At 44.6% G+C, this 72,089-nt stretch overlaps 1 long non-coding RNA gene across 1 annotated transcript; it reads right to left on the bottom strand.

Moving 5' to 3' along the window:
- Positions 1-18,562: 18,562 nt before the first annotated feature.
- LOC122554741 (uncharacterized) lies at positions 18,563-62,114 on the bottom strand. Its single transcript, XR_015758013.1, has 4 exons — positions 62,037-62,114; positions 61,764-61,946; positions 32,886-32,944; positions 18,563-18,726 (listed from the first exon to the last, which is right to left on the bottom strand). It is a non-coding gene; the product is annotated as an uncharacterized LOC122554741 (long non-coding RNA).
- Positions 62,115-72,089: the final 9,975 nt, after the last annotated feature.

The raw sequence follows: 72,089 nt of genomic DNA, 5'->3' as shown, positions 1-72,089 counted from the left end.
GTGACGTCTCGGATCATATCCTTGGGGTCCTGAAGGGAGAAGGTGACCAGCCCCATGTCTCATTCTACAAAGGTACCAAAGACACAGGTAGAAAGAGGGATAAGGATGTAAGCTGAAATGTGTTGCTGGAAAAGCACAGCAGGTCAGCCCTTCTTCAGGAAGGGCTCATGCCCGAAACGTCGATTCTCCTGCTCCTTGGATGCTGCCTGACCTGCTGCGCTTTTCCAGCAACACATTTTCAGCTCTGATCTCCAGCATCTGCAGTTCTCACTTTCTCCTGGATAGGGATGTAAGGCAGGATTTCAGGGAGCGAGGGTGGAAGCTGCGCGCTAGAACAAACAGAGTTGTTACCTCTGGATTGTTACCAGTGCCACGTGATAACGAGGCGAAGAACAGGGAGAGATATCAGCTGCACATGTGGCTGCAGGGATGGTGCAAGAGGGAGGGTTTCAAGTAGATAGATAATTGGGGCTCATTCTGGGGAAATTGGGATCGCTACAAGCAGGATGGTCTTCACTTGAAGCAGAGGGGTACTGATATCATGGTTGGGAAATTTGCTTGTGTTTAAACTAGCTCAGCAGGCATATGGGAACCTGTAGTGAGGTTCCAGTGCACAGGAGGATGTGAGTAGGGAGAGCATGGACAGGAGTTCACAGTCACAGGAGTGTGCTGGCAGACAGCAAGCTGGTTTGGAGCGTGTCTACTTCAACACCAGGAGAATCCGGAATAAGGTAGGTGAGTATGGATAGGTACGTGGGACTTTGATGTTGTGGCCATTTCTGAGACATGGATAGAGCAGGGTCAGGAATGGATGTTGCAGGTTCCAGAGTTTAGATCTTTCATTAAGATCAGAGAAGGTGGTAAAAGAGGGAGAGATGTGGCTTGGTTAGTCAAGGACAGTATAACGGTGGCTGAAAGGACTTTTGACGAGGATTCGTCTACTGAGGTGGACTGGGCTGAGGTTGGAAACAGGAGAGGAGAGGTCACACTGCTGGGAGTCTTTTACAGGCCTCTGCAGAGTTCCAAGGATGTGGATGAGAGGATTGGCAAAATGATTCTGGGCAGGAGTGAAAGGTACAGGGTAGTCATTGTGGGGAACTTTAACTTCCCCAACATTGATTAGAAATGTTATTACTCTAGTCCGTCAGTTGTTGTCCAATGTGTACAGGAGGGTTTCCTGATACAGTATGTCGAAGGGCCAACAAGTGGGGAGGTCATACTGGACCTGGTGCTTGGTAATGAATCAAGAATTTGATTTCTTGGTAGGTGAGCACTTTGGGGAGACTGACCATAATTCAGTTACATTAGTTTAGCGATGGAAAGGGATAGGTACATGCCACTGGGCAAGAGTTATCGATGGGGGAAGGGCAATTATAATGCGATTAGGCAAAACTTAGGAGGCATAGAATGGGGTAGCAAAATGCAGGGGATGGGGACAATCGAAATGTGGAGCTGGTTTAAGGAACAGATATTGCATTTATTTGATAAGTATGTCCCTGTCAGACAGGGAGGAAGTGATAATGCAAGGGAACCGTGATTTACTAAAAATATTGTATCTCTTGCTAAGTGGAAGAAGGAGGTTTATGTGATGATGAGACGAGATGGTTCGGATGAGGTGATGGAGAGTAACAGATTGGCTAGAAAGGATTTAAAGAGAGAGTTCAAAAGAGCAAAGAGCGGATCTGAGCAGTCTTTAGCCGGTAGAATAAAGGAGAACCCTAAAGCTTTCTATAGGTATGTGAAGAATAAAAGGATGACTAGGGTAGGAATAGGGCCAGTCAAAGTGGGAAGTGGGAAGTGGGAAGTTGTGTGTGGATCCTGTGGAGATGCAAGTGGGAAGTTGTGTGTGGATCCTGTGGAGATCAGAGAAGTGCTAAATGAATGTTTCACATCTGTTTTCACTCTGGAGAGGGAGAACATTGCAGAGATGAAAGGAGGAGATGGTGGAGCTTTTGGCCTTGATATTTGCATTATCACTGTCAATGAGTTTAGTACCAGAGACTGGAGTATTGCAAATGTCCTGCCCTTGTTCAAGAAGGGCAGCAGAGATGACCCAGGTAATTATAGACCAGTGAGCCTTACGTCTGTTGTCGGAAAAGTGTTGGCAAAGCCTATAAGAGATAAGCAACAATTTGATTGGAGATAGTCAACATGATTTCATCAAGGGCAGGTCATGTCTCACAAAATCCCCTCTTTTTAGAGAAGGTGATCAAGCATGTGGATGAGGGTGGGGCAGTTGACATGGTGTACATGGACTTCAGTAAAGCCTTTGATAAGGTTCCACATGGAAAGCTTTTAGAGAAAATGCAGAGTTATGGGATTGAGGGTGATTTAGCAATTTGGATTAGAAACTGGCTTTCTGTAAGAAGGCAGCGAGTGGTGGTGGATGGAAAATATTCAGTCTGGAGTCCTATTACTAGTGGTGTGCCACCAGGATCTGTTTTGGGACCACTGCTGTTTGTCATTTTTACAAAAGACTGAGACACAGGCATAGGTGGATGGGTTAATAGGTTTGCAGATGACACTAAAGTCGGTGGAGTAGTGGACAGTGTGGAAGAATGTTACAGGTTGCAGGGGGACTTGAATAAACTGCAGAATTGGGCTGAGAGGGCAAAGAACAAGAACAAAGAAAATTTACAGCCCAGGAACAGGCCCTTCGGCCCTCCAAGCCTGAGCCGATCCAAATGTACTGTCTAAACCTGTCACCCAATTCCTAAACATCTGTATCCGTCTGCTCCCCACCTACTCATGCATCAGTCCAGGCACATCTTAAATGAATCTACTGTGCCTGCCTTGACCACCTCTGCTGGCAACGCGTTCCAAACGGCCACCACCCTCTGTGTGACGTAATTGCTGTGTGTATCCCCTTTAAACGTGCCACTTCTCACCTTGAAAGCATGACCTCTGGTTATTGAATCCTTCACCCTGGGAAAAAGCTTGTCTCTATCCACCCTGTCTATACCCTTCATGATTTTGTAAACCTCAATCAGGTCCCCCCTCAATCTCCTTTTTTCTAATGAAAACAAACCTAACCTACTCAATCTCTCTTCATAGCTAGCACCTTCCATACCAGGCAACACCCTCATAAACCTTCTCTGCACGCTCTCCAAAGCGTCCATATCCTTTTGGTAATGTTGCGACCAGAACTGTACACAGTATTCTAAATGTGGCTGAACCAATGTCTTGTACAATTTTAACATGACTTGCCAGCTGTTAGACTCAATACCTCATCCAATGAAGGCAAGCATACTATATGCCTTCTTGACCACTCTATCCAGCAACCTTCAGGGTACAATGGACCTGAACTCCCAGATATCTCTGCTCATCAACTTCTCCCAAGGCTCTTCCATTTACAGTATAGTTCACTCTAGAATTAGACTTCCCAAAATGCATCACCTCACATTTCCCTGGATTGAACTCCATCTGCCACTTCTCCACCCAACTCTCCAGTCTATCTATATTCTCCTGTATTCTGTTTTCTGCTACTCGACCAATCTTCATGTCATCTGCAAACTTACTGATCAGACCAACAATGCCCTCTTCCAGATCATTTACGTATATTACAAACAACAGTGGCCCCAATACTGACCCCTGTGGAGCACCACTGGTCACCGTTCTCCATTTTTGAGAAACTCCCTTCAACTACTACTCTTTGTCTCCTGTTGCTCAACCAGTTCTTTATCCACCTAGCTAGAACACCCTGCACACCATGTGACTTCACTTTCTCTGTTAGTTTACCATGGGGAACCTTATCAAACACCTTACTAAAGAGGTGGGTAAATGGGTTCAATGCAGATCAATGTGAGGTAATTCACTTTGGGAAGAATAACAGGAAGGCAGAATACTGGGGCATGGAAAGGTTCTTGGTAGTATGGATATGCAGAGGGAAAAAGTGAGGGCTGCAGATGCTGGAGATCAGAGCTAAAAATGTGTTGCTGGAAAAGCGCAGCAGGTCAGGCAGCATCCAGGGAACAGGAGAATCGACGTTTCGGGCATAAGCCCTTCTTCAGGGATCTTGGTTTCTGTGTACATAGATCCCTGAACGTTGCTACCCAGGTTGATAGTGCTGTTAAAAAGGAACACGGTGTGTTAGGTTTTATTGGTAGAGGGATTGAGTTCTGGAGCCATGGTGTCATGCTGTAACTGTACAAAGTGCTAGTGCGGCTGCACTGTAATATTGTGTACAGTTCTGGTTGCTCCATTACAGGAAGGATGTGGAAGCATTGGAAAAAGAGCAGAGGAGGTTTACCAGGTAAACCTGGTCTGGAGGGAACGACTTATGGGGAAAGGCTGAGGGACTTGGATCTAAGAGTTGATTTAGTAGAGACATACAAGATGATCAGAGGATTAGATAGGGTGGACAGTGAGAGTCTTTTTCCTAGGATGATGGACTTTGGCTTGTGCGAGGGGGCATAGCTGCAAATTGAGGGGTGATAGATTTAAGACAGATGTCAGAGGCAGGTTCTTTACACCGAGAGTAGTAAGGGCGTGGAATGCCCTGACTGCCAATGCAGTTAACTCAGTCATATTATGGGCATTTAAACTGTTATTGGGTAAGCATATGGATGATGATGGGATATTGTGGGGGAATGGGCTTAGATTAATTCATAGGTCGCTGCAACATCGAGGGTCAAAGGGCCTGTTCTGCACTGTATTGTTCTATGTTCTATGTTCTATGTTGCCAACTATTTCAACTCCCCCTCCCACACCCAGTCCCTTGGCAACATGTCCTTCCTGGGCCCCCTCCACTGTCAAAGTGAAGCCACATGCAAACTGGAGGAACAACACCTCATCTTCCTCCTCCAGAGCTTACAACCCAATGGCCTCAACATAGAGTTCACCAGCTTCAAAATCTCCCCACCCCCAATCTCATCCCTCATCTAGCCCTGTATCTCCTCCCTGCCTCCTTGACTGACCTAACCTGTCCATCTTTCTTCTCGCCTAACGGCTCCACCCTTCTTGCTGACCAATTACAATAACACCCTACCTGCATCCACCTGTCACCATCCCACCTACTTTTCCTCCAGCACGATCCCCTTCACTCTATCTATTTCTGAGCCCCTTTCCTCCCCCCCAGCCCCATCGTTGATGAAGGGTCCCAACCTGAAATGTCAACTCTCCTGCTCCTCCGAAGCTGCTTGACCTGCTGTGCCTTTCCAGCACCACTATTTTTCAACGCAAACCCTCACTCATCCCACTTTCTAATTTTGGCCAGATCCTTGAACATTATGACATTTTAACTGTTAATCCAAATATGTTTCAAAGATTCTGCGGGCTCCTGGCTCAACTACATAAAGTGATGGCTTACTGGTGTTACTACTTGACTGTTAATCCAGAGTCCCAGGTAATGCTCTGGGCACCTGGGACCAAATCCCACCACAGCTGATAGTGGTGTTTCAATTCAATTTTTAAACAAATTTGGAATTAAGGATCTAATGACGACCATGAATTCATTACAATTTTTGGGGGTAAAAAACTATCTGGTTCACTAATATCCTTTAGGGAAGGAAACTGCCATCCTTACCTGGTCTGGCCTACATGTGACTCCAGACCCCAGGCAATGTGTTTGACCTTTAACTGCCCACCGGGCAATTAGGAATGGACAATAAACGCTGCCCGACCAGTGACATCCTCAACCTATCAATGAATTTTTTTTAAAAACTACCCTCGCAGGCTGTACATTCCAGATTCCCACTACCCTCTGGATGAAAACGATTTGCTTATATCCCCTCCAAACTTGCACTTTAAATGTATGGCCTTTGTTAATGATTAGATTACTTACAGTGTGGAAACAGGCCCTTCAGCCTAACAAGTCCACACCGACCTTCTGAAGAGCAACCCACCCAATCCTCCGGGTGCTCCGGTTTCCTCCCACAGTCCAAAGATGTGCAGGTCAGTTGAATTGGCCATGCTAAATTGCCCGTAGTGTTAGGTAAGGGGTAAATGTAGGGGTATGGGTGGGTTGCGCTTCGGCGGGTCAGTGTGGACTTGTTGGGCCGAAGGCCCTGTTTCCACACTGTAAGTAATCTAATCTAATTTTAAAAAACTCATTCCCCTAACACTACAGGTAATTTAACATGGCCAATTCACCTGACCTGCACATTTTTGGACTGTGGGAGGAAACCGGAGCCCCCAAAGGAAACTCACGCAGACACGGGGAGAATGTGCAAACTCCACACAGACAGTTGCCTGAGGCAGGAATTGAACCCATGTCTCTGGCACTATGAGGCAGTAGTGCTAACCACTGTGCCACCTATGACCCTTCAAATAAGGGGGAAAAATACTTTCTATTCAATCTGCCTATGCCCCTTGCAATCTTACGTACCTAATCTCTCAGCCTTCTCTGCTCCAAAGAAATCAACCTGAGCTTATCCAGCGTCTCGTAGCTAACACTGTCGGAGTGACCCTCATTCAGGTGAGAAACCAAGGTGCTAGCTGACCTCCCACATGACTCCAAATTGCTATTCAAAGAAGGGTAAGGGGAGATCTCCTGGTCAATATTTACCCCTCGCCCAATGTTCATGGAAACAGCGTACCTGGTCATGAGCGCATTTCTGAGATGTTGGCTGCTGTGTTTCCTATCTTTCAACAATGACTACACTTAAAATCCACTCAACAGGCTGTTAAAAACTTACAAATGGCCTGAAGGTGTGAAAGACACTATTTAAAAACAATTAAACAAAAATGTGGAGAAGTCAGTCAGTCTGGCAGAGTCTGGAGAGGGAGCAACTGAATTAGCATTTTGAGTCCAAATGACTAATTTTTCAAAACCAAAACCTGAAAGAGTTCAGAAGTGATATATGGTGGCACAGTGGCTCAGTGGTTAGCACTGTTGCCTCACAGCGCCAGGGACCCAGGTTTGATTCCAGCCCTCGGTGACTGTCTGTGTGGAGTTAGCACGTTCTGCTTGGGTCTGCATGGGTTTCCTCTGGGTGCTCCAGTTTCTTCCCACAATCCGAAGATGTGCATGTTAGGAGGATTGGCCATGCTAAATTGCCCATAGTGTTCAGAGATGTGTTGGTCAGGTGCATTAGTCAGGGGTACATAGAGAGCAATGGGGTACGGTAGTGGGTCTGGGTGGGTTGTCCTTCAGAGGGTTGCTGTAGACTTGTTGGGCCAAAGGGCCTGTTTCCACACTGTAGGAATTCCATGATTTACACAGATGTTGCCAGGGTTTGAGCTATAGGGAAGGCTGGGGCTGTTTTCCCTGGAGCATCGGAGGCTGAGGGGTGTCCTTATAGAGTTTATGAAATCATGAGAGGCATGGATAGGATAAATAGACAAGGTATTTTCCCTGGGATTGGGCAGTCCAGAACTAGAGGGTAGAGGTTTAAGGTGAGAGGGAAAAGATATGGTAAGATTCTTGGGAGTGCAGATGAGCTAATGATAAGATTCTTGGGAGTGCAGATGAGCAGAGAGATATCGGTGTCCATGTATACAGATCCCTGAAAGTTGCCACCCAGATTGACAGGGTTGTTAAGAAGGCATACAGTGTTTTGGCCTTTATTAATAGAGGGACTGAGTTCCGGAACCAGGAGGTTATGCTGCAGCTGTACAAAGCTCTGGTACGGCCACACTTGCAGTATTGTGTACAGTTCTGGTCACCGCATTATAAGAAGGATGTGGAAGCTTTGGAGAGGGTGCAGAGGAGATTTACTAAGATGTTGCCTGGTATGGAAGGAATGTCTTACGTGAAAAGGCTGAGGGCCTTGAAGCTGTTAGAGAGAAGAAGGTTGAGAGGTGACTTAATAGAGACATACAAGATAATCAGAGGGTGGACAGGGAGAGCATTTTTCCAAGTATGGGGACGGCAAACACAAGGGGACACAACTTTAAAGTGAGGGGAGATAGGTATAAGACAGATGTCAAAGGTAGTTTCTTTACTTAGAGAGTAGTAGGGATATAGAATGCTTTGCCTGCAACAGTAGTAGATTCGCCAAGTTTAAGTGCATTTAAGCTGTCATTGGACAGGCATATGGACATACATGGAATAGTGTAGGTGGGATGGGCTTCAGATTAGTATGACAGGATGGCACAACATCAAGGGTCGAAGGGCCTGTACTGCGCTGTAATGTTCTATGTTCTATGTTCTATATAAAAAGGACCTAAGGGGCAACCTTTTCATGCAGAAGATGGTGCATGTATGGATTGAGCTGCAAGAGGAAGTGGTGGAGGTTGGTCCAATGACAACATTTAAAAGGCATCTGGATGGGTATATGAATAGGAAAGGTTTCGAAGAATATGGGCCAAGTGTTGGCAAATGGGACTAGATTGATTTAGGATATCTGATCCGTATGGATGAGTTGGACCGAAGGGGCTGTTTCCATGTTTTACATCTCTATGACTGTAACTGCGAATGCTGAGGAAGGGTCACTCAACCCAAAACGTTAACTCTGATTTCTCTCCACAGATGATGCCACACCTACTGAAATCTTCCAGCAATTTCTGATTTTGTCTCTAATTTTAACTCTTGCTGGTTAGTTGATTTTTTTACTTGGTTAATCCTGAACTAAAGGGACAGAGTTTAAAAATTCCAAAGCAGAATCATATTCGACTCAAAAATATTTACTCTGTTTCTCTCTCCACAGGTGCTGACAGACCTACTGAGTTTCTCCAGCAACTTTATCTGATTCTATTTTAGATTTTGCCGCTCTTCCTTTGACCTCAGAGAGACTCCTGCGCAGTGGCATGTTTTGAGTGAATTAATGTTTGAGCGAGATGACGATTTGATGGGTAAATCTGGAATTCATTTCAAATGGGCAAATTTTCTCATCAAGCTTTGAAATCAATAGAAATTAATTTGTTATGTTGTGCTTTTAGTTGCGTTGGTCAAATAATGTTTTACAAATGTCTGAATTAGGAGCAGGAGTAGGCTATTTGGCCTGTGTCTATCATTGCAATCACGGGTCTGCTTGATGATGCAACTGAACAAAATATTGGGGCCCTTTTCTTCTTAAAAAAGACATTAAAGTGCTAGAAAGACTGGCATCATCTGTGGAGAGAAGTCAGAGTTAATGTTTTGCATGCGGTGTCCCTTCCTCAGAGCTGATGGTAACTAGGGAAAATGTTTTTTATTATGCAGGAGAAAGGGTCGGGGGAGGGGGTAAGGCGTAAATGATAGGTGGGGATAGAGCCCAAAGAGAGAGATGAACAATTGGACAGACAAAGGGGTGGATAATGATCTGGCTGGGAGGGTTGTAGGGACTGTTATTGGCTAACAATAGGTAGTGTGTAATGGCAGGCTCTGTGCTAACAAGGCCTGGTGTGTAAGGGTTGGGGGAGGGACATGAGCGAGCTCAATTCTTTCTTGGGTTGTGGATTTCCATTCCCTCACTACCCTTAGACTGAGTGGCTTGCACAGCCATTGCAGAAGGCTTCGTGGAGTTGAACACATTGCAGTTGAGTCACATGGAGGCCAAACCAGATAAGGACAGCAGCATGAAGGGCCAAATGGCATACTCCTGCTCTTATAGTCTATGTTTGTATAATTGTTCCTGCTCTACTGAACCACCCACCCATTTCACTCCTTGTAAATGACAAAGAAGAATTTGGGAACTGATCTGCCTCACATTGTAGAGTCATCGTCATAGAGTCATAGAGATGTACAGCATGGAAACAGACCCTTCAGTCCAACTCATCCATGCCAACCAGATATCCCAACCCAATCTAGTCCCACCTGCCAGCACCTGGCCCATATTCCTCCAAACCCTTCCTATTCATATACCCATCCAAATGCCTCTTAAATGTTGCAATTGTACCAGCCTCCACCACATCCTCTGGCCGCTCACTCCACACACGTACCATCCTCTGCGTGAAAAAGTTGCCCCTTAGGTCTCTTTCCCCTCTTACCCTAAACCTACGTCCTCTAGTTCTGGACTCCCCGACCCCAGGAAAAGACTTTGCCTATTTATCCTATCCATGCTCCTCATAATTTTGTAAACCTCTATAAGGTCACCCCTCAGCCTCCAACACTCCAGGGAAAACAGCTCCAGCCTGTTCAGCCTCTCTCTGAAACTCAGATCCTCCAACCCTGGCAACATCCTTGCAAATCTTTTCTGAACCCTTTAAGTTTCACAACATCTTTCTGATAGGAAGGAGACCAGAATTGCATGCAATATTCCAACAGTGGCCTAACCAATGTCCTGTATAGCTGCAACATGACTTCCCAACTCCTGTACTCAATACTCTTACCAATCAAGGAAAGCATACCAAACGCCTTCTTCACTATCCTATCTACCTACCACTTTCAAGGAGCTATGAACCTGCACTCCAAGGTCTCTTTGTAGCTTGCGTTGACCCTCTCGGTGTTGATAGCACTGGTTCTGATAAGCTTCCTGTCATTGATGACCTCCAGGATGTTCCTGATGTGAAGGCCAGAGGTTGTGGTTGGAAGGATGGCATGGTTTATGAAGGAAAGGCCACAAGAGGATTATAGGATCCTCGGTAATCTAATGTAGAGGCCAAGGTAGCAATCTGTACAATGGAATGGCAGTGAGCTCAGTGAACTTTCACTTCCTGTACTGTACTCAAACCCACAATCTTTTGACCTTACATATTATGAACAGATCCAAATTGATGAGCCTAACTGCACCACAACTATTATTTGAAGTGTTCAGCAATAAACAACACTGATTTAATTGATGGAGAGCCAAATACAGATATTACGCAGAGGATTAAACGCAGATTAATTGAAATAAATAGTTAATTACCATGGAAATGTATTTACATTTGACTTTAATATATACATTTAATTAATGATTATGTATTTTGGTAATAAATGGATCATGTATAAATTAGCGAGCAGTTAAATTTTAGTTATGGATCTGATTTCCAATTAGTGAATTTATATTAAATTGCTTTTATTGCTTGTGATCACGTTGGCCAACAATTTGCTTCACAAGAGGTTAGAACACATTGAACTGGCACCAGTACTCAACGACTAGTCAACATTCTCAATCCACAGTGAGGAAACACAAAACCGGCTAAAGCCAGGCACATCCATCTTATTACCAGGTATAATTATAATTTATATTGTCGAACAGGTCTCATTTACATATATGTAAACTAGGTTCCTTAAAATGTAAACTATCTGCAATATTTCATTAGGAAATAATCATTATAAAGGCTATACAGTATAATTATTATGCTATTAGCGATAATTTATTAATGGGACCAATTAGCATATGCAAGCTGATGTAATTGGAAAAGGAAAAATACGTACCTTTAACATGAAGTGCAATGAATCTCTCCTTATCACTGGGATCAATATCTTAATGGGTAACAGTAAATATTCCTAATTTACACTTAGAACGAGAGTGGTTAAGAGATACACTACCAAATGTTTCAAACTGAGGGCAAACTATTTTATGAAACTTTGTCAATCCGGTATGGACATTATTTAGATGCAAATTAGTATTTTTCTGGGCTTCATTCATATGTGCAAATTCAATTAATTGGAAAATATTTCTTCCATGGTGTAAAAACATGCTCAACATTTTTGCAAGACTGAAAGGTGTGGAGTTGATGTGATTCGACCTTTATGCTGATTCAGTGTTAGAAAATCTTCACTGGCATTGCTTGCCAAGTTTGGAATGTGGTTGTGATGCCCAGTGTGCACATTCACCCTGCTCAAGTGCTTCCCGTGGCAAGTGTGTGAATACCAATGGCTGGTAAGTACCACCAAGTCACCTAAGAAGAACAGGTTACATTTATGTAGCCACCGTAGAATACTCCAGATAAAAGCAAAACACTACGAGATGCTGGAGGAACAGCTGTCCTGGACTCAAAAAGTCAACTCTGTTTCTTTCTCTTCACAGACATGCTAAGTTTCTCCAACAATTTCTGGTTTTATTGCAGGGTACGCCAAGATCTTCTGCAGCCGATGAAGTGTTGATAAAAACTGACAGAACTGTGGATGCTGTAAATCAGAGACAAAAGCAGAAATTGCTGGAAAAGCTCAGCAGGTCAGGCAGCATCTGTGGAGAGAAATCAGAGCTAACGTTTTGGGTCGAGTGACCCTTCCTAAAACACTACCCAAAACGTTAACTGATTTCTCTCCAAAGCTGCTGTCAGACCTACTGAGTTTTTTCAGCAATTTCTAATTGCCAATAAAATGTAGTCACTTGCAAGGCAGCAAATTTGCACATGGGCCACAACAGCAATGTGATAAGTAACCAGTTAACCTGCTGTTAGTAATGCTTGTTAAACCTTGGTAAAGACAATGACTGCAGATGCTGGAAACCAGAGTCGAGATTAGAGTGGTGCTGGAAAAGCACAGCAGGTCAGGCAGCATCCGAGGAGCAGGACAATCGACATTTCGGGCAAAAGCCCTTCATCAGGAATAGAGGCAGAGAGCCTGAAGGGTGGAGAGATAAGTGAGAAGTGGGTGGGGGTGGGGAGAAAGTAGCATAGAGTACAATAGGTGAGCAGGGAGGGGATGAAGGTGATAGGTCAGGGAGGGAAGGGTGGAGTGGATAGGTGGAAAAGAAGAAACCTTGATCAAGGTTGACTGGGGAGATACCTGGAGGACTTAGGGTTGAGGAGTCTCATCAGAGTTGAAACATTAGCTCTGTTTCTCAGGTCACAGAAGCTGCCAGACCTGCTGAGCTCCTCTAACACTTTCTGTACCTTTGTTCCTGATGTAGCTTCTCCTTAAATTAATAATTTGAAGATGCCGGTGTTGGGCAGAGGTGGACAAAGTTAAAAATCAGACAACACCAGGTCATAGTCCAACAGGTTTGTTTGGAATCACTGGCTTTCAAAGTTAGTGATTCCAAATCTAGTGATTCCAAATAAATCTGTTGGACTATAACTTGGCATTGTGTGATTTTTAATCTTAAATTTACATTTACCTCAAACACTCCACCAGATAACAAGTCTCATGTTACATCCCCTCCCCCACTCACCTATTGTACTGTGGGCCTTGGTTCCAGCATTCCCTACAAAATGGAACCATTTTCTATGTGAAAACTCCATCAATTCTCTTCATAATTTAACAATTTTGGTGACAGCAACCCTCAGTTTTCTCAAGGATAAGAGCTCTAGCTTGTCCAGTTTTCCTGATAATTATAATCCTAAATTCTTCCAGAAATATTCTTATTGGTCTTTTTTGTGCTTTCAATGTCCCTTTGATGTCATGAAGACCAGAATGGTGCATTGTACTATCTAGAAATCTATCCAAGTCTTTGTAAAGGTTGAACACCAACTTCTGTGGACTTAAAAACTGACCTTCATAACCCTGTAGGGATTTCTGTAGGGAATCTAATCAACTAAGCCTGTAAAATAAGTCTTATAAACAAGATGCATTGTCTGATTGGTACTTCAAACAAGATGACACGTGAGGCATTACTACCTTAGAAGCTAAAAACAGTAAAACATTATATTGACCTTGTTCTGTCACAGGGTAATAGAGTTGAGAGTGTGGTGCTGGAAAAGCACAGCAGGTCAGACAACATCCATGGAGCAGGAGAATCAATGTTTTGGGTATAATCCCTTTGTCAGGAATGTGGCCTGTGGGCCAGGGGAGCTAAGAGATAAATGGGAGAGGGGTGGGGCTGGGGGGAGGAATGCTGGGAATGCGTTAGGTAGATGAAGGTGGGGGTGAAAGTGATAGGGAGAAGAGGGTGAAACGAATAGGCGGGAAGGAAGGTGGACAGATCAAGAGGACGCTGCTGAGTTGGAGGGTTGGGGCTGGGATAAGGCGAGGGGAGGTGAAATGGGGAAACTGGTGAAATCCACATTAATCCAGTGTGGTTGCAGGGTTTCAAGGGAGAAGATGCCTGAAACATTGAAACTCCTGCTTCAGCCTGATCTGCTGTGCTTTTCCAGCACTTTGGACTCTGACCTCCAGCATCTGCAATCCTCACTTTCTCCAAAGGGCAATAGAGTTGAACTTAGCTTAGCAAGGCAGGCATTGTATGAGTATCGTAGAATCCCGATAGTGTAGAAGCATGCTTTTCGACCCACTGAGTCCACACCAACCCTCTGACGAGTTCTCAGACCCTGTAAACCCACATTTCCTATGGTGACCACAGTCTGCACATCCCTGGACACTTTGGGCCATTTAGCATGGCCAATTTACATGAGCTGATTATCTGTGGGAGGAAACCAGAGCACATCTACACAGAGAACTTGCAAACTCCACACAGACAGTCACCCCAGGGTGGAGTTGAATCCAGATCCGTGGTGCTGAGAGGCAGCAGTGCCAACCACTGAGCCAACATGCTGCCCTGGTTCAAAGGAAATTAGATACATTTCTGAAAAGTAGATTTTTGATAAGCATTGTCGATTTACTGACAAAATGAGCTACTTTTTAAGCCCTGAAATAAAAATAAGAAATCTTCAATTGTCAGAAGGAAATATAAATGATAGATTCCCTGCAGTGCAGAGTGAGGCCATTCAGCCCACACTGACAGTCTAAAGAGCATCCCATCCGGACCCCAACCTTTACCTGTAACCCCACATTTACCATGATTCATCCACCTCACCTGCAGGCCACAGGGCGATTTCCCATGGCCAAACCACTTAACCTGCACATCTTTGGACTGTGGATGGAAACCATAGCACCCAGAGGAAACCCACGCAGACACGGGGAGAATGTGCAAACTCCACACAGACGGCCTTCCAAGGCTGAAAATAAGCTCAGGTCCCTGTTGATGTGAGGCAGCAATGCTAACCACTGAGCCACTGAACGTGAACATGTTCCCTTCAATAGAACTGAAGGTTGAAAGATGGACAAGTGTTTAATCAAGGCTGAGAAAAATGGTGAAATTATAAAACTACTATGTCAAAACTTGAGAGTTGACCAAAATTGAGGACTGCAGTTGCTGGAGATTTGACTTGAGAATGTGGCTCTGGAAAAACACAGCAGGTCAGGCAGCATCTGAGGAGTAGGAGGATTGATGTTTCGGGCATAAGCCCTCCATTTGGAATAAACAAGCCTATTGCCGATGAAGGGCTCTTGCCCGAAACGTCGATTCTCCGGCTCCTCGGATGCTGATTGAACTGCTGTACTTTTCCAGCCACACTCCCGAATGGAAATGAACTGACAATTCCCAGACCATGTGCCTCAGAAAATAATCAAAGATGTTCAGTCAAGGGAGAACTCGCCATTTGGATACAGAAGGTGGTAGTGGAGGGTTGCCTTTCAGATTGGAGGCCTGTGACCAATGGTGTGCCACAAGGATCAGTGCTAGGTCCACTCCTTTTTGTCATTTATATGAATGATTTAGATATGAACATAGCAGGAATAGTTAGTTATTTTGCAGATGACACCAAAATTGGAGGGGTAGTGGACAATGCAGAAGGTTACCTCAGAGTACAATGGGATCTTGATCAGCTGGGCCAATGAGCAGAGGAATGGCAGATGAAATTTAATTTAGATAAATGCGAGGTACTGCATTTTGGGAAGGCAAATCAGAGCAGGACTTCTACATTTAACAGTGAGGTCCTGGGGAGTGTTGCTGAACAAAGAGACCTTGGAGTGCAGGTTCATAGCTTCTTGAAAATTGAGTCGCAGGTGGATAGGATAGTGAAGAAGGCTTTCCTTTATTGGTCAGAGTATTGAGTGTGATTCTCTGACTCTGAATGGCTCAGAGGAATGGAGAACAAGAGGAGTTGTCAAGTGGCCAAAGTTTAAAATAAGGCTATGATCCCACCCTCCCTGAAATGGCACCTTTTGGATTGAGATCATGAGCATCAGAATTCAGCTGAGACTGAGTGGACTCAGGCTTGATCACCTTGGGTTCAATTTCATTTCTTTCCACCATTCAGTCTGTCTTGCCAGACCTCCTTGTCATGACTCGACTGCAAAGAATGCACCAATAATGTGCCCCACTGTTCCACAAGTTGTCCCAAAATGTTTCCAATCCCAAACAAACCACTAAAATGACCATTTACATGACTGACTGCAATCTGGGACAAAAACAATTCACACCAGGTTTTGTCTTTAAAAGAAAATAACTCTGTTTATGATAAAACACTTAAATTTGGCAAAAGACAGGGAAAAGCAAAGTTTCTTAATTTACTACTATGCAACTTAAACTATATTCTTTTAGAAACACTAAATAACCATACATTCATTCATTCATTTTTTTAAACAGACAAAAGACAGGTTGTTGGACATCGATATTATGGGTAGAAAAATGATATAGATAGGAGAAAGTGAGGACTGCAGATGCTGGAGACCAGAACCGAAAATGTGTTTCTGGAAAAGCACAGCAGATAGGCAAGCAAAATCTTTCAGATCAAAAGTTCAGAACTCAAGGTTGGGTTTAATTGTTGTGCACAGTTCCTCTTAATGTTTAGCATTATTGACATGTTACTGCCTATAAAACAATGGTTGTTCACTTCAGTAGCTGATTTAGGATGACTCAGTGGTCAGCATGCTGCCTCACAGCACCCTTGGGTTACTGTCTGTGTGGAGTTTGCATGTTCTCCCCATGTCTGTGTAGATTTCTTCTGGGTGCTCCGGTTTCCGGTGCTCCCACAGTCCAAAGATGTGCAGGTTAGGTGAATTGGCCATGCTCAATTGCCTGTAGTGTCCAAAGATGTGTAGGCTAGGTGGGTTAGCCATAGGAAATGGAGGGTTACAGGGATAGAGAAGGGGGATGGGTCTGGGGTGGGATGCTCTTTGGAAGGTTAGTGTGGACTTGATGGGCTGAATGGCTTGCTTCCACACTGTAGAGGTTCTATGATTCTCTCTGGCAGACTGAGGTCTTTACTCATTTGAATATCTTTCCTTTAACCTTTCTTGGTTTTCCTATCATTTCACCACATGGAAAGAGAGAGAGAGAGAGAGATGGATAGTTTCAGTTCACAGGCTCTGGATGTTCCTGCTGCCTTTGCACTGACAGCTTTTGACCAAACAGCAGCTCAATGAACTAAAGATCTTTCATCATGCACAATGTCCTTAACTCAAACATTTGTCAGTGCCAGTCAATCTCAAATTCTCTCTCCTTCACGGCTTCAAAAGAAAACATTGTCTAGCACAGCTAAAAATGCACAGAACCTGACTCCCAAGTTGTGAAACTCTGCTTTTATTACAACTATACAGTAGTTCAACAGCCTGTAGTCCTGATAAAGCGTAATATATGGTCTCTTACATTCTCCAGGGCAATTAGGGATGGGGCAATAGAAACTGGTCTAGGCCGTGGCACTAGCGTGAATGAATAAGAAATAAATTAACCTGCAGTCAATATTGTTTGACTATGATTGTACGACTTAAACCTCTCTGTTTTATTGCAAGTTTAAGATTTTCACAAGAAAGCTGTTAGATTCATGGTGCTGTTAAAGTTGTGATTTTCAATATCTCTGAGAGATTACAGTTATTCTCAGCCAAAATGGAGATAATGTGTGATTCTCCCTATAAACCTGGTCTGGAGACCCTGCTGCTATGATTGACAAGTGCGAATTTGTGCAAAGACTTGTACAAATATCTTCCACTCAATGTTTTTTGTTCATGATGCCATGTTGCTTTGATCATGAGACGAAGGTATAATTTTGGTTGTGGGTCTAACGTTGTTGTCAGGAGCAACTCTGCTCGTATAGAATCTTTTCTTTCTTCACTGATAGGATATGGGCTTCTGTCACTGGGCTAACATTTATTATCCATCCCTAGCTACCTTTGAGGAGGTGGTGGTGAGCTGCCTTCTTGAACCTCTATAGACTATTCGGAGAATGTAAACCCACAGTGATGTTTGGGAAGGAGTTTCACGATTTTGACCCAGCAATGGTGATGTATTTCCAAGTCAGGATGGCGAGTGGCTTGAAGGGGAGCTTACAAGGTGTTTGCTCCCAAGAATCTGTTGTCCTTGGCTTTTTAGATAATAGCGGTTGTGAATTTGGAAGGTGCTAGATAAGGTTTGTTGAATTTCTGCAATGGATTTTGTACCTGGTGCTCACTGCTGCCACTGAGCATCGGTGGTGGAGGGATGACTGCAGAAAACTATGGATCTGGTGCCAATCAAGAGGCTGCTTTGTCCTGGAAGGTGTCAAGCCTCTTGAGTGTTGATGGAGCGACACTCACCCAGGCAGGTAGGGAGTATCCCATCACACTCCTGACTTGCTGTATCAATAGATTTCATTTAGAATAAGATAAACTGCTGCAAAATCTGCTTTCATTCCCATCCCACCTGGCTTCCAATTTAATAGTTGACACATTTGTGCCAATAGACTGCTGATAAAATATTGGTGGGTGTAAGAGGAGAGGTGGAGAGAACAAATAGACCCAGAAACCAAGCATATTGGATTAAAAATCTGCAAAAATTTTCCAAATGATGCAAGAGCTCATCAGTGGTCATCACAAATAATGAGGTCAGATGATCAGACTTGCCATTCATAAGACCTTTTTCTATTACAAAGCTTCTTACGATTACAGATTGTAGATCATTGTGTAGGATTCATCTTGAAACTACATTTGCATCAGGAGGAAATTCTCAACCAAAGCTATTCATCTGCATGTGATTCATTAGGTAGCACTGTGGCTCCGTGTTCAGCACTGCTGTCTCACAGCACCACGGACCTGGGTTTGATTCCAGCCTCGGGCGACTGTCTCTGTGGAGTTTGCACATTCTCCCTGTGTCTGTGTGGGTTTCCTCCCAAAGATGTGCAGGTCGGGTGTATTGGCCATGGGAAACGCAGGGTTGAGGCAAGTCTGAGTGGGATGTTCTTTGGTGGATTGGTGTGGACTTGATGGGCCAAATAGCCTGCTTTCAAACTGGAGGCATTCTATTAAAAAGAAATACCATTAATAAAGGCTAGACCAGGCTCATATTCAACCTGAATGATAAGCTCTGTATTCTGTTGCATTATATCCCTAAGTTCAGTTGTAAGAACAACAAATGATCATGCGTCACCATACAAACTTGATGTCAGTTTTCACAATGCTTCCTTTCCACGATATCTGATTTTATGATACCCTTTTTTGATTTTGCTGCCTTCTTTAAAAAAAAGAAGTCTTCCCGGACACCACTAATGTAATTTGAGGATAATTGGATGTCCCCTTACTTCTGTCAGTGTCAGCGCCTTCCTTCAATTTTAAATATGTTACCGAGACATGTTCCTTCAGCCGATCAATAGTGGACACTGTTGCAATTAGGCAGCTAGTTTGATCCAAACTGCATTAGCCAGGAGTCTGTGAGACGCTGTTTGTGAGCAAGGGTTGAGCTGCTGAATGAAGCCTTGTGCAAAATGGATTTTAAACTTAAATAAAATAATCCTTTGGCATTTAACATTAGGCTTCAAAAAATCCGAAAACAAATTCAGATAAGAAAGTTCGCTGTTAATTGTCCTCCCCATCTTCGCTTCCATCTGGTAGCTATTATTTAAATAATACACAAAAAGAAAGAGAATCTAATGTTTTGGCCACAAAAAGTTTATTATTTCTAATATTAACATAAAGTGCCCTCACTATATAATTCTCACTGGGTGGCTTTGAAATATAATATTGTAGTGAAGGTACAAACTGCGTCATCCATCATTTGCAATGAAAATCAGTTTTTTTTTACACCTAGTTCCCATCTACATTAAAGGATTTTTTTTTTCTTCTTAATTTCCATTTGCTATAAACATACAAAATGAATGTGTTTTGTGTAGAATGCACAAAAATAATCAGAACATGGATTATACCTGTCAAGACATAATTACTAAATTCTGTTTAGCAGGGATTTATGTTGGAGAATCAAATAGCTTTCAGAATCATGTTCAACAGTTAGAGCAAGTGTTTGAGTATAATCTAGTAACAAACTTCAAGCATTTCAACACTTGTTGTTCATGTTCATGAAACCGTCATTTTGTGTCAAAATGGCCATAGCAGTCACTAATCTTCTGGTTTCTGAGTGTTAGTACGATCACTGACTCTACTTGGTCAGCTCGCTCAGCATTTAGTCAAAAGATTATGTGTTCAAATCTCACACTGTAGACTTAATAGAGCCCCAAAATCTAGGGCAATACTCCAGTGCAGAACTGAGGTTCAACTGCACCATTAGACCTGCCATTTTGTTTTATTTTCGATAGCCTCTTGGCACCTCGATGTTAGAGCTGAAAATGTGTTGCTGGAAAAGCGCAGCAGGTCAGGCAGCATCCAAGGAGCAGGAGAATCGATGTTTCGGGCATGAGCCCTTCTTCATTTTCAGCTCTAATCTCCAGCATCTGCAGTTCTCACTTTCCACCCAGATGTTAGAACATATAATATTGAAAAATACAGCATAGGAATGGGCACTTTGGACAACGATGTTGTGCTGAACATGACGCAAAATTAAACTAATCCCTTCCCCCTGCCCTTGGTCCATATCGCTCCATTCCTTGAGTATTCATGTTCTTATTTAAAAGTACCTTAAAAGCCCCTACCATTATCTACCTCCACCACCACCCCTGGCAGTGCATTCCAGACCCCTACCATTTCTGTCTAAAACACCTTACCCCTCACATCTACTTTGAACTTTCCTCCTCTCACTTTAAATGGATGCCCCCCAGTTTTAGACAATTCATCTCTGGGAAAAAGATTCTGACCATCTATGAATCTCATGATTTTATGAACTTCTATAAAGTCTCCCCTCAGTTTCCGCTGCTCCAGAGAAAGCAACCCGAGTTTTCCGAAACTCTCCTGAGAGGCGCTACCCTCTAATCCAGGTAGTATTCTGGTAAATCTCTCCTGCACCTTCTCCAAAGCATCTACATCCTTCTGTAACGTGGCAACCAGAATTGAATGCAATACTCTAAGTGTGGCCTAAAGTGTGGTCTTATAAGGTTGCAACGTGACATCTTCTTGTACTCAATACCCTGGCCAATAAAGGCAACCATGTCATACACTTTCTTTACCACCCTATCTACTTGCATGGTCACTTTCAAGGCACTATGGACTTGTACCTGAAGATCTATAGATCAAATATCAATTGATTTGAGCATCATCACGGAGCATTCACGGAGTGTTACTATCCTATTTTCTGCATCCTGAATGCCTCAGGAGTATCTCATTGTTGTAAGGAACATTGAATCATCTTGAAGTCATGTCATAAGGACTAGGAATAGACAGTTTGGTTCCTCAAGCCAGCTCCACTGTTTAATACAAACACGGCTGATCTCATCTCAGTCTCAACACCACCTTTCTGCTCATTTTCCATAACCCTCTATCCCATTGCTAATTATAAATCTGTCTATCTCCCACTTAAATTTATTCAATGCTGCATCTGCTGCATTCTGGGGGAGTAAATTCCAGATACACAACCCTCTGCAAGAAGCAATTCTCTCCATCTCTGTTTTAAATCTGCGCACCACTATCCTAAAACTATAACCTGCCATTCTAGATCGCCCCACATGAGAAAATATCCTTTCTGCATCTACTTTGTCAATCCCCTTTATCATCTTATAAACGTAAACTTTTTGTTCTTTAATTGAGCAACACTGCCTTGGGTAGTTACAATGATTAAACTGGAGCTATGTTTGAAAGGCAGTTTTAAACTAGTCACAGAACAAATGTAAGGTGAGGTATGTAGTGAACTGGTGTGAAGAATAATTCAATACCATGGTGCTATGTTGCATGCTTCACCCCAGGTCCTGGTGCTACAGAATATACAGTTTATAGATTGTCATTGTTCAAATTAAAGCTTTTGGGTTCTCATTGAAACAACCAGGAATGTACAGTTTACACCTCGTCATTCAAAGAGACATAATCCAATCTTTATAGCATGAAATGCCCCACTTTACTGTGTTATTTATGTTTCTTAGTTCAAATGACCTGATAATTCAATTTCTTTTCATTGTAAAAATCGACTTTGAATTATCAGGAGTGGGCTGCTCATCCATTAGTTTTATGAGAATTCCAATGATTATTATCCTATTCATCATGAAGCTGGAGAGACAACATTTATTTATACAGGGAATACTGTGTCTTAAAGTACTTCACAATCAATGGATTAGTCTTGTAGTGCCATTACAATTGTTGGGTGGATAAGTAACACCCACAGACAGTAAATTAAACAGTTGATGTATTTTCTATATTTGCTCTGCTCATTTGGCCTTTGCAATTAGCATCTTAATGCCCATGTCCTGTTCTGGTCACCCAGTTATAGGAAGGATATTATTAAGCTGGAGTGGGTTCAGATGAGATTTACCTGGATGCTGCCAGGTATAGAAGGTTTGAGTTATGAAGAGAGGCTGGATAGGCTGAGACTTTTTTCACTGGAGCGTAAGAGGTTGTGAAGTGATCTGCCAGAAGTTTATAAAATAATGAGGGGTATAGATTGAGTTAATGGTGGATTTCCTTACCCTAGGGTGGAGAGTTTCAAGACAAGGAAGCACATTTTTAAGGTGAGAGGAGAAAGATTTAAAAAGGAGATGAGGTGCAAATTTTTTATATGGATGATGGTCGTGTGTGGGATGAATTTGCTGAAGAAGTGGTGGATGGGGCACAATTCTAATGTTTAAAAGACATTTGGGTAAAATTAGGAAATGGAGGGATATTGGCCAGGAGCAGGCAAGTGACACTATGTTGGTTTGGGATTACACTCGGCATGGACTGGTTGGACCAAAGGGTCTGTTTCCATGCTGTCTGACTCTACGCCTATGACTCTATAAGTGTCAAAATCGGAAGAAAGGGCCACATGAAGACTTGGACAAAGAGATCAGCTTCATTGTCACCAATGCTGCAGACAGTACAATAATAGAAATTAACACAATTTATGAAGAAGACACAAAGATCCTGGGATATTGAAAGGTTATGTCAGTGGGCAAAAAGGCAGATGGAATATAGCATGGAAAGCTGTGAACATGCCCAGTAAGGCAGGAAGATTAGAAGAATAGAAGCACTGCTGCCTCACAGGGCCAGAGACCCGGATTCAATTCCCGACTCAGGCGACTGACTGTGTGGAGTTTGCACGTTCTCCCCGTGTCTGCGTGGGTTTCCTCCGGGTGCTCCGGTTTCCTCCCACACTCCAAAGATGTGCAGGTTAGGTGAATTGGCCATGCTAAATTGCCCGTACTGTTAGGTGAAGGGGTAAATGTAGGGGAATGGGTCTGGGTGGGTTGCGCTTCTGCAGGTTGGTGTGGACTTGTTGGGCCGAAGGGCTTGTCTCCACACTGTAAGTAATCTAATCTAAAAAAAAATATTTAAATACTAAGAGATTGCAGGAAGCTGCCATATCGATTGATTTACATCAATTGCAAAATTGCGGCACAATTTAAAAATGAAAGGGACGTTATTTAAGATTGCGATATGGAGACATGCTTTTACTCAGAGGATTATGAATCCTTGAAATTCTCCACCCAGACAGCTATAAAAGCATGGTCTAACTGAAGTAGAATTTGGTAACTGTTTGATTATCAATGCGTTTGAGGATTATCAATGAGGATGTATGTTGTAAGGGTTCAATCGTCAATGACTTGTATTAAATGGAGCAGTAGGTTTAACAGACTGAATGGTCTACTCCTCTTCATATGTTCCTAATATTAAGAAGACTCCAGTTAATTAAATTTGACTGTGAAATGCGTGTAAGTTTCCTATATTCCCACTGGAGTCCTGGTCAACATTTGTGATCATAGTGTCTGAGGTAAATATGCTTTAATAATTATCCAAAATTGCTATTTATTCTCCTCAAGCAACTACAAACAACACAGGATACAATGGTATTATTATCCACACATTTATTATCTGCCACCCACTACACCTGCCAAAATCTCAGCAGGATAAATAAAGCCTCTGTGGAAATATATCACCTCATCTTTGTTTATTAGTGTGTTTAATTATCTTTGCACTGAGTAAAAATACATCAAGGGAGCACAGGGAGTCTCCCATCTGGCTGTGAAACGTTGCTGCAGAATAATGTGGGTGACAGAGGTAACTCTCATGAGTTATCTTCCACTGCCTGATCTTTAATCAACATTGGGAGCTTCACTTTTGAAAGTAGGCTTCCACATTTATTTTGATGCTGGCATAGTATTTAGATCAGCAACTAATTATCTGTTTGCTATCACCTCACTATTTATGGAAACCTTTCTTTTAGAATCCCATCAGTTTTGAAGCAGGCCATTCAGCCCATCGAGTCCACACCGACCCTCCGAAGAGCATCCCACGCAAACCCTGTAACCCTACATTTCCCATGGCTCATCCAACTAGCCTGCACATCCCTGGACACTCAGGGGCAATTTAGCATGGCCAATCCACCCTAACCTGCACAACATTGGACTGTGGGAGGACACCGGAGCACCAGGCAGAAACCCACCCCGACACGGGGAGAATGTACAAATTCCACACAGACAGTCACCTGAGGGTGGAATCAAACCTGGGTCCCTGGCGCTGTGAGGCAGCCGTGCTAACTGAAATAGAAGTTAGTGGAAAAGCTCAGCAGGTCTGGCAGCATCTGTGGAGAGAAATCAGAATTAATGTTTTAGGTCCGGTAACCCTTGCTCAGGACCATGCCACCCGAAAATGGGGGCCTTCGAATGATAAGCTGCAAACATTATTGGAAGCAGGGGGGATTTGAACACACGCCTGTATGAAAGCTGAAGGGGAAATCCCACACCTTAGACCTCTGAGCCACACTACTAGGGACTTGCTGCATGTTCTTTGGCTACTGCACTTTGTACATTACAGTGGTGACTACACTTCCAATGGTCGCACAGGTGCTTTTTGGGACATCTTGCGGTCATGCTTGACAATACAAAAATGCAAGTTCTTCACATCCTTCATTGCTGCTGGAATTCTGCCCAAAGCAGGGAGGCTAGGAACTTGCAACAGGAGAGGACAAGGGGTGATTGTTTACCAGTGCTGAGTTCATTAAGTTGACTTGTGTCATCGGGGGGCTGGGGTACTTTACCAGGAATCGCTGCCTGATGTGTTGTTTGGTAGGTTTGGAATGTTTTATTAAAAACATTCTCAGGTTCCAAGAGCCCCAAAATACCTGACAGGATGAGCAGTAATTAATCTTGGAAAAGGAGGTTGAAATTGCCAATCTCTTGAGAGGTGAGTTTGATTTCTCTCTGAGGAGGATCCCGAGATTTTGGTACACTGGAGAGTCTCAGAGCTGGTCCCAGAATGGTCATCCAACCTGAACCTATTGGTCAGGGAGGAGAAAGTGAGGACTGCAGATGCTGGAGATCAGAGCTGAAAATGTGTTGCTGGAAAAGCGCAGCAGGTCAGGCAGCATCCAAGAAGCAGGAGAATCGACGTTGCGGGCATGAGCCCTTCTTCAGGATTCCTGAAGAAGGGCTCATGCCCAAAACGTCGATTCTCCTGCTCCTTGGATGCTGCCTGACCTGCTGCGCTTTTCCAGCAACACATTTTCAGCTCCGAACCTGTTGGTCACACTATCCTACCATCACTGTACCCTCACTACCACAACCCCTAATGTCTGCCAAACCCTTCAGAATGCAAAAGGAGTTGCCATCTGACATTTTCTCTATTTGGATTAACCAACTAATATTCATCGCCTTAGTTTCCAATTTAAGGAAAGATATTTTTGCATTGAATTGAATTGAATTAGCTTCATTGTCACACACACTCAAATGAGTACAGGGAAATATTTACAAGTTGCCATTAACTGCACCATCTTAGATAGTAATTTCTTTTTTAATGGGATGGTTGCGTTCTTGAGTTTCACTGTGCTATATAAAAATCGCGCAATAAAAATAGCGCTTAAAGTGTTGGCAATGTAATAATGTTATAGCCAACACAGATTTTAAAAGTTTGTGCTTTAGAAACTGCGTCCCCTGGTCATCAATCACATTACAGCCAACTCGCGTTGACGAAATGCGTGTTATAGCAGAACAACTTGTACAAAAGTTCCTAGATTCTTGAGTACAAATTCGAAGGCAAAAGTACTCAAAAATAAAGAAGTATAAAGTCCAGCATTGCAGACTTTCAAAAGTACAAAATTACCGTAATAAATCAGGAAAATAAAAACATATAAATTTCAGACTAATAGTCCCGCTGCGATAATATAACAAAGGAAAACAAAACACTTAAAAAAAGAATTCAAGACAAAGATTTAAGAACCAGCCATGGTTCACAAGACCACTATGTGGGGCTTGGGTAGTTCAATTGGCTGGCTCACTCAGTAGAGTCAAACCAGCAGCATGGGTTCAGATCTTGCAAAAACTGAGGTTACATTGACAATCTCTCCTTTCCCATGGTGTGGCAAACCTCAGGGTAAACCACTACCACTTGGCTCTCTAACAGGAGAGCAAATCTCTGGGCTGGTAAGATTATGATAACTTCATCTTTATTTGGGAGGCTGCCCAATGTTGAGACACTCAGTAAATTATGTCTTTGAAAGTTAGAGGAACTTGAGGTGATCTCATTGAAACATAAAAGATTTGTCAAATCGCTATAGTGTGGGAGCTGGCCTCTTGGTCCATTGAGTTCATGCCAACTCTCTGAAGAGCATCCCACCCAGACCAACCCCATCCTTGAATTTCCCATGGCTAATCCACCTAACCTATGCATCACTGGGCAATTTGGGCAATTTAGCATTGCCAATCCACCTAACCTGCACATCTTTGGACTGTGGGAGGAAACCAGGACATTCTAAGGAAACCCACATAGACATGGAGAGGATGTGCAAACTCCACACAGTCACCCTAAGGTAGAATCGAAGCCAACTCACTGGCACTGTAAAGCAGCAGTGCTAACTACTGAGACACTGTGCCATCCTATTCTGAGCAGATTGACAGGGTTCTCCCTGTTACTTCTCTCCACAGGTGCTACGTTTCTCCAGAGTTCTCTGTGTGTATTTCAGACTTCCAGCATCACCGAGTTACAGAGCTGCACAACACAGAAACTTTTGTCCAATTCCAAAGTTATCCTAAATTAATCTAATCCCATTTGCCTGTATTTGGCCCAAATCCATCTAAACCCTTCCTATTCATATACCCATCCAGATGTCTTTTAAATGTTGTAATTGTACTAGCCTCCACCACTTCCTCTGGCAGCACATTCCATACACGTACCACCCTCGGTGTCAAAACGTCCCTTTTAGGTCCCTTTTATATCTTTCCCCTCTCACTCTAAACCTATGCAGTCTAGTTTTGGACTCCCCCATCCCAGGGAAAAGACCTTTTCTATTTATCCTATCCATGCCTTCATGATTTTATAAACTTTGATAAGTTCGCTCCTCAGCCTCCGACGCTCCAGGGAAAACAGCCCCAGCCTATCCAGCCTCTCCTTATAGCTCAAACCCTCCAACCCTGGCAACATCCTTGTAAATCTTTTCTGAATCCTTTCAAAGTTTAACAAGCAAATTTTGCCTTTGTTGGAGGGATTATTTCTGTTGGCTGGGCAAAGGGGCAAGCTTCAGTTAAAGGAATGATCATTTAGGACTGCAATGAGGAGAAATTTAATAATTTAATAATTTTACACTTTTAATATCCTCTCTTCCCATAAAATTGTGGTTGCTTCACCATTGAATCCATTTAAAGCAGGGATAGACACACATTTGGTCTCTCAGGGATTCAAGGAACATGAGTTGGATTCCTGATGAAGGGCTTTTGCCCGTAATGCCACTTTCCCTGCTCCTGGGATACTGCCTGACCTGCTGCGCTTTTCCAGCGCCACACTCTTGACTCTGATCCCCAGCATCTGCAGTCCTCACTTTCTACTACTTCAAGAACATAGGGAATGGGAACAAGTGGAGTTGAAACCCAAGAAGAGTCACAATCTATTAAACGTTGGAGCAGAGTTAATGGATTGAATGGTCTATACCTGCTGCTATTTCTTGTGTTCATGTGATGACTGTGGGGCACTTGTGGTGTGCAGTTTAAGCTGCTGAATGTCCCTACACAATTACCTGCTTCTTGTGTAAGTGCTTCCGTGCAAAGACTCACTCTGAGCTTTTCAAAGACTTGATTAAGTGTGAAGCAAATACAAGCATTTGCTCCCCCTCTTTTTAAGAATGTATTATACATTTCTTAAAAAGCTCCATTTAATCCTGTGCCCTTTGGAGAAAAGATTGGTTCCTTGATGAACAGAAAATCTCTTTATGAAGACAAATGGCTCATGTTATGTTGCAGCTATAACAGATTAACTCAACATTAGTTACATACATATCGCATATTAACTGTGATAAAATATAGACTCTTACTTTTGCAGTGCAACCAATCTAGTTAAATTCCTTTTATAGATTTCTTGTCACATTCTGACTGAACAGAATTCACATTTGCTGTGTAAGAGTCTAGCCGCGTTAATCTTTGCCAGTGTGTGTCTGATATTTGCAGGTCAGCTTCTACCCAGGCAAAACTCTGTTTACACCGTTTGAGGAAAGACTGCCTGCTGATCAAAATGGACCTGTTCTAAAAGGGGCTCTACCTTTTCCTGGATTCACACCTAATAGATGCTCCCTTTCCAGCACTATTAGAACCTGCAATACTTGGAGAGTGGGAATGGAAGAAATATGTAGTCCCCTGGTTTGATTCATGATTGTCACATGTACCTAGGTACAGTGAAAAGTTTGTTTTGCATGCAGTACAGGCAGATCATATCATTCAAAGATAGAGGGTGACTGAACAGAGCAAGGAATACAGGATAGGGCTGCAAAGAAGATGCACAAAAAGCAAGCTTTGAAATTTGAGTGGTCCATTCATCAGACTAATAACAGCAGGGAAGAGTCAAAGAGAGTGGTGCTGGAAAAGCACAGCCAGTCAGGCAGCATCTGAGGAGCAGGAGAATCAACATTTCGAGCATTAGCTCTTCATCGTAAGCTGATGCTTGAAAAGTCGATTCTCCTGCTGCTCGGGTGCTGCCTGGCTGGCTGTGCTTTTCCAGCACCACACTCTTTGACTCTGATCTCCAGCATCTTCAGTGCTCACCTTTTTCCAACAGCAGGGAAGAAGCTGTTCTTGAACTTGTTGGGGTGCGTGTGTTTAAGCTTGTGTAGCCTCTGCCTGTTGGAAGACGTTGGAAGGGTGTATAACAGGGTGGGAAGGGTCTTCGATGATGTTGGCTGCCTTTCCGATAGTGTAGTTGGAGTCAATGGATGGAAGCTGAAAATGTGTTGCTGGAAAAGCGCAGCAGGTCAGGCAGCATCCAAGGAACAGGAGAATCGACGTTTCGGGCATAAGCCCTTCTTCAGGAATGAGGAAAGTGTGCCAAGCAGGCTAAGATAAAAGGTAGGGAGGAGGGACTTGGGGGAGGGGCATTGGAATTGCGATAGGTGGAGGGAGGCCAAGGTGAGGGTGATAGGCCAGAGTGGGGTGGGGGCGGAGAGGTCAGGAAGAAGATTGCAGGTTAGGAAGGCGGTGCTGAGTTCGAGGAATTTGACTGAGACAAGGTGGGGGGAGGGGAAATGAGGAAACTGGAGAAATCTGAGTTCATCCCTTGTGGTTGGAGGGTTCCCAGGCAGAAGATGAGGCGCTCTTCCTCCAACCGTCGTGTTGCCATGGTCTGGCGATGGAGGAGTCCAAGGACCTGCATGCCCTTGGTGGAGTGGGAGGGGGAGTTAAAGTGTTGGGCTACGGGGTGGTTGGGTTGGTTGGTCCAGGTGTCCCAGAGGTGTTCTCTGAAATGTTCCGCAAGTAGGCGGCCTGTCTCCCCAATATAGAGGAGGCCACATCGGGTGCAGCGGATGCAATAGATGATGTGTGTGGAGGTGCAGGTGAATTTGTGGTGGGTATAGAAGTGTCCCTTGGGGCCTTGGAGGGAAGTAAGGGGGGAGGTGTGGGCGCAAGATTTGCATTTCTTGTGGTTGCAGGGGAAGGTGCCGGGAGTGGAGGTTGGGTTGTTGGGGGGTGTAGACCTGACGAGGGAGTCACGGAGGGAGTGGTCTTTTCGGAATGCTGATAGGGGAGGGGAGGGAAATATATCCCTGGTGGCGGGGTCCGTTTGGAGGTGGCGGAAATGACGGCGGATGATACATTGTACATGGAGGTTGTTGGGGTGGTAGGTGAGGACCAGTGGGGTTCTGTCCTGGTGGCAGTTGGGGGGCAGGACTCAAGGACGGAGGAGCGGGAAGTGGAAGAGATGCAGTGGAGGGCATCGTCGACTACGTCTGGCGGGAAATTGCGGTCCTTGAAGAAGGAGGCCAGCTGGGTTGTACGGTTTAGGAACTGGTCCTCCTGGGAGCAGATGCGGCGGAGAAGAAGGAATTGGGAATATGGGATGGCGTTTTTACAGGGGGCAGGGTGGGAGGAGGTGTAGTCTAGGTAGCTGTGGGTGTCGGTCGGTTTATAGTAAATGTCCATGTCGATTCGGTCACCCGAGATAGAAATGGAAAGGTCTAGGAAGGGGAGGGAGGAGTCTGAGACGGTCCAGGTGAATTTGAGGTCGGGGTGGAAGGTGTTGGTGAAGTGGATGAACTGTTCAACCTCCTCGTGGGAGCACGAGGCTGCGCCGATACAGTCATCGATGTAGCGGAGGAAAAGGTGGGGGGTGGGGCCAGTGTAGTTGCGGAAGATGGACTGTTCCACATATCCTACGAAGAGGCAGGCATAGCTGGGGCCCATGCGGGTGCCCATGGCTACTCCTTTGGTTTGGAGGAAGTGGGAGGATTGGAAAGAGAAGTTGTTCAGGGTGAGGACCAGTTCAGTCAGTCGAAGGAGGGTGACAGTGGAAGGGTACTGGTTGGTACGGGGGGAAAGGAAGAAGCGGAGGGCTTTAAGTCCTTCGTGATGGGGGATGGAGGTGTACAGGGACTGGATGTCCATGGTGAAGGTAAGGCGTTGGGGATCGGGGAAGCGAAAATCATGGAGGAGGCGGAGGGCGTGAGTGGTGTCCCGAACGTAGGTGAGGAGTTCTTGGACGAAGGGGGACAGGACCGTGTCGAGGTATTCAGAGATGAGTTCGGCGGGGCAGGAGCAGGCTGAGACAATGGGTCGGTCGGGGCAGTCAGGTTTGTGGATTTTGGGCAGGAGGTAGAAACGGGCGGTGCGGGGTTGTGGGACTATGAGGTTGGAGGCGGTGGATGGGAGATCCCCTGAGGTGATGAGGTTATGGATGGTCTGGGAGATGATGGTTTGGTGGTGGGAGGTGGGGTCATGGTCAAGGGGGCAGTAGGAGGAGGTGTCCGCGAGCTAGCGTTTAGCCTCAGCGGTGTAGAGGTCGTTGCGCCAAACTACCACCGCGCCTCCCTTGTCTGCCAGTTTGATAGTGAGGTTGGGGTTGGAACGGAGGGAGTGGAGGGCTGCACGTTCCGAGGGTGAGAGGTTGGAGTAGCACCGCCTTCCTAACCTGCAATCTTCTTCCTGACCTCTCCGCCCCCACTCCGGCCTATCACCCTCACCTTGACCTCCCTCCACCTATCGCATTTCTAACGCCCCTCCCCCAAGTCCCTCCTCCCTACCTTTTATCTTAGCCTGCTGGACACGCTTTCCTCATTCCTGAAGAAGGGCTTATGCCCGAAACGTCGATTCTCCTGTTCCTTGGATGCTGCCTGACCTGCTGCGCTTTTCCAGCAACACATTTTCAGCTCGGATCTCCAGCATCTGCAGACCTCACTTTCTCCTCGTCAATGGATGGAAGGCAGGCTTGTTTAATGGACAGTTTGTTGGATAAATATTTGAACATCGCTCAGTGACTTCAAAGCAATTAGGTTTGATGTGAAGTTGGGTTATTTTTATTGCTTATTCTCAGAGTGTGGGTGTCTTTGGCAAGACTTGTGTTTATTGCTCATCTTTTATCACTATTTAGAAGGTGGTGTTGAGCCTGCTGGTTAGACAGCTCAGCCCATGTGGTGTTCCCATATTACTTTTAGGGAGGAAGTTTCAAGATTTTAGCCCAGTAACAACGAAAGCATCTGCAATATAGCTCTAAGTTATGATTTGGTCAAGTCGAAGAAGATGGATGGCCTTGACAATATTTATCCTTCGATCCAAATCAGGAAGAAACAAATTATCTGGCCATTGCTGTTTCTGGGATTTTTAATGTAAATTGGCGGCCATGTTTCCTACATTTAAACAGTGACTACATTTCAAAAGTAACTCATTGACTAAAAAGTACTGTTTAAATGCAACCTTTCCTCTCTGCTTTTCTATATCTACATACCCTTCCTTCCTGCATTTCTTTCTTTTCTTATACTCGCACGCTCACTCTCTCAGCACATCAACATCTCTAAAATTCCTCCACAGCATTTCCAAAAAACTTTGCCATATCAGACATTATTGCAAAAATGTTAGTTACAAGTTGCATGTCCAACCCTTTCAATAAGACTAGTGCTGGGTATCAACTCATTTCAGTCGAACATTGGCTACTCAGTGAATGGTTCAACTCATCAGATACTGATCGTGCAAATGTCCAAACGGAGCATCAAATCATCTTACAGGGCTAAGTCACATCATGATGGTTCTAGTTCAGGGCCTTCTGACATGCACCCATATGAACAAGGCAGTGGCATTGGCGCGATATTATTAATCTGGAGACCCAGGTAATGTTCTGGGCAGCAGGAAAATCGACGTTTTGGGCAGAAGCCCTTCATCAGGTCTGATTCCTGATGAAGGGCTTATGCCCGAAACATCGATTCTCCTGCTCCTCAGATGCTGCCTGACCTGCTGTGCTTTTCCAGCACCACACTCTCGACTCTAATCTCCAGCATCAGCAGTCCACACTTCCTCCTACTGTTCGGGGGACCCAGGTTCGAATCCTGCTACAGCAGATGGTGGAATTTGAATTCAACAATAATCTGGAAATAAGAGTTTAATGATGAACATGAAACCATTGCTGATTGTTAAAGTTCACTGATGTCCTTTAGAGAAGGAAACTGCCACCCTTACCTGGTCTGGCCTCCATATGACTCCAGAGCCCACAGTGAAGTGGTTGACTCTTAACTGCCTTCTGGCATGGATGGGCATTACATCCTGACACAGCCAGGGATACCCTCATCTCAAGAATCAAATGAAAACAAAACACGCTTCCCAAATGGGCAACCCATGGGCTATGTCAGAGATAGCTGGACACACAATGTACTTACCGCAGTTGGCTGGACCAGACATGGAGAGCGCTGGGGAAACTCAGCAAGTCTGGTAGCATCTGTGAAGAGAGAAACACAGTTGGCATTTGAGTCTGGTATGGCTCTTCTTCTGAATTGAAATAGAGGCAGATGAGGGGTCAGAGCAGCAGATGCACTGAATGCACAGATGAATAGAATAAATGCCCAAGGAAACCCAAACACATAAATAGAAACACCACCAGTGTTTCATTCGGTGGCTCACTGAAGATGTTACCTAGTATGGTGACAAAACGTCTGAAAACGAACCTTTCAGCTCAGCAAGAAAACCTACATCCAGAGATGAATAGAATGTACTGTAGCCAAATTTACTGATGACATAAAAATAAGTGGCAAGGCAGGTTGTAAGGAGGATACAGTTTTGCAGAGAGATATTGAGAGGTTAAGTAAGTGGGCACAAAGTTGGCAGGTGGAGCATAATGTGGGAAAAAGCAAAGTTGTTTCATTCGGATGATAGAATGGAAGAACATTTAAATTTTGCCCAGAAAACTGCAGCACAGAGGAACTTGAAGTACTTGTGTACAGAACGCAGAAAGCTAGCACACAGGTGCAGCAGATAATCAGGAATGCTAATTTCAAGGCGGTTGGAGTATAAGAGCAGGGAAGTCTTATTGAAACTGTACAAGGTGCTGGTGAGACCACACCTGGAGTACTCTGAGCGGGTTTCATCCCCTTATTGAAGAAAAGATCTTTTCATTTGAGGCAGTTCAGAGAAGGTTGGTTAGGATGATCCCTGGGATTGAGGGACTGTTTTATGAGCAAAGGTTAGACAGGTTAAACTCATTGGAATTTTGAAGAATGAGGGGATCTTATTTAAACATAGAGGATTCTTAAGAGATTTGACAGGGTCAATACTGCAAGGATGTTTCCCCTCGTGGGAGAGTCTAAGACCAGACAGCTTAGTTTCAGAATAAAGGGGTGCTAATTTCAAACAAGATTTCTTCTCTGAGAGAGTTGCAAGTTTTTCGAAAGCCTTATCACAGAGAGCTGTGGGGCAGGTGCTCATTAAGGTCCAAGAACAGAAGTTGCTGGAAAAGCTCAGCAAGTCTGGCAGCAAATGGAATGAGCTGCCAGAGGAAGTGGTGGAGACTAGTACAATTGCAACATTTAAGAGGCATTTGGATGAGTATATGAAAGGAAGGGTTTGGAGGGATATGGGCCGGGTGCTGGCAGGTGGGACTAGATTGGGTTGGAATATCTGGTCAGCATGGACGGGTTGGACTGAAGGATCTGTTTCCATGCTGTACATCTCTATGACTCTAAATCAGAGTTAAAATTTCGGGTCCAGTGACCCTTCTTCAGAATGTGTTAATCACATACCTTAAGACTTAGATTTCATGGTGTCTTCAAATTTACCTTTGAACAAAGTTGCCAAACTAGCTTCCTTTCTTCATTAATCTACTTGAGAAATATGCTGAGGGGGTTTCTAGGTTAGTGGCCACAAGCCTATGCTTACTGATCAATATATGCAAAAGTATGAACAAGGAGTAGGCCATTTAGCCCCTCGAGCCTGCTGTCATTGAAGAAGATCATGGCTAATCTTATTGTAATATCAAATCCTCATTCCTGCATACTCCTGGTGACCTTTCACCCCATTACTTATCAATAATCTATCTACTTCGACCTTAAATATAGTCAAAGTCTCCGCTACAACGTTTTCCAGAATGGAGTAGGTGGGATGGTGATAGGTGGATGCAGGTTGTGGGTAATAGTGGTTGGTCAGTGGTAAGGGTGGAACGGATAGGTGAGTAGGAAGATAGACAGGTTAGGTCAGGTCAAGGAGGCGAGGAGGAGGGGGAGAGATAGATATGGAATAAGGCTGGGGGAGGAGGGATTTTGAAACTGGTGAAGTTGATTTTGAGGCCATTGGACTCTTAGCTCCCAAGGGGAAATATCAGATGTTGTTCCTCCAGTTTCCATTTGGTCTCACTCTGACAGCGGAGGAGGCCAAGGATGGACACACCACCGGGTGGGAGGGAAATTAAAATGGAAGAGCGGTTTGGTTGGTGAATACAGAATGCAGATGCTCTCCAAATCTGTCCTCGAGTCTGCGTTGGTCACCTCAATATAGAGGAGACCACATTGAGAGCAACAGATACAATAGATCAGGTTGGATGAAGTGTAGTTGAATCTCTGACAGATCTGGAAGGATTGTTTGGGGCCTTGGATAGAGGTGAGAGGGGAGGTGTGGGGACAAGTGTTGCACCTCTTACAGTTGCAGGGAAAGGTGTGGGGGAGAAGTTTGTGGGGAGTGTGGAGTTGATGAGGGAGTCACGGAATGAACAGACCCTGATGAAAGGGTGGGGAAGGAAATATCTTTTTGGACATGGGATCCGATTGTAGTTGGCAGAACTGTCGGAGGATGATGCGTTGGATTTGGAGGTTGATGGGGTGTTACGTGAGGACTAAGGGGACTCTATCCTTATTGTTGTTGTGGGGAGGGGGTTTGAGGACAGAAGTGCAGGAGATGGGGGGAATGTGACTGAGGGCATCCTTCTTCTCCATGTCCACCCTGTCAAGACCTTTCAGGATCTTATATGTTTCAGTCAAGCTGCCTCTTACTCTTCCAATACTAGCAAATACAGGCCTACTCTGTTCAACCTCACAGTGCATTGGACTCCTATAGTTCCAGGTGTGACAAGACCAGTCTTGTCAACATTAATTGCACACATACCATCTGCTCACTATTTAAGCTTGATGCACAGATAGGATGGATCAAATCTATCTTGCACAGAAATGGCTACACTGATTAAATCATTGCTTGCTGTACACCACAGAAACTCATCTAAGGGTCTAGGCCAGCTAGACCCTTGTTGTTTGCGTGTTTTACTTCATTTGGCCATGAAATGGAGTTAAGCAATGAGTGAAGCTAGCTGTCTCAGGCTGCTGCTTCACAATAAGGACAAAAATGGTATTCTCTACCATCAGGGTGTTGCCATCAAGTCAAAAAGCCATTCTGCCAATATCACAAGTGAGTAATGTGGGTTATGAGTTGTGGTGCCAGTGTGATGACACGTATGTTAGCCTAATGCAGAAATTAGGACGTCCTAATGAGTAGTGGGCAGAAACCATACCATTAACTGATGATAGCAGGCAAGAGGCTGGCTGTGTTCAATTAAACAATGCTTGCAAACTCAGATTCTAGTGGACAACATTACATGTGATTCTGCTCTTGGACAACATCTGTTAAATAATCCTGACTGGGTTAAGAGTTATACCTGTGGTAAGAGTGTCACTGAAAACCAATTTAACATGTTCAGTCAATCCCACAGTATGATTCACTTGGAAACTATATTTTTCTCAGACAAGATTCTAACAGTCCCCTGCAAAGCCTGCTGTACAGATGTGTAATCTTTGGATGCCTATGCATAAACCATTGAATGTAGCAGAGCAGGTCCAACATGCGATTCCTCGGCAGATAGGATCCTGGGATTTATAAAAGAGGGCACAAATAACACAAGAATAAAGAAGTTATGGTGAACTTATGAAGAGGGTGTGGAAAAGATTATTAAGAATGGTTGAGGGATTTTGGTTAGATGACCAGGTCGGAGTAGCTCGAACAGTTTTCCTTTGGGAAGAGAAAATTGAAAGCAGATTCAGAAACGTATTCAAAGTCATGAGTGGCCTGGACGGGGCAGATATGAAGAAACTTGCTTGTTGGCAGAAAGGTCAATAACTCGAGGCAAGATGAAGAAAAGCCATTATTTTGTAGTAAGGGGTTAAGATCTGGGATGCACTGCCTGAGAGTGTGGTGAAGATAAATGGCATTCCAAGGGAAATTAGAAAGTTATTTGAGAAAGAAATAATTCTTTGGCATCATGGACATGATCACGGATGTCCTACTGAGTTGCTCTAACATCATTCATCATCAGAGGTCCCTCATAGGCAAGGATGACTCTCCTCCACTCTCAGGGTGGCTGTACAGACCGAGGGTACTACCACAGACTCTGTCACACCTGGGGCAGGTGGTGGTCACAGGAAGGGGGTGGGTGAGGTGTTGGTGTGACAGCGCGTTCCTTTTGCTGTTTCCTACCGACTTCCGCTTTCTCCCAACGGCAAATCTCGAGGTGCTCGATGTCTTCCCGAATACTCCTCCTCTGCTTTGGATAGTCTCGGGCCATTGATTCCTGGGTGTCTGTGAGAATGTTGCACTTTGCCGGTGAGGCCTTGAGTGGTATCACATCATCCCCATGACCAACACGAGACTCTTCAAGCAGGTACTTGAGCCCCAGCTTCGAAACGGCAGGTAAGCCTCAGGTGGATGGAGGAAGTTCTTCTGGGATACCCTTAAGACTCTAACATAGAACTGACTTGGAAACGATGGGCTCAATGGCTTCCTTTAGCCCAGTAACAACTCTGTGATTCAATAATTCTGTATTTTAATGCTCCACCACTCAATATCATCTTGGCATTATTTACATGAATGTGTCAAAGTCACCTAAGCTGTCACTTAATTACAAATGAATCTCCTTATCTCATGAACATTCCCATTTACTTGCATTGCACTGTGTATCATTAGGTTGGCTGCAAGCCCATAGCTTCTTTCTGAATTAAATCAACATTAATCTGACACATCAGGTAATCCTGAATGAGCTTCAATGGTGGGTGTATACAAGCACTCTGCAGCTTAATTGAATCATTCTGACCCAAAAGATTGATATGAGGACTCATCAGACAACTGAATAGGATGACCCACATTACTGTTTGCATGTTGGGTTTTCATACCTCGAGGCAAGGTCATTTTGTGTTATATTGAATGAGTTTAATTCTGGGATGAGACGGTTCTGCAGAATAATATTAGGTTAGCACTGCTGCCTCACAGTGCCAGAAACTCGGGTTCAATCCCAGCCTCAAGCGACTGTCTGCATGGAGTTGCACTTTATTCCCATGGATATCATAGAGGAGCATATCACTGAGTTTGAATAGCAGCTGTAGATCACACTGGAATAGGCCACAGTCTGGAAATCTGCACTAGACCTCACCACAACGTGGGCACAAAGATATGAAGAAGATAGAGTAGTTGTTATGATTCTAGCTGAAGGTGCTACCTAGACAGGTCAGACCTCAGAGTGCAAACTGACTTATGTTTCATCTTTTTATTGAGTTGACATTGTGTTCAGTCACTGAAACATAGTCAGAAGTCACATGACAGCAGGTTATAGTCTAACAGGTTTATTTGAAATCACAAGCTTTCAGAGCACAGCCCCATCATCAGGTGAAGTCGCTTGAGACTTCCGAAAGCTCGTAATTTCAAATAAACCTTTTGGACTATAACCTGGCATTGTGTAACTTCTGATTTGTCCAACCCAGTCCAACACCAGCATTCCACATTATTGCTACCACTAAAACACAGACTCACAATGCTGCAGAATTTCTTTAAGAACAGATCAGAAGTTTATCACAAAAGAGATGAGAGTTAAAAAAAAACCTCTCAAGATAATAAAGGCGTTCAGAAAAATCTTTAAAAGACCACTGGTTGACAGAGATTGATTATTAGATTAGATTACTTACAGTGTGAAAACAGGCCCTTCGGCCCAACAAGTCCACACCGACCCTCCAAAGAGGGACCCACCCAGACCCATTCCCCCACATTTACCAGTTCACCTAATGCTATGGGCAATTTAGCATGGCCAATTCACCTAACCTGCACATTTTTGGACTGTGGGAGGAAACCCACGCAGACACGGGGAGAATGCGTAAACTCCACACAGACAGTTGCTTGAGGCAGGAATTGAACGCAGGTCTCTGGCACTGTGAGGAAGCAGTGCTAACCACTGTGCCAATGTGATGCCCTTGAAGTCCAGATAAATTATGCCTTCATATCAAATCTTTAAGGTTCACTTAATTGAATTTCTTTCTTGTGCTGCCTCACAGTGCCAGAGACCCAGGTTCGATTCCAGCCTCGAGCGACTGTCTGTGTGGAGTTGCACTTTCTTCCCATTGGTATCATGGAGATGCACATCACTGTGGCATATTCATTCCCAAATAGTCATGAAATTGAGAGCTACAATTTACTCAGTTTCTAAAACTCTGGCGATGCGAAGTGTCCACAACTCCCCATAGAGCGCAGATGTTCATTAGCAGTGCATTAGCACATTGCTGAACTTGCTACTTGATAACAAAACTACATTCTCCCCGTGTCTGCGTGGGTTTCCTCCTGGTGCTCCAGTTTCCTCCCACAGTCACAAAGATGTGAAGGCCAGGTGAATTGGCCATGCTAAATTGCCCATTGTGTTTGGTGCATTAGTCAGAGGGAAATGGGTCTGGGTATGTTAATCTTCGGAGGGTCGGTGTGGACTGGTTGGGCCAAAGGGCCTGTTTCCACACTGTGGGGAATCTAATCTAATCTAATCTAAAGATAGCAAGTTTATTTTTCATTCATGACACAAGGGCATCGCTGGCCGGGCCCAGTATTTACCGCCCATCCCTCGTTGCCATTCAGAATATAGAGATGAATGTTTTCTTGAACCGTTGTAGTCTATGTGCTATAGGTGGATCCACAATGGCTGTTGAAGAGGGAATTGCAGGATTTTGACCCAGTGACACTGAGGGAACAGCAATGTATTTTCAAACTAGCATGATGATTGGCTTGGAAGGGAACTTGCAGGTGATGGTGCTCCCATGAATCTGCTGCCTTTGTCCTTCTAGATGGAAGTGGTCATGAGTTTGGATTGTCTGAGGATAATTGATGAATTTCCTCCACTAATTTATAAAAGAAAACTAATTAACAATTAACATTTAACAAATATTGCCTTCAGGAACAGCGTCACGATAACACAAAAAAAATCAAAAAGTAGGCTAAATTAAAATGGAGTTGGCTGGGGAACTAATGTATACCTGCCCTTGCCATCTGCACATCTCTCCAACAGCCTTGATACAAACATAGCAGCTGGATACAAACATAGCCAGGGATGAAGTTAGAATTATATTTTATTGTCACATGTACTCAAGTACAAAGTGTAAATTGTCACCATTCTGTGGCACCATCTTCGGTATAAAGGTACTGAGGTACAAAATCTTAGGTACAAAGTAGAAAAATAAAGAGATAAAGTTAGAAGTTCAACAGTCTTTAAAGGTTTAGCCAAGCTGGGCTTGCAGTCTCTACAAGGGCTCGATCTCCTCTGGTTTGACCTGCTCTCCAGGAGACCTTGGGCTGCCTGATCTCACCGCTACCGCAGATATCAGGGACCTCCCTCACCATTGTGTTGGGCTCACTCTTCCTGCATTGGGCTCGATCTCCTGTTACAACACGGGGTAAACTCTCTTTGTTAATTTAAGAAAATATTTGTCCCGTGGCAGTAATCTGTGAAAATTTGAGAGGCCAAGAACTATTCCCAAAAGTCACTATTAAAAGTAAAAACAAATTAAGAACTTTATTCTTTAAGTCTAACATAAAATATTTACCAACAACTGCTGTACATCTCTAAGACTCTATGATGCCATAACTATTTGCAACTCCTTCCCTTAACCTATCTTTCACTTTCCCTTCTACAATAGTCTGTTAAAATCTCTGATTGAGATTGAGCGAAAATTTCAAATTTCAAAAGCAGCCAGCTGTCAAATCTTCTCTTTGCATCTTCCTCTGTCGACTTGCTCTCCAGGTCGATGTCGATGTTTTTTCTCTATACAAACTCCTTCTCTAGACAGGTACCTCTCAGAGAGTTCTGACCAGCAGCTTATATCTGTTGGCCTTTTGGCAATTCTCCCTCAACTGTTCATGTTTTCTTGGTCTTATACCCCCAAAGCATCGGATTGTACCATTGTTTTTTAATATTGTCAATATACGCAATTCAAACTTGATTGGAGTTTGGTTTTTTTTGGGGGGTATAATTAAATTGATTGGCCTAATTCAAATTTGTTTTTGTCTCCAGGCAACCAGCTACACTAGCTGCTAGACCAAAAGGTTATATTGTATCTTATTTGGACACTTAGTGCAGTATCAATTAGTTCTGCTAACGTTTAATGCTCTGAAAGGTACAGTGCACCCACATCTTCATAACACCTCTCCCCTTAAGAAAAAAATGAACCATCATCATGAAAAGATGGCTTTTTTTCCTATTCTTTAAACACATTACCCTAACATACAGATAACTTTAATATAAGTTCACTTTAACTTCTTACCATATACCTGTATGGGTGTATATATATATATATATATATATATATATATAAATATTAAATAAATACAAATCTCATTTAAACTTTATCAGTTAAATCCGTGATAATGCATCTGTAATTACATTCTTATGACCTGCACCATGGATGACTTTTAAATTAAAAATCTGTAATATAAGACTTCATTGAAATAGTCCCATATTCTTGTCTTTAAAGCATTCTAAGAGTGTAAGAGGATTGTGTTCCATGTACACAACTGTCTCTGACACATTGCTCATGTTCTACACATTAAAATGCTGTAAGGCCAGTATCAAACTCAATAGTTCTTTTTCGATCATGGAGTATTTCCTCTAGCGGATGTTTATCTTCTTTGAAAAGTAACCAACTGGCGGTTCAATCCCATCCTCATCGTCCTGTAGGAGTACAGCTCCAACTCCTATGTCACTAGCATCGATGGCAACTTTAAAAGGTTTTGAAAAGTTTGGTGTAGCGAGAACTGGTTTGGTGGTTAATATCGCTTTCAAATGTTTGAATGCCCCCTGGCATAGTTCTGTTAACCGAAACTTTGTGTTCTTCTTCAGCAAATCAGTTAACAGTGCTACTATGCTGCTGAAGTATGGAACAAACTTCCAATGGAATCCACTGAGTCCTAAGAATTGAAGCAGTTCTTTCTACGAGGTTGGTTGTGGAAATTCCTTGATGGCCTTCGTCTTTGCATGACTGATGTTATGTCCCAAGAACGTCACCTCAGCTTTCGCGAATTCAGTTTTATTTAAGGTTATCACCAGTTTTGCTTCTCATAGTCGTTCAAAGAGCTCTGTCAACTGTACCATGTGATCTTTCCAGGACTTACTAAAAATTGTTACATCATCCAAGTAGATGCACAGTTTGTTAACCCAGCCACAACTCTGTTTATGAGTTGGGTGCGTTCTTCATTCCAAAGGGCATCACTTTAAACTGATGTAGCCCATTTGGGGTTACAAACACAGAAATTTCTTTCATCGTCTCTGATATAGGTGTCTGCCAGTAACCACGCTTTAAGTCCAAGTTGATGGTGTAACTGGCTTGTTTGACTTTCTCGATACAGTCCTCCAATCTCGGAATTGGATATGAGTTTGATTTTGTAACGGCGTTAACCTTCTGATAATCCATTCAGAATCATTGAGCCCTGCCCAGTTTGGGAATAAAAACAATCAGCGATCTCCACTTGCTCTCCTTGGTGGTTTGATGATGTCCTCGTCAAGCATTGTCTCCACCTCCATCTGGACCTGTCTGGCTTTGAAAGGATTCAGCTGACAGGGGAGTTGTTTTATCGCTGCAGTATTCCCTACATCTACTTCATGTACAAGAGCGTTAGTCACCCCCAACTGATTCTTACATACGTCCTTACACTGCAGTAACAAACCTTTTAACTACATGCTATGCTCATGAGACAGATAGCTTGCCAACCTATCCCACTGCTCAAGATCTTCTTCATTTCTTAATCTATTTTGAGGTACATTGAAATCCACATCTTCTAACACCTGTTTCTCCAATTCTTTCTCTCTAGTATAATACAGTTTCAACGTGTTCACATGACATACCCATTACCTTTTCTTTTCTATCTGGCATTTTTACAAGATAGTTCACCTGACTCAACGTTTTCTCAATTTGATAGGGACCACTAAACCTGGCTTTGAGCGGATCTCCTATCACTGGTAACAATACTAGCACGTCACCCCTCGGGAAAACGTCTGAGTCTCAGAGCTTTTATCTTCTACGTGCTTCATACTATACTGTGCCCTCTTTAGGTGCTGTTTAGCTAACTCACCTACTCTATTTAATCTCTTCCTCACCTCCGATACATAATCTAAGTGTGAGATCTCTGACTTTGGTCCTGTCAGTTTTTCTTTAATTAATTTCAAAGGGCCTCTTGCTTCATGCCCGAATATTAACTCTAAAGGAGTGTACTAAGTGGATTCATTTGGGAAATCTCTAATGGTAAACAATACAAATGGGATATCTTTATCCCAATCATTCAGGTAATCCTGACAGTATACTCTCAACGTGGTCTTCAAGAGCTGATGTCACCTTTCTAAAGCTCCATGGGATTCAGGATGATACGCACTGGATTGAAAGTGCTGTATACCTAAACTATCCATAGTTAAAAATCACACAACACCAGATTATAGTCCAACAGGTTTAATTGGAAGCACTAGCTTTTGGAGTGTCTTTCATCAGGTGGTCGTGCCAACCACCTGATGAAGGAGCAGTGCTCCGGAAGCTAGCGCTTCCAATTAAACCTGTTGGACTATAATCTGGTGTTGTGTGATTTTTAACTTTGTCCACCACAGTCCATATCTCCAAATCATAATCTATCCATAACCTCCTTAAACAGCCTCACAGTAAAATTTGATCCTTGGTCCGACTGAATCTCTCTACCACCTCCTCTAACTCCTCTATCACTATTTTTGCCTTAATACTTCATAATGGAATAGCTTCCAGGTAGACACATCCGTTATGGTTAACAAGTAATGGGTCCCACTTTTAGTTCTTGGAAGGGGACCTACACAATTAATTATAACCCATGTGAAAGGCTCTTCAAATGCAAGAATCGGCAACAAAGGTGCTGGTTTTATTACCACCTATGGCTTACCTACCACTTGGCATGTACGGTAAAAGTTAACCACATCCTTGTGCATTCTTGGCCAATAAAAATGTTTTGTACCTTTGCGTGGGTCTTTCATACCCTTATTCTGGATTAGTGGTGCTGGAAGGGCACAGCTTAAGCTCCTTGGATGCTGCCTGAACTGCTGTGCTCTTCCAGCACCACTAATCCAGAATCTGGTTTCCAGCATCTGCAGTCATTGTTTTTACTACTTTCAAACCCAAAGGTGACCTCCGACATGTGCTACCCATAACCTCTCCTGTCTGTATGCTACTGGCAACACAATCTGATGCACTTCGGCCAATTTCTCCTCTGCACTAACCTGCAGTGGTCTCCATTTCCATCTTAAGATTCTATCTTTAAGATAATAACCCTCCAGAATATTCCCTACCTCCTTGTTGGAGTAAGATCTTTTATCATCTTGTCTTGCTGTTGCAAGTCCCTCAGCCTTTCGGGACTAAACACTTCTGTCTGACCCTCTGCCTGTTCAGTTTTTTCTTGCGCCATTATGTCAAACAGGCTTTCCGCTAATTGAACCTCAACTCCTTCATCTTTCTCTTTACTTTTTGCTTTGTGCTGTGACTTATGTCAGTGGGATCTGGTTACTACATGGTCTGGGAAAATACCAGGATATTTCTGTTTTAACTCCTCAGTTTCTTGGTCTTCCTTGGGCTTCTCCACAACAAGGGGTGTCACTCCCACCTTGGATCCCGCCAAATAATTCCCAAGAACAAACTGAACTCCTGGAACTGACACTCTGTCAATCACTCCCACTGTAACTTCCCCAGTTTTAAGTTGGAACCTTAACCTGATCTTACATAGGGGAATGCTAAATTTCTGTCCATCTATCCCACAAATTACCACACTCTTGGGTAACAGGTCCGAAAGAGTGCAAATACATTTATCTCTTACTATTAGAGACTGATCAGATCCTGTATCTCTCAAAATTATAACTTCTTGTCCTTCTCCCCCTGTTCTTTCTGAGTAAACTTTACCCACAGAGATGAATTCTTTGTAGAGATCAGGTACTGACTCCATACCCAGTCCCTGCCTTGGCTGTGCACTCTCCTGCAGATCCTCACCTTTTCTCGGGTCTCCTTTACTACTTTCACTAATGTCACTGGCTTAGCTTCTTTCACCACGTCTTTTCCCAGAGTGCCTTTCTTTAATGACCAGCACTGTGACTTTACGTGTCCCACCTCCTGGCAGTGAAAACACCTTTTCGCAGTGCCCTTCTGAAAGCACTGGCACTGTAATTGTCTGTGTCCCACTCCATTACAGTGGAAACAGCTCAGACCTTTCACCTCTTGTCCACTCTCTTGGGCTTCTTTATCCTGTGGTAAAATCTCAACCAAGCTCTCTACTCTTGATTTCATAGTGCAGGATCTCACCTTTTCCCAACTCCTTATCCCTCACAGGATGAAATTCTGGCTGGAAGCTTGTTTTATGCACCAACATGGATTTATCTGCTAATTCTGCTGCCCTTCTCATTTCCTGAACTTTCTATTCCTCCACATGAATTCTTACCACATCTGGAAGTGAGTTTTTAAACTCCTCCAGCAGAATAATCTCTCGTAGAGCCTCAAAGGTCCTATCTATTTTTAAAACACACATCCATCTATCAAAATGCTTATGCTTAATTCTTTCGAGCTCATCTTCAGTCTGACCTGGTTCCTTCTTTATGTTTCTGAACTGCTGTCTCTATGCTTCTGGCACCAAATTATAAGCACTTAAAATAGCCTGTTTAACTTCTTCATAATCCCTTGAACTCTCATCTGACAGCACGGCAAATACCTCACTACCTCTGCCTACCAGTTTAGTCTGAACTAGCATTACCCATAAATCCTCAGACAACTGAACAGGCTGGGGCTGTTTTCCCTGGAGCGTCGGAGGCTGAGGGGTAACCTTTTAGAGGTTTACAAAATTATGAGGGGCATGGATAGGATAAATGGACAAAGTCTTTTCCCTGGGGTCAGGGAGTCCAGAACTAGGGGGAATAGGTTTAGGGTGAGAGGGGAAAGATATAAAAGAGACCTAAGGGGCAACTTTTTCACGCAGACAGTGGTATGTGAATGGAATGAGCTGCAAGAGGATGTGGTGGAGGCTGGTACAATGGCAACATTTAAGAGGCATTTGGATGGGTATATGAATAGGAAGGGTTTGGAGGGATATGGGCCGGGTGCTGGCAGGTGGGACTAGATTGGGTTGGGATATCTGGTCGGCGTGGACGGGTTGGACCGAAGGGTCTATTACTGTGCTGTATATCTCTAACTCCATCTGCCTAACCAATTTTTCAAATTAAATAAAGAAGGCTTCACCATCTTTCTCATCAAAGTGTGCCAGAGTTTTGATATTTTTATATACATCAATATCTTCGCTTTTAATCTCCATCCTGTTAACTTTATTTTGCTGATTAAGTCGCAACTTCTCAAAGTCAAATTTTCGCTCTCTCTTTGCTCAGCTAAGGGCCTTGTCTCTCTCTTTTACCTCTCTCTCTCTCTTCTCTCTCTCCTTCTCTTTCTCTCTCCCTCTATTTCTCTCTCTCCTTGTTTATCTTCTAACTCCATTTTCCTCAATTGTAAGCTAAGTTTTTCTCCCTCTACTGCACTTTTCTGTTTCTCTGACACACTTAAAGTGTTTGAGTAATTCCCTTACAATTTCAGCTTTATTTCTGTCCTCGGTTAAACCCAAATCTAATTTCTTTGCTAATCCTAAATGTATGGACTTTTTCTTTCCTTCTACACTTCCTTGGTAAATTTGAGAATCATCTTCAAATTCCAGAATCCTTTTAGCAATTTTAAGAGCCATTTCTCTCACTTTTAATTTCATTAACCACAAATCACCGAAATTAAACAAATTGCCTCACTTACATTTTATTTAATGATCTAGGATATTAACTTGTACGTGTTTAAATCTGCTGGGATTTCTCGTATCCCCAAATCTGTTCAAATCTGTCTAAACCAGTTCAAATCCTGGATATTTTTGATCAGGGATAGCATTACAGCTGTGCTGAGAGGATATTCCCAGAAATACATCCAGGGAAGTTATTTGGGTGGAACTGAGAAATAAGAAAGAGATGATCACCTTATTGGGATTGTATTATAGACCCCCTAATAGCCAGAGGGAAATGGAGAAACAAACTTGTAAGGAGGTCTCAGCTATCTGTAAGAATAATAGGGTGGTTATGGTAGGGGATTTTAACTTTCCAAACATAGACTGGGACTGCCATAGTGTTAAAGGTTTAGATGGGGAGGAATTTGTTAAGTGTGTACAAGACAATTTTCTGATTCAGTATGTGGATGTACCTACTAGAGAAGGTGCAAAACTTGAAGTACTATTTGGGAAATAAGGCAGGGCAGGTGACTGAGGTGTCAGTGGGGGAGCACTTTGGGGCCAGCGACCATAATTCTATTGGATTTAAAATAATGATGGAAAAGGATAGATCAGATCTAAAAGTTAAAGTTCTAATTTGGAGGAAGGCCAATTTTGACGGTATTAGGCAAGAACTTCCGAAAGCTGATTGGAGGCAGATGTTCACAGGTAAAGGGACGGCTGGAAAATGGGAAGCCTTCAGACATGAGATAATGAGAATCCAGAGAAAGTATATTCCTGTTAGGGTGAAAGGGAAGGCTGGTAGGTATAGGGAATGCTGGATGACTAAAGAAATTGAGGGTTTGGTTAAGAAAAAGGAAGCATATGTAAGGTATAGACAGGATAGATTGAATGAATCCTAAGGAGAGTATAAAGGCAGTAGGAGTATACCTAAGAGGGAAATCAGGGGGGCAAAAAGGGGACATGAGATAGCTTTGGCAAATAGAATTAAGTAGAATCCAAAGGGTTTTTACAAATATATTAAGGACAAAAGGGTAACTAGGGAGAGAATAGGGCCCCTCAAAGATCAGTAAGGCGGCCTTTGTGTGGAGCCACAGAAAATGGGGGAGATACTAAATAAGTATTTTGTATTAGTATTTACTGTGGAAACGGATATGGAAGATATAGACTGTAGGGAAATAGATGGCGACATCTTGCAAAATGTCCATAATACAGAGGAGGAAGTGCTGGATGTCTTGAAACGCAAAAAAGTGGATAAATCCCCAGGACCTGATCAGGTGTACCCTAGAACTCTGTGGGAATCTAGAGAAGTGATTGCTGGGCCTCTTGCTGAGGTATTTGTATCATCGATAGTCACAGGTGAGGTGCCGGAAGACTGGAGGTTGGCTAATGTTGTGCCACTGTTTAAGAAGGGTGGTAAGGACCAAACCAGGGAACTATAGACCAGTGAGCCTGACCTCAGTGGTGGGCAAGTTGTTGGAGGAATCCTGAGGGACCGGATGTATGTGTATTTGGAAAGACATGGACTGATTAGGGATAGTCAACATGGCTTTGTGCATGGGAAACCATGTCTTACAAACTTGATTGACTTTTTTGAAGAAGTAACAAAGAGGATTGATGAGGGCAGAGTGGTAGATGTGATCTATATGGACTTCAGTAAGGCATTCAACAAGGTTCCCCATGGAAGACTGATTAGCAAGGTTAGATCTCACGGAATACAGGGAGAACTAGCCACTTGGATACAGAACTGGCTCAAAGGTAGAAGACAGAGGGTAGTGGTGGAGGGTTGTCTTTCAGACTGGAGGCCTGTGACCAGTAGAGTGCCACAAGGATCGGTGCAGGGTCCTCTGCTTTTTGTCATTTATATACATGATTTGGAGGTAAGGTTAAGAGGTACAGTTAGTAAGTTTGCAGATGACATCAAAATTGAAGGTGTAGTGGACAGCGAAGAGGGTTATCTCAGATTACAACAGGATCTTGACCCAGATTGGCCAATGGGCTGAGAAGTGGCAGATGGAGTTTAATTCAGAGAAATGCGAGGTGCTGCATTTTGGGAAATCAAATCTTAGCAGGGCTTATACACTTAATGGTAAGGTCCTAGGGAGTGTTGCTGAACAAAGAGACCTTGGAGTACAAGTTCATAGCTCCTTGAAAGTGGAGTCGCAGGTATATAGGATAGTGAAGAAGGCATTTGGTATGCTTTCCTTTATTGGTCAGCGTATTGAGTACAGGAGTTGGGAGGTCATGTTGCAGCTGTACAGGACATTGGTTAGGCCACTGTTGGAATATTGCGTGCAATTCTGGTCTCCTTCCTATCGGAAAGATGTTGTAAAACTTGAAAGGGTTCAGAAAAGATTTACAAGGATGGTTGGAGGATTTGAGCTATAAGGAGAGGCTGAACAGGCTGGGACTGTTTTCCCTGGAGCGTCAGAGGCTGAGGGGTGACCTTATAGACGTTTACAAAATTATGAGGGGCATGGATAGGATAAATAGACAAAGTTTTTTCCCTGGTGTCTGGGAGTCCAGAACTAGAGGGTATAGGTTTAGGGTGAGAGGGGAAAGATATAAAAGAGACCTGAGGGGCAACTTTTTCACATGTGGTACGTGTATAGAATGAGCTGCCAGAGGAAGTGGTGGAGGCTGGTACAATTGCAACATTTAAGGGGCATTTCGATGGGTATATGAATAGGAAGGGTTTGGAGGGATATGGGCCGGGTGATGGCAGGTGGGACTAGATTGGGTTGGGATGTCTGGACTGATTGGACTAAAGGGTCTGTTTCCATGCTGTACATCTCTATAACTCTTAGCCCACAAACTGGTATGACACGGGGTAAGCCCCCCGGCCCCCTCCGGCTAATTTAAACCAGCAACACAGAAAAGATTTATCCCATGCAGTAATCTGTGAAAATTCAAGATGTCATGAACTATTCACAAAAGTCACTATTTGAAGTAATAAAAGTAAGAAATGTATTCTTTAAGTCTCACGCAAAATATTAACCATCAACTATCAACAACTCCTTTCCCGATCCTATCTTTCACTTTCCTTTCTACAATTCTAGTCTGATAAAACCCTTGATTAAGATTGTGCCAAAACATTCAAATTTCAAAAGCAGCCAGCTGTCGAATTTTCTCTTTGTATCTTCCTCTGTGGACTTGCTCTCCAGGTTGGTGTCGATGTTTTTCTCTATACAAACTCTTTCTCTAGACAGGTGCCTCTCAGAGAGTTCTGACCATCAGCCTACATCTGTTGGTCTTTTGGCAATTCTCCCTCAACTGTTCACATTTTCCTGATCTTATACCCCCAAAGCATCGGATTGTGCCATTGGTTTTTAATCTTGGCAATATACTCAATTCAAACTTGCTTGGAGTTTGGTTTATTTGAGGCATAGATAAGATTCCCTACAGTGTGGAAACAGGCCCTTTGGCCCAACAAGTCCACACTGATCCTCCGAAGAGCAAACCGTCCCTCTCTGACTAATGCACCTAACGCTATGGGCAATTTAGCATGGCCAATCCACCTGACCTACACATCTTTGGTGACTGTGGGAGGAAACCGGAACACCTGGAGGAAACCCACGCAGACACGGGGAGAATGTGCTAACTCCACACAAACAGTCGCCCAAGGCTGGAATCGAACCTGGGTCTCTGGTGTTGCGAAGCAGCAGTGTTAACCACCGAGGCACGGTGCCACTCCTTATAATTTAAACTGATTGGCCTAATTTGAATTTGTTTTTGTCTCTAGGCAACCAGCTACACAAGCTGCTGGACCAAAAGGTTACATTGTATCTTGTTCAGAACACTTGGTGCTGTCAGGTAGATCTGCAAGCTTTCAACTCTCTGACAGGTACTGTACCCCCTATACTTTCATAACGCTCTGACCGCCAAAGATCCCGCTTCAGGGCCCCAGCTGCCTCCACCCTCTGGACCTGATGGTGAAGGGCAGTATGTTGTGAATTTTGTCTCCCCCGATGGCTGGATAGTAGAGACCCATGAGAAGAATTCAGCTCTTTCTTATTTGAAAATTCACCAACAAATCACCTGTTTAATGAACTAAGTAAGGAACAAATCACACGCACTGCCCAGTGGGGCAATGCAACAGCAACAAATTCAGAACAGGTCTAAAAAGAGAGAAGAAACTGAATCAGGATGGTGCTGGAGGGCAAGGTGATGCCATCCAGTCCCTGGGGTGGCCACCTCTTTCTAAGCGTTTTGAGGGTGTAGATGGGCACAGCGTGCTCCCTCCTCAAGGGCATCTGGGCTCGACTATCAATGCAGAAGAGAGGAAAAACTCTAATTTTTTAACCAACATGTTCAGAGTTGTTACTACACACATCTGAATGCAGGGTTCTTGGCACAGAGGTACATTACTGATGTGTCACAAGAGCTCCTCCTTTAGATTCTCAATCCAACTCTCTCCAGCTGAACTATTTCATCCAAGTGTGAGAACTCAGCTCTGTTTGATGCTCTTTTTTGAGTTGAAACTTTATTGCTGGAACAGCACAGCAGGTCAGGCAGCATCCAGGGAACAGGAGATTCAACGTTTCGGGCACAGGCCCTTCTTCAGGAATGAGCAGAGAGTGTTCAGCAGGAGAAGATAAAAGGTAGGGAGGAGGGACTTGGAGGAGGGGAGTTGGAAATGTGATAGGTGGAAAGAGGTCAAGGTGAGGGTGATAGGTCGGAGTAGGGTGGAGGCGGAGAGGTCAAGAAGAAGACTGCAGGTCAGGAAGGCGGTGCCGGGCTGGAAGGATCCGGCTGAGACAGGGTGGGGGGAGGGGGGATGAAGAAACTGGTGAAGTCCAAGTTCATCCCCTGCGGTTGGAGGGTTCCCAGTCGGAAGATAAGACGCTCCTCCTCCGACCGTCGGGTTGTTGTGGTTTGGCGGTGGATGAGTCCAATGACCTGCATATCCTCGGTGGAGTGGGAGGGGGAGTTGAAATGCTGTGCCACAGGTTGGTTGGGTTGGTTCGTCCGGGTGGCCCAGAGGTGCTCTCTGAATCGCTCCGCAAGTAGGCGGCCTGTCTCCCCAATATAGAGGAGGCCACACCGGCTGCAGCGGATGCAGTAGATGATGTGGGTGGAGGTGCAGGTGAATCTGTGGCGGATATGGAAGTTTCCCTTGGGGCCTTGGAGAGAAGTGAGGGGGGAGGTGTGGGCGCAAGTGTTGCACCTCCTGCGGTTGCAAGGGAAGGTGCCGGGAGTGGTGGTTGGGTCGGTGGGGGGTGTGGATCTGACAAGGGAGTCGCGGAGGGAGTGGTCTCTACGGAAAGCTGATAGGGGAGGGGAGGGAAATATATCCTTGGTGCTGGGGTCTGTTTGGAGGTGGCGGAAGTGACGGCGGATGATGCGCTGTACATGGAGATTGGTGGGGTGGTAGGTGAGGACCAGTGGGGTTCTGTCCTGGTGGCGGTTGGAGGGGCGGGGCTCAAGGGCGGAGGAGCGGGAAGTGGAGGAGATGCGGTGGAGGGCACCGTCGACCACGTCGGGGGGGAAATTGCGGTCCTTGAAGAAGGAGGCCATCTGTGTTGTACGTATTTTGAACTGGTCCTCCTGGGAGCAGATGCGGCGGAGACGAAGGAATTGGGAGAATGGGATGGCGTTTTTACAGGGGGCAGGATGGGAGGAGGTGTAGTCCAGGTAGCTGTGGGAGTCGGTAGGTTTGTAGTAGATGTCCGTGTTGATTCGGTCGCCTGAGATAGAAACAGAAAGGTCTAGGAAGGGGAGGGAGGAGTCCGAGACTGTCCAGGTGAATTTGAGGTCGGGGTGGAAGGTGTTGGTGTAGTGGATGAACTGTTCAACCTCCTCGTGGGAGCACGAGGTAGCGCCGATACAGTCATCAATGTAGCGAAGAAAAAGGTGGGGGGTGGGGCCAGTGTAGTTGCGGAAGATGGATTGTTCCACATACCCTACGAAGAGGCAGGCATAGCTGGGGCCCATGCGGGTGCCCATGGCTACTCCTTTTGTTTGGAGAAAGTGGGAGGATTGGAAAGAAAAGTTGTTCAGGGTGAGGACCAGTTCGGTCAGTCGAAGGAGGGTGTCGGTGGAAGGGTACTGGGTGGTACGGCGGGAAAGGAAGAAGCGGAGTGCTTTGAGTCCTTCGTGATGGGGGATGGAGGTGTACAGGGACTGGATGTCCATGGTGAAGATGAGGCGTTGGGGACCGGGGAAGCGGAAATCCTGGAGGAGGTGGAGGGCGTGGGTGGTGTCACGAACGTAGGTGGGGAGTTCTTGGACTAATGGGGACAGGACCGTGTCGAGGTATGCAGAGATGAGTTCGGTTGGGCAGGAGCAGGCTGAGACGATGGGTCGTCCGGGGCAGTCAGGTTTGTGGATTTTGGGCAGGAGGTAGAAACGGGCGGTTCGGGGTTGTGGGACTATGAGGTTGGAGGCGGTGGATGGGAGGTCCCCTGAGGTGATGAGGTTATGGACGGTCTGGGAGATGATGGTTTGGTGGTGGGGGGTGGGGTCATGGTCAAGGGGACGGTAGGAGGAGGTATCTGCGAGCTGGCGTTTGGCCTCAGCGGTGTAAAGGTCAGTGCGCCAAACTACTACTGCGCCTCCCTTGTCAGCTGGTTTGATGGTGAGGTTGGGGTTGGAACGGAGGGAGTGGAGGGCTGCGCGTTCCGAGGGTGAGAGGTTGGAGTGGGTGGGGGGAGTGTGGGAGTTCAGGTAGCGGTTAATATCGCGGCGGCAGCTACCTGGAATACACCTCCTCCCATCCTGCCCCCTGTAAAAACGCCATCCCATTCTCCCAATTCCTTCGTCTCCGCCGCATCTGCTCCCAGGAGGACCAGTTCAAAATACGTACAACACAGATGGCCTCCTTCTTCAAGGACCGCAATTTCCCCCCCGACGTGGTCGACGGTGCCCTCCACCGCATCTCCTCCACTTCCCGCTCCTCCGCCCTTGAGCCCCGCCCCTCCAACCGCCACCAGGACAGAACCCCACTGGTCCTCACCTACCACCCCACCAATCTCCATGTACAGCGCATCATCCGCCGTCACTTCCGCCACCTCCAAACAGACCCCAGCACCAAGGATATATTTCCCTCCCCTCCCCTATCAGCTTTCCGTAGAGACCACTCCCTCCGCGACTCCCTTGTCAGATCCACACCCCCCACCGACCCAACCACCACTCCCGGCACCTTCCCTTGCAACCGCAGGAGGTGCAACACTTGCGCCCACACCTCCCCCCTCACTTCTCTCCAAGGCCCCAAGGGAAACTTCCATATCCGCCACAGATTCACCTGCACCTCCACCCACATCATCTACTGCATCCGCTGCAGCCGGTGTGGCCTCCTCTATATTGGGGAGACAGGCCGCCTACTTGCGGAGCGATTCAGAGAGCACCTCTGGGCCACCCGGACGAACCAACCCAACCAACCTGTGGCACAGCATTTCAACTCCCCCTCCCACTCCACCGAGGATATGCAGGTCATTGGACTCATCCACCGCCAAACCACAACAACCCGACGGTCGGAGGAGGAGCGTCTTATCTTCCGACTGGGAACCCTCCAACCGCAGGGGATGAACTTGGACTTCACCAGTTTCTTCATCCCCCCTCCCCCCACCCTGTCTCAGCCGGATCCTTCCAGCCCGGCACCGCCTTCCTGACCTGCAGTCTTCTTCTTGACCTCTCCGCCTCCACCCTACTCCGACCTATCACCCTCACCTTGACCTCTTTCCACCTATCACATTTCCAACTCCCCTCCTCCAAGTCCCTCCTCCCTACCTTTTATCTTCTCCTGCTGAACACTCTCTGCTCATTCCTGAAGAAGGGCCTGTGCCCGAAACGTTGAATCTCCTGTTCCCTGGATGCTGCCTGACCTGCTGTGCTGTTCCAGCAATAAAGTTTCAACTTTGATCTCCAGCATCTGCAGACCTCACTTTCTCCTTGATGCTCTTTTTCCAGAACAAGTACATCCAGGAGGTACTATCACACACAACTGAAGATGTTTTTTTCTCCATCACAAAATGACTCCATGTTAATTACCTCCATTATTCACCACCACTACATCACCAAATAATTTCCAATTAATCAATTTACCTTCCAATCCCATTAAGATCAATGCAATAGCTCTCAATGTGAAGGAGACAGAGGGAGATTAGTCAGGGATTGAATGAGAAAGGTTCAACACATACGTGGAGATATTTCTAACCGACCTTTTTTAAACATGTCATCACACAACTCTGAAGCAGGTGAGACTTGAACCAGAATCATGTAGCCCTCAAGGTAGGGACTCTACTATTGTACCGCAAAAGCTCTTAGCTGCAATCTTCACTCCAAGACTGAGCTACTTTAACTGGATGGAAGATCCCAGCTCTTGTTATTCTTCCTCAGAACCCAGCTCTTCCTTATTTTTTGCATCAACCTGTTCAAAGATGTTATGACGTATTGCTGGAGCAGGTGGGATTTGAACCCTGGCCTCCTGGTTCAGGCTAATGGACATTGTCGCTGCATCACAAGAGCCCAGAGCCAGCTCTTAAATACAAAGTCCAGACAGCATCTACGCCTCTCAAGCAACTCCGCGGCTGTACTGCTTTATCTTTAAGTCGACTGCCCTTTCTAACACTGACACCCAGTTCCTGACAGAGGAATATCCCACTGTGCTCAGTTGTGGATGAACAGAGATCATCATACTTCAAACAGCTGCTGACCAACTGTGGTCAGTGCATTAAGTACAGGAGTTGGGAGGTCATGTTGCATCTGTACAGGACTTTGGTTAGGCTATTTTCAGAGCACTGCGTTCAATCCTGGTCTCCCTGCTATAGGAAAGAGATTGTGAAACTTGAAAGGGTGCAGAAAAGATTTACAATGAGGGGTTGAACTGTAGGGAGAGGCTGGAACTATTTTTCCTGGAGTGTTGGAGGTTGAGGGGTGACCTTATAAAAGTTTAGAAAATCATGAGGGGGCATGGATACAGTGAACAGCCAAGATCTTTTCCCCAATGTGGCAGAGTCCAAAATTAGAGGGCGTGCGTTTCAGGTGAAAGGGGAAAGACTTAAAAGGGACCTAAAAGGCAATACTTTCACACAGAGGCTGGTGCATGTATGGAATGAGCTGCCAGAGGAAATGGTGGAGGCTGGTACAATTATAACATTTAAAAAGCATCTGGATGGTTATATGAATAGGAAGGGTTTAGAGGGATATGGGCCAAATGCTGTCAAATAGGACGAGTTGAACCGAAAGGCCTGTTCCTGTTCTATACTTCTCTGTGACAAGCATAATTTCTTAACACGATAGTGTGATTTGTAGTGAAAATACTGACTCATTTGACTGAAAAGCATTCCTCTGAGGACAATCTGACTGTGGTTGGCTTTTGGACCAAGAATAAAGTTACACAGATATCGTTCCATCACCTCCCACTAACCTCTCTTTCCGATATGACAGAGAGGGTTAAGGTTGCACCTCGATGTGCAGAGGAGGTTAATGAAAAGCCGAATGACTTCACAGAAACCTCAGTCCAGAAATGCTTTGGATCCTGACGGGAAGCGACATAACTGTTGTGTAGGTTTGCAACAAAGGAAGCTGATGTAATATGCAATTCATATTAACCCTTTCCTCAGGGATAGAATTTCCTGACTTCCCACTGTCCAGTCCTATTCACTTGTGAGAATGTTCTCTGGGATTTCTGCTCTTGCCCCGAGTTGCTGCAATCATCAAGTCAATAGGGAGTGGCCTCAGCTCTGGCAAAACTCATTGTGTTTTTACCGATTGAGGGTGTGGTTTTCAAATAATCAGACAATGACGTCAATGTTTTCTGTGCTACTGATGGCTGTGGCTGCTTTGAAGTCACAGCTGGAGCATTGGTCTGTTGTGACTGAAGAGTTTCCAAACTGTAAATGTGTCACGTCTTTCATGTGGAATGTATCCCTCGAGGGTGGATCAGAATTGAAGACTTTTTCAGTTACTTACACTCGCGCCTGTGAATCAGACATTCATGGGCTTAAGTCACATACAGAGACTAAATGCCAGAATCAACTCTAACACTATTATTGAGGAAGTGCTACACTAGAACAGTCTTATGAATAATGCATTCTGAGGCAGATATAAAAGATCAAAGTAAGTGTACTCCCTGTTGGCCAGGTCCATCTTTGTCTTCTAACCAACCTCATTAAAAAAAACACAGCACCTGGTAATTTATCACTTGACCATTTGTGGGATCTTGCAGTGCATATATTGGCTCATTCAGAACAACATCAAACATGACAGAAGGAGTCAAAACCGAAAGCACAATGGATGCAGTAAATCAGAAACAAAAATGAAAATTGCTGGAAAAGCTCAGCAGGTCTGGCAGCATCTGCGGAGAGAAATCAGAGTTAACATTTAAGGTCCAATTACTGGACAGAACGAGTAGTCCATAGATTCTCCTGCAATCCTGAGCCTGGTTTACCAGATGGCAGAGTAGCTCAGTGGATAGCACTGCTGCCTCCCAGCACCAGGACCTGGGTTAGACTCCAGCCTCAGGCGACTGTGTGGAGTTTGCACTTCTCCCTGTGTCTGCGTGGGTTTTCTCCCACAGTCGAAAGGTGTGCAGGTTAGATGGATTGGCCGTGAGAAACTCCCCCTTAGTGTGCAGGTGAGGTAGTTTAGCCATGAAAAATGCAGGGTTACAAGTCTGGGGTGGGATTCTCTTCAGAGAGTTGGTGTGAATTTGGTGGGCAAAATGGTTTGCTTCCGCACTGTAGGGATTCTATGGTTTGATCAGATCATGTATAATCCCAGAAGAGGAAGAAAATACAACCAATGTAATTGACAGACTGTTTTTTCCAGTATACTTCCAAAATGATGGTGCAATAGGCCAAGAGTATTTTTATTTTCCCTGGTTCTTTACTGCTTTTTCCCTCTGGGTGATCTGATCTTTGCCTCAATTCTACTTACTGGTCTGCTCCCCACAACCCTCGACTCCCCAAAGCTTCACAAATGTGTCAAACTCTTCCTCCAATCTACTCAAAGAGCCAGCCTCCACTGCTCCCTGGTGGGGGTAAGAATTCCATAGATTCATGATTCACAAGGGAAAGAAATTCCTCCTCATCGTCACCTTCAACGCAAGGCCTTTAATTTGAAACCGAGACCCATAGGGTCCCCGTTAGGAGAACCATCCTCACAGTTCAGCCCTTTCTGAATCTCTCATGGTTTCATAAGATCACCTCTCATTGGTCTGAACTCCAGAAGGAACATCCTTCATTAAAAAAAATAGTTATTAGCCTTTAATGAAAGGTTTTTCAATGACGATGAATGCATTTGGAGTGCTCTGATAGCATTGGAAGCATTGAACAGGAGTAAATGTCTGTCTTTTACTGGATGGACTGCTTTATGAGAAGAGGTTTGGAGATGTGGAGAGATGTAGCAGTGGGGACAGGGTCAGGAATGAAGTTCTACAATGTAGGGGAGAGATGCCTGAAGACTGGGTCATTTATTTACAGAAGGAAATGGGGGTGACACAGAAGCCTTATGCTCAGAAGTGGAGAGGAGTAAGTTTTCTCTCTGTATGGAGAGTCGTATATCACAGTCTGAAGGATTGTAATAACTCAGGAAGCCCACCTGGAAAAGAACATTGTTTATTGTTGGATACTAAAAGTGAGTTAAAAATCGCATTACACCAGGTTACAGTCCAACAGGTTAATTTGGAAACACTAGAATTCAGAGCACTGCTTCTTCATCAGGTGGTTCATCAGTGATTTGAATGCTCGTGTTTCCAAATAAACCTGTTGGACTATAACCTGGTGTTGTGTGATTTTTAACTTTGTACACCCCAGTCCAACACCGGCTCCTCCAAACCAAAGTAGAGCCACTACTCATAATGTATGTAGACTCATCCCAGCCCAGGGAGGACAGTTCTGCAGACCCATCCCTGCCTCTGCTTTCTATTATATATATTTATGAATCTACCTGTTCAGGGATGCTATTACACATCTCTGGAGCAAGTGGGACTTGAACCTGGGTCTCTTGGCCCAGGGAAAGGGACACTACCCTGCCTTTCATCTGCCTTTTACTTATTTCCTGAAATGCACGTACACACAACTGAATGTTTTGTTTTTCTCCACCACCAAACCACCGTGACTTTTTAAATTTGTTTTTAGCTATTAATCGTCTGGGTTCGTGAGTGTGGTGCTGGAAAAGCACAATAGGTCAGACAGCATCCGAGGAGTAGGAAAATCAACATTTCGTACAAAAGCCCTTCATATTTTCTAAGCAATCTGATCAAGGATGTAATGACATTCGTCTGGAGCAGGTGGAACTTGAATCTTGGTCTCCGAGCTCAGTGGCAGGGACACTACCATTGTGCTACCACAGTTCCCAAAGTATAGGAGGTTGAGCTGAGGAGAAGCTGCTTAAGCCTGACGTGATTCAAACAGGCTACTTCCCGATCTGGAGTTAGATTTGCTACCATTGCACCGCAATAACACCCCTGGGTCTGCTTTTTTTTTGGTTTTCCTTTTTTCTCTTCTCTATATCTGGAGAGATTATTACACACACAGAGCTACTCTACCATCACCAAATCACTGTGACCATTTTTTTTGATTTTAACAATTAACCGCCACCTGTAAAACACCCATGTGACCAATTGAATAGTTACATGCGCAGCTCATTATGGATAATGCCAGCTACCAACAGTGAGGGACAGAGAGGGAGAGTGGGAAGAGGTTGGGTCTGCTTTTTCTTCTTTTTCTTTCTTTACATCCCGAATTATATCACGCACAACAAAGCCACCTTCCCACCACCAAGACATTGTGACCTTTTCTTTGCTTTTTATTTTAACACAGTAACCCTGACCAATAACATACCCGTGCAGGCAATTGAACATTTACAAGCAAAGCCTTTACAAATAGGCCACGACAAATCATCATAAGTGAGAGAAGGGCAGAGAGAGCAGGAAGGGAGTGGGACTGATTGAATTTCTATTAATCTGTTTTTTTTTAAATCGACCTGCCCAAAAATGTTATTACACAACTGTGGAGCAGATGGGACTTGAACCCAGGCTGTCTGATCCAGAAATAGTGATACCACTATTGAGCCACAAGAGGTAGGCTTTGTAATTTTATTTTGTTTATTTAGCCTACATTAACCTGTCCAGAGATGCTATTACACAGGGCTCAGGTGAGGAGTTCCAGCTGAACAGGCCATTGCCTGTTACCAAGGGAACTCATGCTCAACAAGTTTCATAAAGAGTTTAATGTATGGAGTTATCACAGGAATCCTCTGACATTGTGACACCTTCCTAGTATCTGCTATTTTTGAGATGTTTGTTAATTGCCTGGAGGTCAGTTAAGTGTCAACCACATTGCTATAGATCAGGGCAACATTTCTTTCCACAGGGGACGTTAGTGAACTGGATGGGGTTGACCTTACAGAAGCTTATAAAATCATGGAGAGTCAATGGATTGGGAGAATATCCAAAATCTTTTCCCCAGGGTCGGGGAGTCCAAAACTGGAGGGTATTGGCTTAAGGTGAGAGGGGAAAGATTTAAAAGAGACCTTTATCGTGGACAAGGTGGTACGCGTATGGAAAGAGCTGCCAGAGGAGGTGATGGAGGCTGGTAGAATTACAGCATTTAAAAGGCATCTGGATGGGATTCGTATTTGCAGATGATACGAAGATTGGTGGAGTTGTGGATAGTGAGGAGGGCTCTTGTCGGCTGCAAAGGGACTTGGATATGATGTAGAGCTGGGCTGAGGAGTGGCAGATGGAGTTCAACCCTGCCAAGTGTGAGGTTGTCCATTTTGGAAAGACAAATAAGAATGCGGAATTCAGGGTTAACGGTAGGGTTTTTAGTGAGGTGGAGGAGCAGAGGGATCTTGGGGTCTATGTTCATAGGTCTTTGAAAGTTGCCACTCAGGTGGATAGAGCTTGTAAGAAGGCCTATGGTGTATTAGCGTTCATTAGCAGAGGGATTGAATTCAAGAGTCGTGAAGTGATGTTGCAACTGTACAGGACCTTGGTTAGGCCACATTTGGAGTACTGTGTGCAGTTCTGGTCGCCTCACTTTAGGAAAGATGTGGAAGCTTTGGTGAGGGTGCAGAGAAGATTTACCAGGATGTTGCCTGGAATGGAGAATAGGTCGTACGAGGATAGGTTGAGAGTGCTAGGCCTTTTCTCATTGGAACGGCGAAGGATGACTTGATAGAGGTTTATAAGATGATCAGAGGAATAGATAGAGTAGACAGTCAGAAACATTTTCCCCGGGTACAACAGAGTGTTACAAGGGGACATAAATTTAAGGTAAAGGGTGGAAGGTATAGGGTTCTTTACCCAGAGAGTGGTGGGGGCATGGAATGCGCTGCCTGTGGGAGTGGTAGAGTCAGAATCTTTGGTGACCTTTAAGCGGCAATTGGATAGGTACAAGGATGGGTGCTTAAGCTAGGACAAATGTTCGGCACAATATCGTGGGCCGAAGGGCCTGTTCTGTGCTGTATTGTTCTATGTTCTATGTTCTATGTTCTATGAATAGGATGGATTGAGAGCGATAAGGCCAAATACTGGCAAAAGGAACTAGATCACTGTAGAATATCTGCTTGGCATGGACAAGTTGGACCAAAGAGTGTGTCTCCATGCTGTACATCTCTATGGCAGAGTAGATCATGAGAACCTCTTTCCCATGAATAACATGCCTAAGATCAGAGGGCATAAGTGAATACGTTGCAGTGCAGCTGGTTGATTCAGGGTTAACTTATCGTGTAAGAAGAACAGATATCACTGGAGCAGCTCAGCAGGTCTGGCAGCCTCTATGGAGAGAAAGCAGAGTTAACATATCAGGTCGATTTCCTATTCTCCACAAGCGTTTTTATAAACAAGTGATTCTGTACACAGAAAAGAAAGCTGTTTTGAAGCAACATTAATCTGTTTAAAAATTGAATCACATTAGAAGTGCAGTTGCATGAACAAAAGAATTTGTCAAAAATATTATTCTTAAGGGAAATTGTGCGTGATCAAAAAAAACATTTGAATAAAATATTGCCAGACTTTAAAGAGAATGAAACTCTAACATGTAAAGCCTTAGGCAGAAGGTACCTCATTGACTGGATTTCACTGAAGGCCAAAACATTAGATTGTACACTCACAAGAACTCTCTTTGAATACACTAGGAATTATTCATATATTCCCGAAAGACAGGACTGTGTTCATGATAAGAACGAGCAGACAAATCAAAGTGAAAGAAAGCTAGAACGAGTGATCTGTGTGCCACAACTAGATAAAAGCCAAACAACTGCATGAATTCAATCAATCATTATTGGGCCAAATTACTCACGATTTGTATTGTTGGGAGCATGCACATCATTTGCCTCTGACCAATCTGTAATATTTACAGTGTGCTGTCAGGTTCAGGAAGAATGATGCGTTCTCAGTGGTCCGTGTCACGTTAAGAACCAGATGCATCCCCCATCAACCGCCTAGAATGCTTGGGAGAGCTCATGCTGTGCTCCTCTGTTTGCTTTTAAAAGAGAGAAAAAAATATTTACTTGATCAAGTGTGACAGTCTGAGCTCGGTTACTGGTGCGCCACACACTTCAGAACAGCTTACGGAGGTGTAGACATGGATCCAAGGCCTTTTTCACTCGATTCGATAGCTGCGCTGACAAGCTTGCAAGCACAATGTTAGCTTGTCATGAGATTGTTGGATATTATGGGTGAAATAACTCCACAAAGGCTGGTATCCTGTCACATAGTCACCCTTTATTTACACGCGCAGAGTACATGGACTCTGACCAGCTAGCTCACAGCCAGCTGCTCGTGGGGACAGAGCCTCTGACAGTCCTCTAACGACACCATGTGATAGCCCGATAGGTTTATTTGAAATCACGAGCTTTCGGAGAGCTGCCCCTCCGTCAGGTCACCTGATCAAGGAGCAGCGCTGAGAAAGCTTGTGATTTCAACTGAACCTGTTGGATGGGCTTTTGCCCGAAACGTCGATTTTCCTGCTCGTCGGATGCTGCCTGACCTGCTGTGCTTTTCCAGCACCACTCTGATTTAAACCCTGTTGGATTATAACCTGGTGTCGAGCGATCTCTGACCTTATCCACTCATCTGCAACACTGGCACCTCCACATCCTTTTTATATCTGTCAGCCAAAACTCCCGGAAAGGACCAGGTTAATGGCCAATCAGGAAACATGTATTCTGAATAAAAACCAGAAGAATCGCAGATGTTGTAAATCAGAAACAAAAAACAGAAATTGCTGGAAAAACTCAGCAAGTCTGGCTGTATCTGTGGAGAGAAATCAGAGTAAACGTTTTGGGTCCAGTGACCCTTCCTGAGAGATGAGAGTTTAAGGGTCCAGAACACGATTCTTGAGGAAGGGTCGCTCGATCTGAAATGTTAACTTTGATTTCTCTCCACAGATACAGCCAGACCTGCTGAGCTTTTCCAGCAATTTCTGTTTTTGGAGCTCATAGTCTGAGGTCAACTGTATTCCGATCACTACAGTGGGGATTAGGGAGGTAAATGAGATTTGTTTTAAGGGTCTCATACTTAACAGGGAAATCCCTCGCGTAGGGTCCAATGTCAACATTTGAATCTTCCTCTCATTGCGCTTCCTCGCACTGAGAAACAAAAAAGGGATTTCCAGTTACAACGAGGTCACAATCTGTTTCCCAGTGAATGAATTAGTTTTGAAGTTCAGTTTACATTGTTATGGAGAGTAAATGTGGCATCTTGAGTTTGCAATTAGCACGGTCCCATAAACAGCAAGTGAACAGATTACAAGATAATTTACTGTAAATAAAATTCAAAGGATTCTGAAGAAGGGTCACTGGATCTGAAATGTTAATTCTGCCTTCACTTCATAGGTGCTGCCAAACCGTGCTGAGTTTTTCCAGCAATTTCTGATTTGGTCTGTAAATAATGTACTGTGGTGATGTTGGACAGTTGAAGGATGTAAATCAGGAAACTCAGAATTCTCTGCTTTTCTTAAAATAACGGTTAAAAAAAAAGTGCTAAATGCCTCCATTTAAACATGCTCATCCTATTATTTAACAGAGAGCATTGCCAATAATTATTTGTTCATTGAATGTGGGCAGCACAGGCAAGGTCACCCTTTGCTGCCCATCTCTAATTGCTCTTGAACTTAGTAGCTTTCTTGGCTATTTCAGAGGGCATGTACAGGTCAACCACATCACTGTGGGTCTGGAGTCTCACATTGGCCAGACCAGGTAAGAATGGCAGATTTCATTCCCTACAGGACATTAGTGAACTGGATGGTTTATCCCAACAATTGATGACAGCTTCAGAGTCACCATCACTGAGACCAGCCCTAGATTCCAGTTTGCATTTAAAGTCAGTGGTGGGATTGAGCCCCATGTCGGCAGAAATAAGCCTTGGCCTGTGGAAATGCAGAACCCCCTCAGTCAGACACTGATGTTAATGCATGAAGCTCAAACTCACAGAAATGTGACTATTTTATATGAAGCAACAGCCTTCAGTCGGAACACACCTCCACTCACTAGTCTTCAGTCTGGGACTCCCCTTCCCTCACCAGCCTCGAGTCCGAGACTCACCTCCCCGTGACAGCGTCCAGTCCAGGACTCCCTTCCCTTTGCCAGCCTCCAGTCTGGGAGCCCCCTTCCCTCGCCAGCCTCCAGTCTGAGACTCACCTCCCCGTGCCAGCGTCCAGTCTGGGAGACCCCTCCTCACACCAGCCTCCAGCTCGGGACTCACCTCCCCTTGCCAGCCTCCAGTCCGGGACTCCCCTCCCCTCAACAGCGTCCAGTCCGGGTCTCACCCCTGTGCCAGCCTCCAGTCTGGGACTCACCTCTGAGTAAAATTGCTTGTCGTGTTCTGGCTGAAATGGGAAACCCATTGTCTTGAAGCCGTGCTTCTGAGTTTGAAATCATCTCCCACATGTGGTGAAACATTCTCTCAGTATCTACCCTGGTAAAGCCTGCAGAAACATAAGAACATCAGACGAGACAGCTCTCCCAATAAGTATGATCCCGGCTGATCTCATCTCGGCCTCAACTCCACTTTCTTGTCCGCTCCCATAACCCTTCAACCCGTTACTAATTACAAATTTGTTTATCTCCTCATAGAGTCCTAAAGCATGGAGACAGGCCCTTTGGCCCAAACTGATCCATGCCGACCAAAATATCCATTCACGGTAACCGCCTTTCCCTGCACTTGGCCCATATCCTTCTAATCCTTTCCTATCCATGCATACATCCAAATGCCTTTTAAATGTTGTTAATGTACCCACCTCAGTCACTTCTGCTGGCAGCTCATTCCATATGCATAACACCCTCTGTGTAAAAAAAGTTTCCCATCAGATTCCCTTTTATCCTTTCCTTCTTTCCCTTTTAACCTTAAACTGATTCCCCACCCCTGGGAAAAAGACTGCTGCATTCACCCTATCCATGCCTCTCATGATCTTATACAGCTCTATAAGGACCCTTCAGTCTCCTACGCTCCAAAGAGAAAAGTCCCAGTTTGTCCAAACTCTCCCTCTATCTCAGACCCTTGAGGCCAGGTAACATCCTTGTAAATTTATTCAATGTACAAGCATCCACCACACTCTGGGGGAGTGAATTCCACGTTTGAGAGAAGTAATTCCTCCCCACCTCCGTTTTAAATCTGCCAACCACTACCTTAAAAGAGTCATAGAGATGTACAGCATGGAAACAGACCCTTCGGTTCAACCCATCCATGCTGACCTGATATCCCAACCCAATCTAGTCCCACCTGCCAACACCCGGCCAATATCCCTCCAAACCCTTCCTATTCATATACCCATCCAAATGCCTCTTAAATGTTGCAATTGTACCAGCCTCCACTACTTCCTCTGGCAGCTCATTCCATACACGTACCACCCTCTGTGTGAAAAAGTTACCCTGTAGGTCTCTTTTTATCTTTCCCCTCTCATCCTAAACCTATGCCCTCTAGTTCTGGATTCCCCCACCACAGGGAAAAGACTTTGCCTATTTATCCTATCCATGCCCCTCATAATTTTGTAAACCTCTATAAGGTCACCCCTCAGCCTCCGACACTCCAGAGGAAACAGCCCCAGCCTGTTCAGCCTCTCCCTGTAGCTCAGATCCTCCAACTACCTGTCCTCCATCTTGGATATTCCAATCTTCTAAACTCCAGTGGGTCTTGGACCAATCTGCTCCATCTTTCACCAGAAGACAACAGTTTCTCCTTCAGTCTAGAGAAGCTCATTGTCACAGCTGACACAATTACCGTATAACTTGATGGATATTTCGGCTCCTATGATGACACAGGGGCATTAATTACACGAAGCAAGGGAGTAGATAGTTGGACTCTCAATCCATCACAAGTAAGGTCAAAGCTGTCAACGGTGATGAAGGGTGGCTTCAACTGAAATTCCCATCTCTAGGAATTCTTACATCCAAGGCCTGGCCTGGCAAATCATCTGAGGCCAATAGGAAGAGATATGCTGGCTTCTTTGAAGCAAGCTGTTAGGAAGACAAATGATATATTGTATCACGTCCACTGCATTCATTGCTCACAATGCAGTGTCTTTTACATTGGCGAAGCCAAGCACAGACTAGGTCACCACTTTGCAGAGCACCTACACTCTGTCCTTTAGAATGACCCTGTTGCTCACCATTATAATAAATTATTTTGGTCTCCTGCTAACATTCCTGTTATTATCTTCTGGCTAGGATGTAGAGGTCTTGGAGGGGGTACAAAAGGGGTTTACTAGGATGTTGCCTGGTTTGGAGTATATTAGTTGTAAGCATATGTTGAAGAAACTTGGATTGTTTTCACTAGACTGTCAGAGGCTGAAACAATCCCTACAGTGTGGAAGCAGGCCATTCAGCCCATCAAGTCCACACTGACCATCCCACCCAATCCCTGTAGCCCTGCACCCCACATGGCTAACCCACACATCCCTGGACACTGCAGCAGAATTTAGCATGGCCAATCCACCTAACCTGCACATCTTTGGACTGTTGGAAGAAACCAGTGCACCCGAAGGAAACACATGCAGAATGTGGAAACTCCACACAGACAGTCACCTGAGGGTGGACTCGAGCCTGGGTCCCTGGTGCTGTGAGGCAGCAGTGCTAACCACTGAGCCAATGTGCCACCCTCAGGCTGAGGAGTAACCTGATAGAAGTATATAAAGTGATGCGAGGCAGACATAGGGTGGATAGTTGGAATCTCTTTCCCAGAATAGAAATGTCAAATACTCAGGGCATAGGTTTAAGATGAGAGGGGACATGTTTAAAGGAGGTGTACACAGAGGGTGGTAGGTGCCTGGAATGTGCTGCCAAGGGAAGGTGATTGAAGCAGTTATGATAGCAACATTCAAGAGGCATCTGGACAGACAGACGAACGGGCAGGGAAACACAGTCACACAGACTCCAGAACATGACTCAGTCTCCAATTTTGGACTATTGAGGAGAAATTTATTCATTCAGAGGGTTGCGAACTTGTGGAATTCTCTACTCCAGAAGGCTTTGGAGTAGGATGAACGTGCTTAAAAAAGAGATATACAGATTTCTTAGAGGCTAAAGATGTCAAGAGTTATGGGGAGTGAGGGGGAACATGCTATCGAGATGGAGAGTCAGGTGAATGAGACAGAAGGCTTGATGGGCCGAATGGCTGAACCATCTTGCTCCTATTGACCAAATCCAACAAGAGCGAATAAAGCTGAAGGCTATGGGAAAGTGGGATGAGTATTGGCGTTGGTATGCATTGGGTGGTACAGACATGATGGGGTGAAGGGTCTCCTCTGTACTGTACGAGTCTATGTTTCTTTGATGGGAACTGTGGTCTTAAAGATTCAACATCACATAAAGCAAACAGCCAGGTTGTTATCAAGTAACAGTTTGTGGGATCCTGCTGTGTATTCATTGGTTGACACACCTCCTTCACTACAGTAGTGACTCCCCTTTGAAAAACACGTCAGTTGATGTGAAGCTGTTTCGGACATGTTGCGGTCATTAAAGGTATTATCCTCTCCTACTCATAGCAGGATCCTCTAAACCTCATCGATCTCTCACAGCGTGATGCTAAGGCTTTCTCAAAACCTCCTGGTACCTGATTCAATGAATCGCATTGTGCTCCATGTAGCTACCTATGGGATAGTGTTCTCCTTTACACCAGTTAGCATCGGGAAGTACAAACACTCAAAACAATAGGGCTTAGCACTGCTGCCTCACAGTGCCAGGGACCCTGGGTTTGATTCCACCCTCAGGTGACTGTATATAGAACATTACAGTGCAGTATAGGCCCCTCAGCCCTCGATGTTGCTCCTACCTGTGAAACCAATCTGAAGCCCATCTAACCTACACTATTCCATTCTCGTCCTTATGTCTATCCAATGACCATTTAAGTGACCTTAAAGTTGGTGAGTCTACTACTGTTGCAGGCAGTGTGTTCCTACCCCTACTACTCTGAGTAAAGAAACTACCTCAGACACCTGTCCTATATTTGTCACCCTTAGAGTGGTGCTGGAAAAGCACAGCAGGTCAGGCAGCATCTGAGGAATAGGAGAGTCGATGTTTCGGGCTAAAACCCTTCATCAGGAACGGCATCAGAATCCTTCATCAGGATTCCTGCTGAAGGGCTTTTACCCGAATCATCGATTTTCCTGCTCCTCGTATCCAGCCTGCACTGCTGTGCTTTTCCAGCACCACTCTTACCTTGACTCCAATCTCCAGCATCTGCAGTAGCCAACTTCATCCCTCAATTTAAAGCTATCTCCCCATATACTTAAAAATCACAACACCACATTATAGTTCAACAGGTTTAACTGGAAGCACTAGCTTTCGGAGCACTGCTCCTTCATCAGGTGGTTATGGAGTACACAATTGTAAGACACAGAATTTACAATTGTACCCTCCACAACCACCTGATGAAGGAGCGGCGCTCCGAAAGCTAGTGCTTCCAGTTAAAGTTGGATTATAACCTGGTGTTGTGCGATTTTTAACTTTGTACACCCCAGACCAGCATCAGCATCTCCAAATCATCCCCTCATACTAGCCATCACCATCTGATGAAAAAGGCTAACCCTCTGATTATCTGATTGTCTGGATGGAGTTTGCACATTCTCCTCCTGTCTGTGTGAGCTTGCTCCTACAGTCCAAAGACATGCAGGTTGGGGTAGATTGGCCATGCTAAATTGCCCCATAGTGTTCAGGGATGTGCAGGCTAGGTGGATTAGTCATGGGAATTGCAGGGTTACAAGGTGGGACGCTCTTCAGAGGTTTGGTGTGGATTCAAGGGGCCAAATGGCCTGCCTCCACACTTTGGGAATTCTCATGATTCAGCACAGTTACTTACTAAAGTTTATCTGACGCTAATGACAAAAAGGCCTGCACTAAATCCTCAATTCACTGCTGATATTTCATTCAAATTAGCCCAAAAGATAAATGCTGGCAGTCAGCAAGGAGGGTATGAATGCATAATTCAATGACTGGTACCATCTGTTATATCAAAAACAGGGACTTGCTTGACACCCAAAGACATTTTTTCATTAAATTATTGCCAAGGCAAGTGATTTTTTTTTGTTCACAGTGCACGTACCATATTGTGACAATCTCTCCCATGCGCCACATCTTGAGGACAAACTATGTGACTTTTTTTGTGTCAGTGTCGATGTTTTCTTGGAAACATGCTTGGATCTTGGTTCCCGTTGATAGCGGATATTCAGTCATTGAAAACATTTCAGACACAGAGTGATAGATCATTCAAGTGGTGGCTCAGTGGCTCAGTGGTTAGCATTATTACCTCAGAACAGTGGGGACCCAAGTTCAAGTCCTGTCTCGGGTGACTGTCTGTGTGGAGTTTGTATATTCTCCCTGTGTCTGGGTGCTCTGGTTTCTTCCCACAGTCCAAAGATGTGCAAGTTAGGTGGATTGGCCATGCTAAATTGTCTATAGTGTTAGGTATATTAGTCAGGGTTAGGGTGGGTTGCTCTTCAGAGGGTAGGTATGGACTTATTGGGCCGAAGGGATTGTTTCCATATTGTAGGGTATTGAATCAAGGGCGATGAGTTTTGGGCAGGAAAATAAAATTGTTGTTTGACATCAACAATAATTTTCTTCAATGAGAAGGTAGAATCAAGAAGTTTACTAATTAACTGATTTATGTTTGTATCTTGAATTGAATTAGTTTTATTGTCACATGTATTTACATGAGTCCAGTGAAAAGCTTACAAGTCAGTGCTTACAGCACGATACATAGACCCAGATTCTTAAGTACAAATTCTTAGGGAAAAACATTGAGGAAAGTCAAGAAATTAAAAAGTCAAGCAATAAATTAGAAAAAGAGAGAAATTAAAGTTCAGAATAACAATGTCAACAGATGTTAAGTTGGAAAAGCACAGCAGGTCAGACAGCATCCGAGGAGCAGGAAAATCAAAGTCAGGATGAAGTGTTTGATCGCGAAACTCTGCTCCTCGGATGCTGTCTGACCTGCTGTGCTCTTCCAGCTTCACACCTATGGACTCTGACTTCCAGAATCGGCAGTTAATCACAAAATCCAACCTCCCATCTGTAGGATCCATCTACCAGGCCCGCTGTCAAGGAAAGGCCGCCAGCATTCTCAAAGATCCACCCCACCCTGACAATGTTTTTCTACAACCTCGACCATCAGGGAGAAGGTACAGAAACCTGAACACATGCACCAGCCGGTTTTGAAACAGTTTCTACCCTATTGTTGTTAGAATACTGAATGGACTCACAAACTCTTAACATTCGCCTGTACCTGTGTTTTTGCTTTTGCTGCTATTTACCTATTATTTATCATTCATGCTACTTAACAATGGGATCTGCCTGTATCACAAGACAAAGCTTTTCACTATGACAATAAATTCAATTCAATTCACTTCGATTCTTACTGTCTCCTTGTTCAGAATAACAGTCCTCCTAACTGCGACTGCGCTGGGCATCACCTCTTATCCAGGAGATCATGCTGAGGCTGTGAGTCCATACTGAGGCCGGGAAACTGTGCTGAAGGCGGGAGACTGCACTGACTCTGGGAGACCGCGCTGAGGCCGTGAGTCCATACTCAGGCCGGGAAACTGTGCTAATGCCGGGAGACCGCACTGATGCTGGGAGACCGTGCTGAGGCTGGATGACCACGCTGAGGCCGGGAGACAGCGCTGACTTTTATCCTAGACATCACTGATGCTGCCCAAGGATGGAAGACAAAAAGAAAAAGAAAAACAAGCATGAAACGAGAGAGAGAGAAAAAAGAAAAGAAATAAATGGAGCATACGTACTCCAGCTCAGGAATCTTATTCCACTGCCATCTTGGAAATATTACCACAGAAGCCCTCCAGTACAGAGGTATTTGGCCATTTGGCCCATTGACTCAGACCCAAACCTCCGAAGAGCATCCATCTCAAATCCACATCCCCATCCTCGGAATCCCGCATTTCCCATGGCCAATCCACCTAACCTGCACATCCCTGGAGACTGAAGCGTGGCTAATCCACCTAACCTGTACATCTTTAGACTGTGGGAGGAAACAGGAGCACCCACAGGAAACCCATGCAGACATGGGGAGAATGTGCAAACTCCACACAGACAGTCCCGAGGGTGGAACTGGGATCCCTGGTGATGTGAGGCAGCAGTGTTAACCACTGAGTCACAGTGCTACCTTTAACCTTCTGACACAGTCATCTATCCCGGCTGCTGAAGCCTTGTCACTGATGTTTAGATTTTGCTAAAGCTGATTAATTGGTAAAGACTGGCCAATCATAGGAGCATGAGGAGGTCATTCAGCCCCGCAAACCTGCTCCATCCTAAAAAAAACCCTTAATTAGCCACAAATCATTTTGGGATACTCAGAGGTTGTGAAAGGTGTTCTGCAAACACAAGACTTATCTGAAGAACAGTCACTGGACTCAAAACTCCACTTTGCTCCCCTCTCCAACCTGCTAAGTTCCAACAGCAATCTCTGTGTTTTCATTCAGATCTTCAGCACCCACAATTCTTTGTTTTATTCAAGGCATACCCTCTTTCTTTCAAGTAGAACATGGTTCCAACTAAGACCAGGATGGCGAGGGTAGGCGAGAGGAGAAGGATGGTGGCTTCCAGACTCAGTGACTGGGAAAAGGAGTTGCTACATGGGGGGCTCTCAGAGGCTCGCTAAGCTTGGGTGGGGAACAGGAGCTTTTTCTCAGGCTGCAGGAAGGATCAGTGTGTTCAGCTCAGGAGCAGAGCCGGTGGTGGGGCTGGGAGCTGGAGACAGGAACATTGAGACCCATTCCGTCCCTGTCCCTCGAGACATCTTAACTCCTGCCTTCGATCTAAATATTCTTTCCTATCTTTACCTAGAGGGAGTATATCAACAGTTTGAAAATTCTTAATTGACTCTTAGCTTTAAATAATCTTCTGTGTGAACATTCTGGATTTCCACTACTCTGATGTGCACAACATTACTTCCTGATATCACCCCTGAGAAAGTGAGCTCTAATTTTGAGGTTATGCTCCCTTATTATTCTAAAGTAATGTGGAAACAAAGCAAGGACATTGTGAAACAAAATTCAGACAGGTAGGAGTTTGGGTTCAGAATGCACTGCCTTGAAATATGGTGGAGGCAGGTTCAATTGAGGCAGCCATTTGGATCATTATTTGGATAGAAATGATGTGCAGCGACACGGGGA

Source organism: Chiloscyllium plagiosum, unplaced genomic scaffold (genome assembly GCF_037043375.1).
Source record: "Chiloscyllium plagiosum isolate Xiang-an unplaced genomic scaffold, Cpla_swu_hap1 HiC_scaffold_9, whole genome shotgun sequence".
Taxonomy (NCBI): Eukaryota; Metazoa; Chordata; class Chondrichthyes; order Orectolobiformes; family Hemiscylliidae; genus Chiloscyllium; species Chiloscyllium plagiosum.
The sequence above is the reverse complement of the archived record's forward strand: the minus strand, read 5'-3'. Positions and strand labels throughout refer to the sequence as shown.